This window comes from Citrus sinensis, chromosome 8, assembly GCF_022201045.2.
Source record: "Citrus sinensis cultivar Valencia sweet orange chromosome 8, DVS_A1.0, whole genome shotgun sequence".
Taxonomy (NCBI): Eukaryota; Viridiplantae; Streptophyta; class Magnoliopsida; order Sapindales; family Rutaceae; genus Citrus; species Citrus sinensis.
Genome location: NC_068563.1, coordinates 14,890,384 through 14,962,472, shown reverse-complemented (window position 1 = coordinate 14,962,472; position 72,089 = coordinate 14,890,384). Strand labels below are relative to the sequence as shown.

Below are 72,089 nucleotides of genomic sequence, written 5' to 3'. Positions count from 1 at the left end.
GGGTTACGCTTTTTCACTTCTTTTTCACAATTTATTGGTTCTATGTTTATGTTCTTTTTATTGAATTCCAACATTTGGGTAAATATATCAAGTTCTGTTTTCAAATCCATGTTTTCCATTAAAATTTATCAAATTCTTTGTAAGTTGTTCCAACTTTTGGGTCAACGTTTTCAACTTATTTTCTTACCAAATTTTGGTCCTATATTCCTACTATTTTTATTGAATTCCAATATTTGAGTAAATGTTTCAAGTTTATTTTTTAGTTCTCTACTTTTCATTAGAATTTATTAAATTCTTGTCAAGTTGTTTCAATTTATGTGTTAAGCACTTCCACTCATTTTCCTTAATATATTGGTTTTATATTCCTACTCTTTTAATTGAATTTCAATATTTTATGTGGATGGTTCAAGTTTATTTTTTAGATCCCTATTCACTATTGGAATTTATCAAATTATTGGTAGATACTTACAACTTTTGAGTTAAGTTCTTCAACTATTATTACCACCACGATTTGGTTATATATTCCTACTTTTTTTCATACTAAATTCCAATATTCTGGGTTAATATTTCAAGTTCGTTTTTAAGATCTCTACTTCTCATTGGAATTCATTAAATTCTTTGTAAGTTGTTCCAACTATTGTGTTAACCTCTTCAATTCTTTTTTCCATGATACTATATTTCTACTCTTTTTATTAAATTCCAACATTTAGGTGAATGTTTCAAGTTCATCTTTCGGATCTCTACTTTTCATTGGAATTTATCAAACTCTTATCAAGTTATTCCAACTTTTAAGATCTGCTCTTCCACTCCTTTTTCCACCATTTTTTAGTTCTATATTCCCACTCTTTATATTGAATTCTAATATTTTGATTAGATGTTTCAAGTTTATTTTTTGTATTCCTAGTTTCTTTTAATCAATTTCAACTTTATTTTCAGGATTGTTTGGTTACATATTCTTACTCTTTTAAGTGTATTCTACTATTTTGGCTAATGATCCAAGTTTACTTCATAAATTCATGCTTTCTGTTATAAATTTTCAACTTTTTAGTAAATTATTCTCACTTTTAGGTTAAGTTATTCCTACTCTTTTACACCTTACAATGGTTTTATGTTCCTATTATTTTCATTATATTCCAACACTATAGATACATGTTCCATGTCCTTTTTTCAACTAATAATAATATTACTTTTTTAAAATAACAACAATATCAATAAGGCCAATTATATATAACCCCTTATTATTTTAACAAATATCAATTTACTATACAATACTGAAATTTTTTTTATTGCAACCCTTTATCATTTTCAACGTTTTGGGTCCTTAATTTAAGTCCTTTTTTTTAAATCTTTGTTACTTCATGAGTTCCTCTGAACTTGAATTTATATGTACTTAAGCTTTTAATCTTTATACATATTTATTATCATTTAATCATTTTAATTAATAGTATTTAGTTATATTTAAAAAAATTTATGCATTTATTTCCATCTTTCTCTTTACTTCTCAAACTAAATGCTTTAATTTTTCATAACTTCAACTGTAAATAAATAAATAAAAATTGAGAATGATTGCAATTGTAAATGAAATTATCATGCCCTATTAAGTTATCCAGTGCACTAAAAAATTAATCAAATCAAAATTTTCATCCATTTGTATATAAGAATTTTTTACAAGCTTCTGGGAAAATAATTTTTTTATCAATTCGTTTAAAATTGCTGTCATTCTATTTATTTTCAAATAATTAATTTCTTTGACTTCAACCAAAATTCATTTTAACAGCTTTGCACGCAATTGTTATACTCCTCAAACGTTTTATTTTTCAAATTGTTATGATCAAATAAATTATCTATTTATTATATAATTATTCCATGAAAATTAATATGTTATATCAAAGTTTTAAAGGTTGGCAAAAATGTTTTGTTTGTACTTGAAAGAGAAAAAAAGATTAAAAAAATCTTTATTAATTATTTTGAGATATTATTTTAATCATTAATTTGATTATCCATACTTGACCTTTTGACCTCTACACAAACGTTTGTTCATTTATCATTTCTCATTTTGCTATGAAAAATTTATAATTTGAAAAATAAAATTCTATTTTAAATAAAAAAATGTCTAAATTCAAGTTTTAGATCATGATAATTTTAAATAAAAAATTAGAAAATTCTAATTCTTTTGAATCACTGTTCTCCATTTTAATTAATTTTAATTATTTACGTTTAAAATAACCTTATAAATTTATTTTCATCTTTCTCTTTACTTTTAAAAGAATTTCCTTAATTTGTTATAACTTAAACAATAATACCATATAAGGATGCAACCAATTGCTATGCTTCTCAAAAAATTTTATTTTTTAAAAAGTTAAGGCAAACGTAAGTTATAACTTACAAAATATTTTAAATTAATAAAATTGATGCTAATTTATTTGTATTAAAACATCATTTTTTTTCTATCATTTCAACTTGATTAGATTTCTTTTTCTTGAACTTAATTTTGTTTATACTTACTTTTGATGTTTCGATATGTTACACCAAAGTATACTTTTTTACCTTAAAAATAAATTATATTAAGTCAAGTTTTCAATTACAGAATCAGTTCTTCAATTTTTCTGACTTGACTAAAATCATTTTTAAAAGTTTTTTACAGCTTAATTTGGTACTAAGAAAATATAACACTTTAACAACAACATTTATTGGTATGAATTTGGCATGTCTTGATTGGAATGGCAGGTATTCTTGATTTGTTGCCATTCCTTTACAAATAAAATAATAAATGCCCTATTAATTGTTTGCGATGCACTAAAAATTTAAGTATACTAAAATTTTCATTCATTTAAACAGATGTAATAAGACAATTAGAATTTTTCACAAGCTTGTGACCAAATAACTTCATAAAATTAAATCAATTTACAGCACAGTTTTCACAAACTAGACTCCAGTTGCTGCTCATTTTAGATTTCAAGTGTCTATACATAAAAAAGAAAAAAAAATGACATTAGCAAACACAATGCAACCATAAAATAATAACAATATTTAGAATTTCAAATGCATGATCCAAATTCTTAGCTAGTATTAAATAAATTTGATTTTCAGTAGAAAAATTCAGACTTTTAATCTAAAATAAACACAAAAATATATTTTCACTAACATATATTTTTTAAGGGATTTATTAACAGCAATATTCAAAATATAAAAATTACTCTCTACTTGCATAATTATTCGATGCAACTTTTATGTCTACTTTCATTTAACGACCAAGTGATCTTTGGAATAAAGAGAAAGATAACAATACATCAACAATTAGCAAGATCAAATGGTCTTTTATTCTTAAATTTGTTGGCATTTATTCGCAAATAAAATTATAATGTCCTATTAATTTATCCGATGTACTTAAAAATTAATGAAATAAAAATTCCCAATACACAAATGACAGCATCTATCACTAAAGCAATTTGTGATAATAGTGAACTGACGTGAGGGCCACTAAAAAGTTAGAATTGCAGAAGGAAACGAGCCTAAAACCACTTCTGCTAAGAATTCTTTTTACAAGTTTGCGAGAAAATAGCTCTTTACGAATTTTTAACATCAATAGAACTAATACAAAATCAAATCAATTTATAGCTTCCAAAAGCTAAACTTCAAATGCGACTAATTTGAGATTTAGATTTCATGGATCTCTGCATACAAGGGAAAAAAACAAATGATATTAGAAAAAAAGGCCCCAAAAAAATATATATTCAAATTTCAAATGCATGATCTAAATTCTTAGGCAGGATTAGCTATATATTGTTTTCAACAGAAAATTTGAAACTTAAATATAAAATAAACACAAAACTACATTCTAATTATAACATATTTTTTTAATGAATTTTTTAACAGCAATATTTAGAATATAAAAAATATTCTCAACTGGCGTACTCATTCTTTATAACTTTTATGTCTACTTTCATTTAACTACAAACTGATCTCAGCGATAAAGATAGAAGAGAATACATTGAAATAAATAAGAATAAAATTTCAGTACAAATTCATGATTGCATGAATAATATACATCATGAAATAGCATCCTAATGAAAAGATCAAGAAACGCAAAAGAAACTAAGCACAAAAAAAAACTGACAAAACTTGTAAGCATATAGATTCATTCGTGAGTAAAACTAAGCACCTAAAAATAACTGGCAAAAATTTATCAGCAAATAGATTTATTCTTATAAGTAAAATATAGTCTAAATCTAAACCTTGTTTATTTTGGATGTATTTTACTATTTGTTTACTCGTTTATAATAGTTTCCACAACTTTTATAATTTATTTTGGACATAATTTATTACATCCAAACACATTGTGCAGGTAAACAGAACACTAATAAATCACTAGATTACTAATTACCATTGCATTTGAAAGAGTAGGAATATCTCTATTAATTTTATAGACTAATTTTAAATTTATCAATCAGGTAACAATGTAACTGCAAGTTTCCATGTGCACATGGCCCACTCGCGTCTAACCAAATCTATCTCTCCTTGGGTGTAACTCTTTGTTCCATAAAATTATAAAGTGAGGAATATATTAATTAGGCAGTTTCAAAATATAAAACAACTATTTCATAATAAATGACACTACATTTTCCAAAATAGAGACAACCAAAAAGCATTTAGCTACATCATTCATATGACATCCAATACCTATCCATCATACACTCGAAAATGAAAAAACTGAGGCCTAAAGTTTAGATTACTACCTCTTAATAAAAAAAATAACAGCGTGCTTGGATACTACCTTGCAAAAATTGTACCTGCATATTACCAAAGAAAAAAAAAAGATGAAGTATAGACATAAGAAAAAAGAACTAAAGAAGATTCAAAACAGCATCCGAACAGTACCTGGAACTTTTCAGGTGCACTTTTAGCAGCAAAATTACAGCAAAACAGCATCTAAAATTTTCAAGTGTAGTTTCAATTACAAAAACAGTAGTAGAACAACCCTTGAAAAGTTCAAGGTGTTGTTTTTGCCATATAACAACAGCTAAACAGCACTAGAAAACTTTTAGGTACTGTTTTTCTTTATAAACAATAGTAAAATGTCACCTACAAACTTCCAGGTGCTGTTTTTCTACATAAACAGCAGCTAAACTGCACCTGAAAGTTTCCAGGTGCTGTTTTCTTGCATAAACCACAGTAAAACAGCACCCAAAAACTTCCAGGTCAAGTTTTTACTGCATAACAGTAGTTAAACAGCACTTGGAAGTCAAACAACAATTAAGCAACACTAATACTTTCAGGAGCTTTGTTTCAACATAAACAGCAGCAAAAAAAACACCTGGAAGTTCCAAATGCTATTTTTACTATATAACAGCTGCTAAGCAGCGCTTGAAAACTTTGAGGTGCTGTGTTTCTGCAAAAAAAGCAGTAAAAACAGCACCTGCATAACAAAAATCAACCCATTGATAAAATTTTTTGCTCCACTTAATTCAACATCAAAAACTTATATAATTGAATCAATCTTATGCGAACTTCATCAAACATCATATGTGCATGAACACATTATTCCAATTCCAAACATAATCCAACTCTAAATCCATGAGATCAAATCCAAAACACATAATCTCTAATCAATCACACAATTACAGTCACAAAAACATATTTTTTCTTAAAATTAATCTTATAATAAAAATATTTTATTGATTTAGTGAAAAAAAAACAGAACATGCTTACCGTAGAGAGCTGCAAGCCTACTATGCTGACATAAAGCCAGAAGGAAACAAAGACAGTCATTGTGCTTTTCATTTGTCTGCTCTGCAAACTAGCTCCGTTACAAAAGTGCCAAAAAGAGAAGAAAAGAAAGTTTAATTACAATAGAATTGTAATGAAACGTGTTTATAATAATAGAAGTGTCAAGTTTTACAGCATTTGTAGGCCATAACAGCTTTAATAGTTAAAAATAAAAAGCAAGTAGTTCTTAAAACATAACATGCAGAGATCTTGTCATAACATCAAAATTCCCAAGAAAAAGAAAATGTACCAATCAGACGTCACTAATATTTTTTACTGCTTGTCCATTCTTGTCACTTTTCATGTAATAATCACCATTCTCCTAGTAAATGTCCAAGATAAACTACAATTCTAAATTTGAAAATCGCTGAGAAGTAGGAAAAGGGAATTAATTCGAAAGTGCTACCTCAAGAATATGCACCAACAATCTCTAATAATCAGTTGAGCAAGATCAAGTAGCTTAAAATGATGTGGTGAATCTGGCTATGATAAAGGGGGGAAAAATGCTGAAATTCAAAGATTTCTCGAATTTGGAACTGCATAATACCCAAATTCTTGTTCAAAAAAAAAAGTGCAAGAAATGAAGAGCATCCAAAAGAACCAACCAAACCACTTGCTTCGTCGGCACACCTCCAAAATACGTGGACATTTTGCAATAACCTAAAGGAAAAAGACCCCCAAAAACTTTCAATGCCAGTGAAGATTATAAGTCCTTTATATATTGCAGAATTGGAGACTTCTAAGTAAAAAAAATCACAAAGAATCACATGAAGCTTTTGTCTCAATACAATATGTAAAAGATCAAAGCAAAAAGACATGCAACTCCATTGAAAGGCTTATTTATTTTTTAATAACAAAACTAAAGAATCCATTAAAATTGATCTTAAAAATCAGCAGCTAATTGGTGCCAATAAAAACGAAGCAGCAATAATCTAATATCTTGTCATGACCCAACCCAGACCTGGCAAGATATTGTCCGCTTTGGGCCTTAACAAGGCCCGCACGGATTTGTTCTTGGGGCGCCCATACACCCCAAAACGCGTCTTGCCAATTAAGGTGTGGATCACCCCTTATAAACCCAGCATCTCTCTCGTGCTTTGCCGATGTGGGATTCGCCTAGGGTGTTACATACACCCCCCCTTGGGGACTCAGCGTCCTCGCTGAGGTTTGCCCCACCATCGCTCAAGAGGACACGCGGAGCCGCTCTGATACCACAATGTCATGACCCAACCCAGACCTGGCAAGATATTGTCCGCTTTGGGCCTGTGTAACACCCTAGGCGAATCCCACATCGGCAAAGCACGGGAGAGATGCTGGGTTTATAAGGGGTGATCCACACCTTAATTGGCAAGACGCATTTTGGGGTGTATGGGCGCCCCAAGAACAAATCCGTGCGGGCCTTGTTAAGGCCCAAAGCGGACAATATCTTGCCAGGTCTGGGTTGGGTCATGACATTGTGGTATCAGAGCGGCTTCACGTGTCCTCTTGAGCGATGGTGGGGCAAACCTCAGCGAGGACGCTGAGTCCCCAAGGGGGGGTGTGTGTAACACCCTAGGCGAATCCCACATCAGCAAAGCACGGGAGAGATGCTGGGTTTATAAGGGGTGATCCACACTTTAATTGGCAAGACGTGTTTTGGGGTGTATGGGCGCCCCAAGAACAAATCTGTGCGGGCCTTGTTAAGGCCCAAAGCGGATAATATCTTGCCAGGTCTGGGTTGGGTCATGACATTGTATGGGGAGTTGGTAAAGGATTTTGATTTTTCTATTAATTACCATCCAGGTAAGGCAAAGGTGGTAGCAGATGCCTTGAGTAGGAAATCATCTGGGTCCATGGCTCATCTTATCACCATGCAATCTCATTTGGTAAAAGACTTGAGGAGATGTGGGATTGAGGTAGTTACTCATGGGCAAGCAGACGTGTTAGCACATTTGACAGTCCAACCCACTCTAATTGATAGAGTTAAGGTAGCTCAGAAGAACGACATAGAACTCAATAAAATCCGTGAAGATGTGAGCAAAGGACATAAGCCCGGATTTAGACTTGATAATGGGGATGGATTATGGTTGGGACAAAGGTTATGCGTGCCAGCAGACGAAGAGTTGAAGGCAAAGATCTTAAGAGAAGCTCATGAATCATCTTACAGTATGCATCCTGGTAGTACTAAGATGTATCGTGATCTAAAGCAAAGTTTTTGGTGGAGGAATATGAAGAGAGATATTGCTGCTTTTGTGTCTCGGTGTTTAGTCTGCCAACAAGTAAAGATTGAGCATCAAAGACCAGCAGGAACTTTACAAACGCTTCCTATTCCTCAGTGGAAATGGGAACACATAACAATGGATTTCGTTTCTGGATTACCTCGTTCTAGGAGGGGATGTGATTGCATTTGGGTAATTGTTGATCGATTGACGAAATCAGCTCATTTCTTGGCAAGGAAGAGTACAGACAATGTAGGGCAACTAGCTAAGTTGTTCATTAAGGAGATAGTGAGGCTTCATGGGGTTCCAGTGTCAATAGTGTCTGATAGAGATCCACTGTTCACTTCAAGATTTTGGGCTAGCTTACATAAAGAGTTGGGGACGAAATTGAGATTTAGCACTGCTTTTCATCCACAGACAGATGGACAATCCGAAAGGACTATTCAAACCCTTGAGGATATGCTTTGAGCTTGCGTCCTAGACTTGAGTGGTGGTTGGGAAGAGCACCTAATGTTGATCGAATTTGCTTATAACAATAGCTTCCATTCGAGTATTGGCATGGCACCATTTGAGGCATTATATGGAAGAAAGTGTAGGTCCCCAATCTGCTGGGATGAAGTTGGTGAAAGAAAACTTTTGGGTCCAGAATTAATACAGGTTACTGTTGATAAAATCAAGTTGATTAGAGGACGTCTTCAAACAGCTCAGAGCAGACAGAAGAGTTATGCAGATCGTCGTAGACGTGAGTTGGAATTCGAAAAAGGAGATTTTGTTTTCTTGAAAGTATCGCCATGGAAATGGGTGTTTCGGTTCGGGAAGACAGGAAAGCTTAGCCCTAGATTTATTGGACCATTTGAGATTTTAGAGAGAATTGGTCCGGTGGCCTATCGCATAGCTTTACCACCAAGTCTGTCTAGGCTTCACAATGTATTTCATGTGTCTGTGTTAAGAAAGTACATTGCAGACCCTTTACATGTGCTAGACTATCAACCGATTCAGATAAATGAAGACATGTCGTATGAGGAACAGCCTATTGAGATTGTCGATCGAGACGAACAAGTATTAAGGAATAGAGTTATTCCCCTAGTGAAGGTACGATGGATGAATCATTCTATTAAGGAAGCCACTTGGGAGCGAGAAGCCGAAATGTTGGAGAAGTATCCTCAACTCTTCCATGCATAAGGTAACCTTTTAATTTCGAGGACGAAATTTTTGTTAGGAGGGGAGAAATTGTAACGCCACAAATTCCCATACATATTAAATTATGGAAATTGGGCTTTCATTGAGAATTATGGGTGGCCTATAACCCTTATTTAGAAAGGGGTACTAATTAAATAGAGATTATTTATGAGATCATTTTGGAAAAGGGTTATTTTTCCTTATTGAATAGGGTTTCTTAAGATCCCCTATAAATACATACTTTTCCCCCTTCCATAACCCTAAGTTCACAACGTTTATTCTTCTTCTCTGCTGCTCTTTACGCTCTTACCCAAATCTTAGGATTCAAACCTTTGTTTAGGAGAGAATCAAGCGACGGGTAAGTTATTCTCCATGTTCTCAACAGATTTCTAATCACTCTATCTAATTAGGGTTTATATTGGCACGATTCTAATGGTTGTAGATCATGATGCATGGTTTAGAATATATTTAGACTTTGCTTAGGGTTTTGATTTAGTATGAGTTTAGTTAATCAATCCTTGACGTATTAAGCACATGATAATTCTGGACAGCATGAGGATCTCGAATTTTAAAGCTATATTTTCTGAACGAATTTTCTTATAAAATTTATATTTCTGGAAACTAGACATGTAGGGCTTCTTAAGTAAATTTTATTTCATTAAATTCAACTTCGTTTTCAATTTTATACGTATTTTGGAAATAGAAACCACTGCACTGGAAATCCACGATTCCAGTATTGTGATCAGATTCACAAGACTATTTGTACCTCCAAATGAACTCAAACAATTCTGAAAGTTTATATGTATGTTAATATATGTGTCTAGGATTCCCAGTTTTAATTTCATAATTTTCTGATTAGTATTTTATTTTATAAAAATCATGGAACCCGTTCTGTTTGGTTTAGATTATGTGAAAACAGTTTCGAATTTGCTGAGAAGTAAATAGTTTTTAAAATGTTTTTGATATCGGATTCTCTTGTAAATTTTACATGGGGTACTCATGGATGTCCAGAATAGTTCCATAGGATTTTATATCATTCTGAGACTTGGATTAAGAGTTAAAATTCCGAGAATCAGACCTGTACGGGTATGAATTAGAAAATCAAATTCTTAGAATAAGTTATTGATTGTCATATCTTGTATTTGTTTAAGGTTTTGAAGGTGTTTGAGGCTCTTAGAAGCTTAGAGGTGTGTTAATCCAAGTTCATTTGTCGAGGTAAGTAACTTCATTCCTAATGTACTGGATATGTATAAGTATTTTGATATTATTATTATAAGTATAAATGTTTTGATACTACTTAAAGGATTACTAATTTTGATAACAAAATTAGCTTTATGTAAATGTTTTCAAACTATTCTTTTTAACAAAGTATTTTATAAATGTTTTTTTTAATATGTAAATGATTTTATGACATGACAACCTTTTATGATGTTATCTTTAAAATGTTATGCAAGCCTATATTATTGATATGAATTTTTATGAATCTGATACGAATGTTTTGTACCCATGTTTGATTTCAATTATTGGTGATTGTATGAGATTCCTAATGTTTTGGCTCATTGTCCATAGTTATTCTGATTCTGATTCTGATCGTAATATACGATATATCTGTCTAGACCAGTACTGGGTTTCTGTTCTGAATGTGCACACGATATTCTGATTCTGTTTCTGGCCGGGTCACCTGGACTATAGGTGACACTATGTGACATGAGCTAACCTGTTTGTTTTCTGTATACGTATTACATGATTTGCTTCGTAAGTAAATATGCTTTTGAATATTCTGAATTATTAAGAATTTATCTTATGTTATTGTGATATATCGTTTTATGAAAATTATGGATTATGATATATGCTTTAAACAAAAGAAGGCTTGCAATATTTTTGGTATCGATAGGCCTAGTGTGTTAGGAATGGTTTTACTTACCGAGTTGACCGCTCACCCCTCGTCATTATTTTTTTGCAGATTAAGTTTCTTTTGAGAGGTGCACTTAGCTTTGGAGTTAGTGATTTCCAGTTTCCGTTTGCTATTGAATAAGAGGAGGAATAGACTTGTGTTTCTATTTAGTTACTTTTATTATGAACGTGTAATTTGGAGTTTGAGACTTTTGTTATTATTTTTATATGTCCTCGAGAGAGATTATTTAGTATTTGACGTTTGGATTTATGGATTTATTTCAATAAGAATTGGAGAAATTTCAGTTTAAAACTTATGAGTAAAGATTAATGATTTGTGAGTAACCTCCTTCTTCACGTGCTCCGCACGTGTTAGATTTGGGGTGTTACAATTGTGGTATCAGAGCGGCTCCGCGTGTCCTCTTGAGCGATGGTGGGGCAAACCTCAGCGAGGACGCTGAGTCCCCAAGGGGGGCTGTATGTAACACCCTAGGCGAATCCCACATCGGCAAAGCACGGGAGAGATGCTGGGTTTATAAGGGGTGATCCACACCTTAATTGGCAAGACGCGTTTTGGGGTGTATGGGCGCCCCAAGAACAAATCCGTGCAGGCCTTGTTAAGGCCCAAAGCGGACAATATCTTGACATTATCAATGTCATGACCCAACCCAGACCTAACAAGATATTGTCCGCTTTGGGCCTTAACAAGGCCCGCACGGATTTGTTCTTGGGGCGCCCATATACCCCAAAACGCGTCTTGCCAATTAAGGTGTAGATCACCCCTTATAAACCCAGCATCTCTCCCGTGCTTTGCCGATGTGGGATTCGCCTAGGGTGTTACATACACCCCCCCTTGGAGACTCAGCGTCCTCGCTGAGGTTTGCCCCACCATCGCTCAAGAGGACACGCGGAGCCTCTCTGATACCATAATGTCATGACCCAACCCAGACCTGGCAAGATATTGTCCGCTTTGGGCCTTAACAAGGCCCGCACGGATTTGTTCTTGGGGCGCCCATACACCCCAAAACGCGTTTTGCCAATTAAAGTGTGGATCACCCCTTATAAACCCAGCATCTCTCCCGTGCTTTGCCGATGTGGGATTCGCCTAGGGTGTTACATATCTAGTCACGTAATTATATATATTGACAGTAAGAAGAAAAATATCATCACTCACTACCGAAACAGTACTTCAAAACCTAACTCAAAATCATAAAATTAACCAAAAAAAATTAAATTTCTAAACATGCAAGCAACCTAAAATATCCAACAATAGCTATAAAATATAAAAAATGCCAAAACATAAGGTAATAAATTAAAAATCAAAATTAAAGCGAAACTTTAGCACAATACGGTAGTGTGCATAAATATACAGTGAAATTTGCAAAGTGCTAAAGTTGTTAGCCAACCAGATTAGAACGAAGTGGCAACAACAGCGACAGTAAAGAAAGAAGGAAGCAGCAGCTCACATTTATGCCAAAAGATCCAAGTGCTAAAGTTGTTAGCCAACCAGATCAGAAGGAACTGGCAGCGGCAGTGGCTGCCAAGAAAGAAGGGAGCGGCAGCAGCTAAGGTTTTGTGCAGCTGCAGCGAAAAAATTGATTGTTAGGTAGAAACTAGAAATTTGGGTTCGAAGGTGGGGCTATTTATATTTTTTTATTTTTTAATGAAAAACTGATTTTGTTTTATATTTTTTAATATAAACTTTAACTTATAAATATGATTTACTTAAATTGAAAAATTTAATATGCATAAATAGATTTTGCCAAAAAATTTAATATGCAAAACAAATTTCTTAAAGCATATATATAGACTACAGATTATATATACATTTTAATAATAAATGTCTAATATTGATAACAAGTATCTCAGTTGAGTTCATTTTAATCAATTTAAATATTGGCTAACAAAGTAATAATGGTTACTAACAACATAAAAAAATAAGCTTTATTATAAATCATTAATTTTGATACTACTAAATTCAATCGATAAAAATTAGCATTACATTTATAGTGCGTTTACTTCATGGAATGGAAATTGGGTGGAATGGGAATGAGTTGGGAATGAAAATGGGTCGAGAATGAGAATAGACTGGAATATGAATGAGAAATGAGAATGAGATTCTAATATTTACTTAGCTAAAATAAATGATAATGTAAATGTGTTGGAATGTAACTGATATGTTTATTTGGCAAAATAAATGGGAATAAGAAATGAGAATGAGAATCAATTTACCAAAATACCCATAATATTAAATAATGTAATTTTCATTAACTAAATACATTATAACCTCTATAAATTAATAATGTCGGGACCATAGAAATTTATTAATTTAGAGAGATATTAATTAATCTATAAATTAATAAATTATTAATTTATAGAGTGTGTTCACAATACAAAGAACTAACATTTAATTAATTGAAAATTCATTACATTTTACAAATATAATCAATAGAATTTAAATAAATTCATCAAATAAATAATGTATACTTGATTAAATAAATTCATGAATTTTACTAAATGTATTCAATGAACTAAACTAAATGTTAGTTATTAAATTGTATAAATTGAATTAAAACTAATCTAATGTACCTATCTACTTGATTAACTAAATTCATGTATTTACATAAATTTATCTAAATGTATTCAATGAACTAAACTAAATGTTAGTTATTAAATTGTATTAATTGAATTTGAACTAATTAATCTAATGTACCTATCTACTTGATTAACTAAATTCATGTATTTACATAAATTTATCTAAGTGTATTCAATGAACTAAAATAAATGTAATTTCATTAAATTGTATCAATTGAATTTGACTACTTATCTACGTAATTAAAGAGTATTCATGTATTTACATAATTTAGCTAAGTCATATATCCAATGAACTAAATTAGAAATTAAATGTATTCAATGAATTAAGTTAAAATTATTGTCTATATAAACAAACACAAATTATTCTTTTATTTCATAGTAACTTGTTAAAAATTAAAGGTGAGATTCAACTATATTTAAACTTCAAGAAAAAACAAGTTACAATAGACTCATATTTTAATAAATTGACATAGTCAGTTACATTTGTAATTTCATAGTATTTATAATTTCTACAATTATTAATTTATGATATAAATGTGACCATGGGGTTATATAGGAGTTCTCAGAAAAATTATCTTATTAATTTTTCGAAATTATTAATTTAACTTCAGGGCCTAAGTCGGGACTGCAAAAAATTATTATATTATAGAGATTATTAATTTATCGAGTATTAATTTATAGAGGTTATACTGTATTTGTATAAATATTATTATAAAAATGATATTAATTAAAAAATAAAATTAATAATAATAAATGTTAATAATGATAATATTAATAAAAATAATAATAACAATAATTAATAATAAAGTTAATAAAATTTAATAATAATAATAATGACATTTAAAATAATAAAATTAATTGTGCTTTGAACGAGGATAATTTGGAAAATATGAAAAAATTAGAGGGATACAAAATTGTGTGGGACCCACACATTTTATTTCTATTCTCAAATTACATTTTATTAAGTAAATATGGGTTTCAATTCACATTCCTTCATTCTCATTTCCTAAATACTCAAGTAAACACACCATTAATGTATAGACATGTCTATTATAAGTATTTAAGAAAATATTATCATTTGAAAATAGTGAATCAATATAACCATCAAAATAATGTAGTATAAAAGAATAAATTATTTTCACATAGGTTTGTATGAATTAATTTGCATAAGAGATTGAGATACATTAAATCTGCCTATATATATCATATAATAATATTGGCCACTAGTAATAAATTAATAATAAAAAACAATAATATTTGATTGATAATTATAATGTTTGGTATAATTAACAAGATAATTAATTAAAAAAAACAAGATACTTGTTTGATAATTATCCAAAAGTTAGACAAAAATTATTCTCATATTAGTGGGTAGAGGTTTGAATCACTTTATATGTATTATCGAATTGATTTCTTTCAATTATTTGAAAATAAATTTGATTAATTAGTGATCTAAATATTTAGATTGCATTGACCTATAGAAAATTAATAAAATATTATGATAAATTTTTATGCAAAAAATTACTAAATTTATAAATGTATTAAAATATTTAATAATTTACAATTACATTTATTTATTTATATTTCAATAATATTTGTAGTAGTAATGTCACATATTTTGAGGAAAAAAAATATAAGTTTCATTTTTTAAATATATTTTCGGGAAATTTGTAACCTACCCCCAAATAAATTGACATTTTGCACCGTATCCCCAACAAATTTGACTTGTTGCACTGCGCACCCAAAAAAATTGACATTTTTGCACCACGCCCCCAATTCCGTTATTTTCTCAGTTAAGTTTAACGGCTCCGTTTAACTTTTGATTGAATGACAAAAATGCCCCTCTATGTAAAAAAACAAAATTTTTAGCTCATTTAATTTTTTAAGGTTTTTTTTCAATTGCAATAAAAAAAAAACAATTCTTCTTACATGTTCATTGTCACCACTATTATTTTTTCTTTAATTTTTTAAAGATTTTTTTTTCAATTTTAATAAAAAAAATTATTGTTACATGTACATTTGTCACCACTATTATTTTCCTTTAATTTTTTTAAAGATCTTTATTTCAATTGCAATAAAAAAATTTCTTGTTACACGTACATTGTCACCACTATTATTTTTTCTTTAATTTTTTAAAGATTTTTATTTCAATTTTAATAAAAAAAATTCTTGTTACATGTACATTTATCACCACTATTATTTTCCTTTAATTTTTTAAAGATTTTTATTTTAATTGTAATAAAAAAATTTCTTGTTACATGTACATTGTCACCACTATTACTTTTCCTTTAATTTTTTAAAGATTTTTATTTTAATTACAATAAAGAGAATTCCCATTAAAATTAATTTAAGGAATAAACTTCCAATTTTACCCCTCCACCGTTAAACATAACTGAGAAAATAACGGAATTGGGGGCGTGGTGCAAAAATGTCAATTTTTTTGGGTGCGCAGTGCAACAAGTCAAATTTGTTGGGGAAACGGTGCAAAATGTCAATTTATTTGGGGGTAGGTTACAAATTTCCCTATATTTTCATGTAAAGTTGAGGGAGTATTTGGTAGTTTTATAATTTAAATTGATAACCTTGTTATATACTTAAAATAACAGTAGCTGTATGATATTTACCTTTGATTTTTTCACACTAATCTATTACAATAAGAGATAACCGGTGGCCGGTTATAAAATTAATTAAAAAAATAATAAAAATTGGCTGTACCAGATGCAGCGATGTATTGCAGGCCGACAATCTTTTCAAGAGCTATCCCTGGGGGAACTCGATGTCAGAGAGAACACACATGTCACTTGTGCAAAACATGCAAACATGGACAGCCAAATTAATGATAGATACGGCCATATATCTTTCAATAAACAATGATTCTTGCATCCTAAGAGGGCGCATTTATTTTTTCTACATATTTTTTTTGTTTTTACATTAACTCACAGTTATAGGTTGAAACTAGGACAAACACATAAAAAGCTATATCATATTATGATATTTAAGTACAGTTTCTTACAATCATAGTTATGAATTATTTTTCCATCATGTACAAAATTTAATTGCCTCACTCAATATACAAAATGCACCTCTTATGTTTATAACACATCTATATCTTTCATTGTTGCGCTAATCATATTTATCCTTGGTCCATACTTGTTCATTCTTCAGAGTTTGGATCTATTGAATCGATTTCAAAGGCATGAGAAACTTTGTAAAACATCAATCGAACAAAATATATCCACGCATTTTCTGTTGGCATTCAAGAACACAGCTAACTGATACAACACTGCAATTATACTCCATCTCTTACTTTCGCTGCGCCCAAGTTACATTTACCCTTCAACCTTCACAAACTATCACAAACTATCACAAACTAATAAAGATAAAGACTAATATAAGAGTGTCACAACCTGTTTGGGACCCGTCCAACATATAAAATTTGTGGATGGCTTGAAAATAATGCCAAAAAGAATATGCCAATTGCAAAACAACAATAGACTTCAACCAAACTGTGAATCATTTCCCAACTATATTTATATTTTTTTAACTACATTTTTTTTTGTTTGCCACCAGTATCAATTCATATGAAGTCAACTATACACTTCAAATAGATATGTGGAATGGGTATGTCGCCGCATAAATTAAGTGGGTTTTGTAACCTTCAAAACTTCTAATACTAGTTTAGAGTGCATAATTAATTATGGATTGTTGATTACAGAAACAAGTAACCAGATAGTCTAAATCAAGTCTAGTTTAAAATATAAGGCTTCTAGACTCATAAATATAAAACAAATGTCAATGTGATATGTTTTTTATGTCTGGATTTAAATTCTGTACAATTTTTTTTTTATTTTTTGGGTACTGTGTTGCCTTTTGTTAAGAGCTAAAAGTATTGGATGTGTATTAACATATCTCTGAAATGTCTGTAATCTGTACAAAAATGATAACTTAGTCAATGAAGACATCTTTTGTGCTATGACTGAACCAGACAACACTTTTGGGATAAGGAGAACTAATATAATCCAAAGTTTATTCGATAATGTTATATATCAATTGAGTACTGACATTCTTATTAGACTCCAACATATTAGGACTGACAGTTTTTAGGAGATTGAATGCCATTACAGAATCATTATAGGACAACTGAGGGGTAGTAGCAAAATTATTATAGACCCAGTGGATTTTATTACTAATGACTTTTTTTATAGTCAAGTATGGGTATGGCAATCACAATAATAATAATTTGTCATGACATTTATTTATACCTTGTAAATAAGGTAGAACTAACAATAGGATGTGTTCCTTGTAAGATAGAGATATCAATTAATTGTGTTACCAAGTTAAAGTATACTTGCTTATAAACTAAAAAAAGAATCTTACCATCCTAAGAGTACAAATAATTATCCTTTACAACCTCTCCAGTTATATTGAACTCTATTTTATGATATATTTACACTAATGCCTTGTGTTCTTCTGCCTAAATGCCTTGATCATGCACATCAGCATCTGTTGGTGATAACAATTGAATATCCTCTCATTACTTTTGGATTAGCTATCAATCTATGTATCTTTTTAAACATTTCACAATCTATGAATGAATATCCATATGTACTAAATAACAATCTCCTATTAAGAAATTGAACATGTACATGATGAGAGCAATGAAATGCCACCACTTTTATCATACTTGTACTTTACCATTAAGCGAAATAGAGGCTTAAAAAAGAGATGTAAGAAAAGCCTCAAAACAAAAGAGCATATGAAATTCAAACATCAATCAATGTCAAGTATTAATCAAATTGGACCATATATGGCAATTCGTCCACCCAACTTAGTTAAAATTGAGGATATTAAAGAATTTCATCTACAACAACTTGCTCAGTCTAGGCTCTTGATGGACCTATGATTTGAAGATGTTCAACACTACTAGAAAAATGGGCTTTATTGACACTTCGTTACTGACACTTTGCAAAAAGTGTCAGTACTTATGTACATATGCACCATTTTCCGCTTTTGACAAATAGGAATAAGAGATTAATGATACTAGGGTGTCAATAAACTAAACATAAAAAATCACTAACACTAAAGTATCAATGATAAAAAAATTGATAAAAATTTTGTTTTAGCTCCAACTCGAACCTGAGAACTCTAAGATTTAAAGCTTTAATGTTTGGAGCACAGACCATCAAATCTCGATGAGTCAAAGTCATAATAATATTTAAATTATTAAAAAATGAAAATATAAATAACAACAACATAAAACACACTTGACTTTTCCCCATCTAGACTATATCGACTGTCTCTATCTTGGTTTCATTGTTCACTTTCTCTTTCGTTTTTCTCTTCTCGATCTCTTCTGTTTTGCACTATTCATTTACAAATTAAATTCAATTAATTTAGATAGATAATGAAAAGCTAAAACTCTGTTTCGTTTTTTCATTTTCCCCAAATTGAAACACAAACCAAAACCCTAATCGCTTGTTATCGAAGGGGTTTTTTCCAACTTAACTATCCAGTGCCTATACTAGGCAAACAAGTAAAAGCCATCGACAAGGGGTGAAGTGGCACCATCGGTTGTTTATTCAGGTAATCTCATTCTCCCTGACAAGTTAAGTCCAGAGAAAGAACTGTAGAGGAGGTTATCAGCTGGTAATGGTAGAATATTTTATTTTTTTTGGGCAATTTAATTATTGGGTTTGTTTTAATTTGGCTTATGACTAATATTTTTGAATTTTTATTTTTGGGTTGTTTCAGATATTCAGAAATTAAACAGTAGTGCAACCCTGGTAGGTTTTTTTTTCCAAATCTTTTTTTTCTTTTATTTATTCATAACTTGAAATTTTTGTTCTTATTTTTCTATATCTTCACTCACATGCAGTCCAAAAATACAAGCATTTTAAGTGGTGCATTACTTAAACTCAAAACACTTGCTGCTGCAACTCTGTTTTTTCTGCCACATTTGAGGTCAGTTTCAAACTTTTGTGCATGTGATTTACTGTCATTGTTATTTAAAACTAAGAATGTGCATTTTTTTTTTAATTTCTGAAATAAATTGTTTGCTCCGTTTCTTAACTTTGAGTAATAAGTTAGTTGATTTTGAATGTACTAAAATATGAAATTTCATTTTAGCTTTTGCCTTTGTGATTAGGAGATGATTGTTTGGGTGTTATATTGGCTGAACGACTGTGTATTTAGTGGTTACAAACTATTTACATCTCTGTTTCATATGAAGAGAGGCAAATTTTGTTATATAATCCTACTTGTTTATTTATTCTGTTTTGGTTGGACGATTTGAATAGAGACAATGACTATGATATGAATTAATTAAGTTCGTGGTTGTGAGTATTTTGAGATTGTATAAAGTTGATGATTTGTGTTTGATTCAATAAAGAAATGTTTGTTTTAAAGTAGTTCCACATGTTGTATTTGAAGTTAAAAAATGATTTATAGAATCTTAAAAAATGGCTTGCAAAGTCGTATGAAGACATTATTTATTTGAATTCTTAACTTTTGTTAGTTACTTGACTTATGAATTAGTTCGACTACTTAAAAAGCCATTAGCATCCATCTTACCTATTAATCTCCTATTTAAGTTTCAAAACTTCTTTTGTTTCAATTTCAGGATTTTGTCTATATTATTATTATAATTAATTATTTATAGGGGCTATTAATGATTTTCCAGAATTATAAGTTTATTATTGCAACTATAATCATAATAACATTGAACTTTAAATTAATCATGCAATTTAATTAAACTTAAATTGACATTATATATGTGAACAGGTAAAATATTTGAAATGGACAGAAGTTGGATAACTTGTGATAGATTGTTTGTAGAGTATCGTTCTGGAGTTGCTGATTTCTTAGATTTTGCCATTTTGAATGCTGAAAATCGAATGTCAATTAGATGTCCTTGCACCTTTTGTTGTAATATGAAGTTTCATACTCCTCAACAGGTGAAGGATCATTTATTTGAAAAAAGTTTTCTCCCAAGATATATTGTTTGGACTTGGCATGGTGAGATTGACTCTAAATCTACATTTACAAACTATGAAGACCATTCATATAGTCAAAGATTTAGATGTCATGATTACAGTAATATAATTGACCTGGTCGAAGATGCTTACGAGCATTGTGATAGAGATCATAGTTCTTTTAAGGATATGCTTGAAGATGCTGAAAAGCTTTTGTACCCGGGTGCAAAACATTCAAAGTTATCTAGTTTAATGAGACTTTACAATGTGAAAGGGAACTATGGGTGGTCCGATAAAGGGTTTTCTGCTTTGTTAGAAGTCCTTGCTGATATTTTGCCAAATAATAATACTCTACCTATGTCAATGTACAAGGTTAAGAAAACAATGAAAGTGCTAGGCTTAGAGTATGAAAAAATACATGAATGTCCAAATGACTGCATTATGTATAGGAATGAATTTGCTGATCTTGCTTAATGCCCAAATTGTGGAGCATCTAGGTATCAAATAAAAAAAGATAGCCCAACAAAATTTAGGAAAGGGGTTCCTAAAAAGGTATTATGGTATTTTCCACCTATTCCTAGGTTGAAAAGATTGTTTCAATCACCACAAACATCTCAAAATTTAACATGGCATGCTAATAAAAGAATTAGAGATGGCAAATTTCGCCGCCCAGCAGACTCACCAGCCTAGCAACTAATTGATAATAAGTGGCCAAAATTTGCACAAGAACCTAGAAATCTCCGTTTAGCTCTCTCAACTAATGGGGTTAACCCACATAGTACACTTAGCACTACTTATAGTTGTTGGCCTGTTATATTAATAACATATAATCTTCCTCCATGGTTGTGTATGAAGAGAAAGTTTTTGATGTTGTCACTTTTGATATCTGGCCCTAAACAACTTGGAAATGATCTAGATGTATACCTAGCACCTTTGATTGAGGACTTAAAAACTTTATGGGATGTAGTTATTGATGTTTATGATTCTTATAGAAAAGAAACCTTTAATTTACAGGCTGTCTTGATGTGGACAATCAGTGACTTTCCAGCATACGGAAACCTCTCTGGTTGTACTGTTAAGGGCTATTATGCTTGCCCAATTTGTGGGATAGACACTTGTGCATGTTGGCTGCCACATAGTAGGAAAATGTCATATATGGGTCATCGCCGCTTTCTACCACTCGGTCACCTATTTCGGAAACTGAAAAGGTTTTTAATGGGAAGCAAGAGTGGAATGAGCCTCCTAAAACTTTGTCTGGTGAGGAAATCTTTAATATGGTGGAAGATATTGATATTAAGTTCGGGAAAAAGAACGCCAAAAAGCAGAAACATGATGGCGGCGGTGGCGGTGATGGTGATGAGAACATAACTGAAAAATTGTACAAAAAAAAGTCAATCTTTTTTTAGTTAGATTATTGGAAGCATTTATTAGTTCGCCGTCAATTAGATGTGATGCACATTGAAAAAAATGTATGCGAGAACATATATGGCACATTACTTCATCAACCAGGCAAAACAAAAGATGGGATTAATGCTAGAAAAGATCTTGAGTCTTTGAAGATCAGGGGAAAACTAGTTTCTAATGAAACAAACAAAAAAAACAAAGTCCTACCTCCAACTCCCTATACTTTGAGTAAAAAAGAAAAAAAACAGTTTTGTGAAACCTTGCTGAGTGTGAAAGTCCCTGATGGGTATTCTTCCAATATCCAAAACCTTGTTTCAATAGATGATTGTTGGCTTCAAGGCCTTAAGTCCCATGACTATCATACTTTGATGCAACAATTTCTACCAATAGCCATTCAAAACTGTTTGCCTATAAATGTGAGAAGGGCCATAATTAGGATGTGCTTCTTTTTTAATACATTGTGCTGTAAAGTGGTAGATCCTAATACTCTTGACCAATTGCAAGAGGAACTTGTAATCACTTTATGCTTACTGCAGTAGTACTTCCCACCTAGCTTTTTTAACATAATGATCCATTTAACAGTCCACTTAGTTGAACAAGTTAGGTTATGTGGGCCTGTTTATCTTCGATGGATGTATCCTTTTAAGAGACAAATGAAAACTCTCAAGGATTATATTCGTAATCGCTACCGCCCTGAGGGTTGTATTGTAGAAAGTTATATTGTAGAAGAAGCACTTGCATTTTGTGCTGAGTACCTCTCAAATTGTGATGTTATTGGGCTGCCTACTGGTTGTCCAACTGATTTATCTATCGAAAAGCCTTTGGGAGGTGCAAACATAAATGTGGTTGATGATCCTTTGTTGGCACAAGCACACCGGTGTGTTCTAATGAACACCCCTAAAATCCAAATATATATCGAGTAAGTTGTTAATTTTTCCAAAAAAATATTACTATTGTATTATTAAATTAATATACTAGTTTTTAAATCTTAATATGGTCTCACTGTAGGGAGCATATGCATTATTTGGCATCAAGAAACCCCTATAAGGCAAAAACAAATCTGTGGTTGCAAAATGAACACATACGTACATTTTCTGGTTGGTTACAAGCAAAGGTTAGAATTACTTAACTAAATACAATATAGGATATAAACTTAACAAGATTTTTCTACATGTTACTAATTACTGTACTTGTTAATTTAATTTATAGGTGGCACATGATAAAGCAAATAATGTGCCGATTGACAAAATAGTGTGCTGGTTGGCAAACAAACCATGCTCAAGCGTGGTGATCTTCTCTGGCTACGAGATAAATGGCTTTAATTTTACAACGAGGGACCGAGACTGTAATCGTGTGACCCAAAATAGTGGTGTTAGGGTTGTTGCTAACACTCTACAGATTTCAAGCTCAAAAGATAAAAGTCCTCATTTTGGAGACATGACGTTTTATGGAGTCATTGATGAGATTTGGCAGCTTGATTATCTAATGGTTAAAAAAACACTTTTCAAGTGTGATTGGGTAGATGATAGAGGGGTTTGCACTGACAATTTAGGTTTCACTATAGTTGATTTAAATCGGATTGGCTATAAATCTGATTGCTTTATTCTTGCTTGTCATACAAAGCAAGTATTTTATGTAAAGGACCAGCTAGATAATAATAAATCAATAGTTTGTTCAGTGACCAATAAAGCTTATAAGTTAAATGGGGAAAGATGTAAAGACGTGGATGTATTTTCTCCATTATCTAACAAACTTCCAGTATGTGAGTTGGATGAGAAAGATGATGAAGGAATTTATGACAAAAAAGATTGTGATGCTATTCCAATAGATATTGATTTAGAAAATCAGTGAATGCATTATTGTAGTTAGTTTCCAGCACCAATTTTCACAGTTTTCCAGTAAGTGATTTATTTATTTCATTATATGCTATTGCTCTTGTATTAACTTATTAATCTAAATGATATACTGATAGGACTTAGGGCTAAATTAGGGCTGACTTTTATTGATTAAATCAAAAGAAAACAAACAATCAATCCTGACCTACAATTCGAGAGGTAGGTCAATCTCTCCCAAAACTCCTAATGGTTCCCAATACCAGACAAAACTCAACATAGACCCTAAATGACTCCATAATCTCTTATTTATAGCTAAACCCTAATTAATAACAAAGTTATTAAATTGCCCCTGCCCCTAAAATTACTAAACAACCCCTGCCCCTTTATATTTTGCGCCTAACATAAGTTTTCATGAGTCTAACATTGCTCCCCTCCCAAAAAGACACCTTGTCCTCAAGGTGGAATCCAAGAAACTGCTGCTGTGCTCTTATCCGCAATCCTCTGTGCCAACTCCATTGACTCCCTTAACCCTCTTGGCCTTAGCAAGCGTAGCGCAGCTCGGATTTCTGGCTTTGGTCCCTTCATAAAATTCCCTTCCAACACTGCCTCTGAGATGTCCCCTAGACGTCCTGACAACAGCTCAACCTTTTTTCTATACTCCATGACTATTTTCTCTTGGATCAGGACAAAAAATTGTTCGTGCAAATCTCCCTCTTGAGTGGCCCGAAACCTCTCCAACAGCCGGTCCTTAAATTCACCCCACGGCCTCAATGGTTGTTGTTCCCGCCACTGAAACCACATAAGGGTCTTTCCCTCCAAACATAATGCAGCCGCCATCAGTTTTTCCCCTTCCGAGAGTCCATTGATGGCGAAATAGCGCTCTACCCTATACACCCATCCATAGGCATCCTCGCTTTCGAAAATGAGCATTTTTAGTTTCCTTACCCTAAAATCGGCTCCAAATTGAGTCAGCCCCACCCAATTTCGCGCCATTGAAGATCTCCAACCTCCCGAATCTACTCAATTTTCCGCAAATCCCAAAGACCCAGCCCACAATTCTCCTTGCCCAGCCCCATATTGAGCTGAAATCCCTCGCCCAACTGCATTCTGGTCATAACGGCTCTCTTTCTCACCGGTAACCCATCCTCCTAGCCATCTGCCCCTAAATCCGACCTGTCCAGACCCAAAACTGCCCTGCACAGGCCTAAATCCAGCCTGCCCCGGCCCACAACAGCCCTGCCCGGCCTGCCTTGGCCCAAAACGGCCCTGCCCAGCCCAAAATTTGGCCTGCTTAGGCCGTGAGTCACCCCTAAACGCTGCCGAGTCGCCAAGCCCGGCCACCCCTGAATCCCGCGTGCCCCATTCTGATGCTGAAACACTGATTCCCAACCCTAAACTGCCTCCTTCAACCGCGTAACCCTCAGATCCACAGCCCTCAGTCGCAACCCAGCCTCCTTCGCCACGCCCAACGCCAGGAAAGGCTCCCCTAGGCCGTAAGTCCCCTAGGCTGACCTCCTCGCCACCAAATCCGCCGTGAACTCTTGCCCCTAGCTGAGTAAGACTGGTGGTTTTCAGCCCTCCACCCTTTGTGCCGTCACCGAGCACGGGTTTCGTGTCGCCAGATCCTTCTCCCGCCACACTGCCTTGGCCTGTTGATATTGCCAGTGGTGGGTTGAGGTGAAGTTCTATTAATTTCAGCAACATGACTTCAAGGGATGAAAATTTTTGTTAAACGCTATTAAATCGCTCGTCAATGGTGGCCTTGACCAATCCAATCTCCGCTTCCAATTTTTCTTCAAGCACGTCCACTTTCTTTGCTGCAATTGTCTCAGGATTCTTGCTCTGATACCACTTTGATAGGACTTAGGGCTAAATTAGGGCTGACTTTTATTGATTAAATCAAAAGAAAACAAACAATCAATCCTGACCTACAATTCGAGAGGTAGGTCAATCTCTCCCAAAACTCCTAATGGTTCCCAATACCAGACAAAACTCAACATAGACCCTAAATGACTCCATAATCTCTTATTTATAGCTAAACCCTAATTAATAACAAAGTTATTAAATTGCCTCTGCCCCTAAAATTACTAAATAGCCCCTGCCCCTTTATATTTTGCGCCTAACATAAGTTTTCATGGGTCTAACATATACTTATTTATTTAATCATTTTTAGGATTATAGGAGATGGCTGACGATGTTGAGTTCACTCTTCCGGAGCTCGACGGAAGACGAAGGCGAAGAAAACAAAAAAAAAAGGTTTGCAAAAACAAGAAGTTAGTCATGAAGCTACAATTGAGTACAATTCTTATGGTGTTCCAGTTGGAAAGGGAAGAAATGATCTTATGAGTTACATTGGAGTCATTGTACATGAAACAATTTCAATTTTACTTGATGATTGGAGGCGTGTGCCATTAGAGATGAAGGAAACTTTGTGGGTTCATTTTCAGGTTTTGTTTTCTTATTTCATAGTATGTTTAAAGATTTTATATAACTTCCAGATTTGTTTAAAGTTGTTTCTAATCCATGTTATTGGTTTACAGAAAAAATTCAAATTGAGCTTGAAATGCAAAAGCCAAGTATTAAAGTGGATGGGGGTTGCATCAAGAAACTTTCGATGTGAACTGGCAACTAAATTCGTTCTACCTAACAAGGACGATCGAAAGTCACTAAGGTTTCCTTCTATTGAATATCCAAGCATTAAAAAAGAAGATTGGAAACTTTTTGTTGATAAAGTTTTGTCTGAACAATTTCAGTGTGTTGTTTGTTAATATTACCTGATTTAATTGTTGGTAGTTACTAATAATCAATGGTAACTTTTTGTTCTTCATATAAACTGTTTGTGCAGGAAAAAAGTAAGAAGACAAAAGACAAAAGAGCAAAGAATGTCTACAACCATCGCTTAGGTAACACGGGATATGGTGGCATGTTGCATAGAAAAGTAAGTGTGGTAATATGGAGTAATTACAGTAATATAAGTAATCTAATATGTATAATATAATAGAATCAATTATTTATGTTTTATGTCACCTTGTAACAGAAAAATGAGAGTGGAGTTTCTGAGCAAGAGATTGATCGCAGTGAAGCTTGGTTAATGGCATGAGCAGACCGAGATGGCAAATATGCTTCTGATGTGACGCCAATTGCTGAGAAAATAGTAAGTCACTTGTATACTTAATTCTTATGAATTTTCTTTATAATATGTGTGTGTGGGGGGAGGGGTAGATATTTACGTACATATATACTGCTTTTTGTAATAATTGTATGGCAACATTTACAATTGATAGAAACTCAGTAAGATTTTATCAGAACTTATTTCTTGGCATATAAAAAGGTTAAAACTTGTGTGAGGTGTTGTCTTGTAATGTTTTCTGTAGTTTCAATTTGAACTGTATATGGATTTGCTCTTTGTTAAAGATTCAAGAAGGATATTAGTTTAGTTTAGCTGATGTCTTGTACTCATAATTGCGGATTTACAATATTTTTTTTTTGTAGAATGAACTGAAGAGTCTGGTTGAACAAGGAACATTCCAATCACAAGGGTCACATGACATTCTAGGTGAAGCTCTTCAGAAGCAGCCAAATGGAAGCAGGGTGCAAGGAGTAGGGCAATTCGTCACCCCATCTATGTACTTTCATGTCCCTGATGCCACTGAATTAGCAAGAGAAAGAAAGATATATCAAGAGAGTTTCCAATTCATGTTTGCTCAATTAGAACGCATGAATGCAAGGTTAAATGCGTACAACAATACTGAAGTTAGAAGTTCTAACTTTCCTAAGCCCAAAACTTCCACTGGTGTTCAGATTGACAATGATCAACAATCCCCTGAAACTCTTGGAAAAAGAAAGGTATGTGGTCTGTTACATGTCATTATTTTATTTCCATTTGTATATGCATGTATTACTACTAATGGTATGTATTTTGATTATTGCATAGGCTGATTTCCCATCGGGTAAGTCGACTCCAAAATCTGTGAAGAGTAAAATCAAGGACAGTCCCACCACAATTTCCCAAGCAACTCCTCAACAAACCCCTGAAAAAGTAAAGTGTGAAATTACTTCAAAGCCCACACCGAAAAGATCTCCTAGACTAACTCCTAAAGTACTAGATAGGCAATTCTCTTGTCATAACAAAGTACCCAACAAAGAACCACTAGTCATCAGACCAACAGAAGTACCCAAAAAAGAACCACTGGTCATCAGACCAGCAGAAGTAGCCAAAACAGAACCCAGAGTCATCAGACCAGCAGAAGTAGCAAAAAAAGAACCCCAAGTCATCAGACCAGCAGCAAAAGACCTCAATGTACGTGTGAGAATACACGGGCAGCAGCACGATCAAGAAAGAATGACATGAGTGAATATATGAACATGTTTACCATGTTCATCGAGAATTCTTTACCTCGGTTGATCAGGATTCGGCATGACATAGCAACCTTTGGTGAAATTTGGGAAACACACTTGAACAAAATGATTTGTGCTGAAATCATTAAGTTTAAAGAGGTCTCAAACTGCATCATTAACATATGGATCAAGTATGGTGAATCATAACTTATGTTTTAGTAAACTTGGCCCTATTATTTTGTTTCCTATATTCAAACTTACTTCGTTATATATATTTGTTTCCTCTTAGACACCTGTATGAGGAGATGGAGAGCAGTGGAAGTACTAAACCAGTTCAGTTTGGGCTTTTTGAGAAGCTATATCCAAGGGTCAGCTTCAAGGACAGGACTCAATACATTTCAAAACTGTTAGGCTTGGCAGAATTGGGACAAGTCATCGTATTCCCATATAACCCTGGGTATAACCTTTTTCATTTGCTAGTTATATTCTTTAATTTGTAGATTAATCACGAAGTTAAAAACTTTTACTTGTAATTCATGTGTGAGAACAATTTTTACTTTGTTTACTGCCCACTGGGTGTTATTGGCAATTGATATGGTGAGACGTACAACCTATTATCTTGATCCTTTGGAAGGTAGTCCTGATGAAGAGCTAATGCAGATTGTCAATCAGTTAAGTTTGTTATTTGTATCTTTGATCAGTTAACTAATTATTGTTAACGTACAGTAAAAAATTAATGTAATTTTGATCTTGAAGTGTCCAAGGCAGCCGAGCAGCTTTGAATGTGGTTACTATGTAATGAAATACATGCAAGATATCATCACAAATGTGAACGTTCTGAAAAATAATGTAAGTATTGAAAACGATTTTTACAATACTACATCATATTGTTTTAATTTATCGTGAAATGAATCAGCTCAAACACCTATTATGTGCTTCTTTATAGTTATCTTTTTATTGCGTATTGTATGCATTTTATAAACTGTGAGGGCACTTATAATGGTGACTGTGTTGCATACTGTTGAATAGATTATATGAATATCCATATAGACATGAATTAGGATTTGGGATATACACAATGTACTACATATCCCAACACAAAACAATTGTTTGGGTTGCAAAGTAGTTGTTAGTGGGGATGTGCTATGGTGTCGTTGCTTGTACTTTACTTTGATGAGGATAAGTTGTCAACCTAATTAAGGTTTTGTATCTACATCCATATTTGTATTAAATCGCGTACTGTTGGGGTTCACAAGTTGCTTAGGCTATCAAATATTGTTGTTGTTGGGGTTCACAAGTTGTTTTTTTTTTTTGAATTACCATGATCAGGATGTTCAGTATTTACCTATATAATTTTGGATAAAACAATAACATTGTTGGAGTTTATTTGTTGGCTTTAATTGTTAACACACAAATATATTTAAATGAATGATAATTAAGTAGTTTAGTCAAGGATTTTCGGTGAATAACTTGTTGTTTTAAAATTAAAGTTCAAGGGAGTTGAGGAATACACTGTCAAGGACCTCTCGCGACTTCGTGATCAGTGGGCTACATACGTTGCCAAGTTAATTACAGCCTACAATCGCGAGGTAACATACAAGTAATTTATGATTATTTTTCCTTAAAAATATACAAGACTTATTTTTTGTGGTGTGCTAATTGATTTTATATACTTGTAGGTGGAAAAAAAATGAAGGCATATGCGGACTCCAAAATGAGTGACTCCAAAATCAGTGACATTGTTATCTATTTTTTCTTCTTGGCTAAATTTTCCGAACTTAATTTAGTACTTTATTGTGTATACTACTTGTTCAAAGCTTAATTTAGTACTTGAACTTATTTTTTACCCCCAAACAATGATGTATTTGAACTATTTTAATTTAATTGATGTATTTGAAATGTGTATTATGTGAATTGCATTACAAGATTTGGTATGTTTAATATATTTTGGGTTTATTTTAATTGTAAAATAAACAGGAATATGTGATTAAAAAAATAAAACACAATCGGTATAGCACCGTTAATACTGACACTAATTATTTAAATGACGATAAGAATTTTTGATGTTACTGAGTTAGTGGATTCCTGATACTGTAGTCACATAAATCAGTGACATGTAAATAGTATCATTAAATGCTAACACGTTTGAGTCACTATCCTTGTGACTCTCTAGTGACACAAAATACTGACATAGAAATAGTATCAACTGATACTAACACCATAGTATTACTATTGTGGTGATACTATAGTGACACAAGATGGTGACGCAAAAATCACTGACACCAAAAATTAGTGTCAGTGTGTTCTGTCTTGAGCATTACTGACACAATTAACAAGTGTCAGCAAAAGTAATCACTGACACTAAATTGATGTCAGTAAAGCCTATTTTTCTAGTAGTGCAAGTACTCAGTTTTTAGGAATATCTTATTCCAATTAATTTCAAATGGTTTGTATCAGTGGAGAAAGGTGCTTGGCTGAACAATGATTTAAGTTTCATTTTTTATTTTTATTTTTGCATCTATACATGTGTTACTCAAAATATAGTTAACCTTTACTGTCCACTTAATTTTTCAAAGTACTCGTTGTTCCATTAGTTCATTGTATCTTTTTTTCATATGTTTCAGAACATTAGAATCTACATTAAGCTGATCAATGTAGACTTTACAACTTAGATAATTTGGAGGCAAGAAGATTAGCTTGCATTGATGTAGAATTTTGGGTACATACTTCAATCTTGCATATTCTTGGTTTTAATAGATCTATTATTTTTCTATATATATCGTGCAATGGTCAATATTGGTTTAACTATTTCAATTTAACTACGGCCTCAAAGTAACTATTTACTATTCCTGATCATCTATATTTTAACGTTCCCTTCAATTTCAAGGTAACTGTTTACAACTTGTGGATTGAGATGCAACAAGATCACATGAAACCCCACCAGGTGCAATTTGATGTTGATTCCACTGTTGATCAAGCAAGAAAAACCAATCCCAATATTCAGTGATCTTAAATTATCAGGTTACAACATGCTTATTATTAATTCTTGTGTCTGCTCTTAACAAAAAATATACATAAACTTGTGCTTCAATTATCCATTGTCAGGTTTATTTACCAATCAACTTAGCTGGATCACACTGGCCAGCATGTCAAATCAGTTTTGTCGGCAAAAGAATTACCATATACACTGCCACAAAAATAACTTTTATTGATATTTTAAAAAAAATATCGGTAATTATTTAATTATGTATTATTTTTTACTTTTAATAAATAGATGTCATAAATTATTAATATTAATGTATCAATAAATTAAATATCAGAGATCACTGATACTTCAGTATCAGAAATTTAAAAAAATCATTAAAATTTGATTTGATTTTAACTCGAACAAGGGACTTCTAAAACTCAAAACTTTTACGTTTAGATCGCAAACCGCTGGACGCCATAAAATTGAGTTGGAATTACAATGTTATATAAAACCTTAACATATAAAAAACCAAACCCTAATTCCCCTTCTCCATTGTGCAATAGAGCCCATACCGCAGCCGCTGCGTAATTTCCTTGCCTTTTTTGACTTCTTCTATATCGTGAAAGATGGAGAATGACCATGCCCAAACACCCACATCCACGGCCGCGCCCACCCCCACGCCGTTGCCGCTATCACTTTCGTTCAAGTGGTTCGACACTGCAGGTACTAAATTAAGAATTTAAAACATTTAAAACGAAAATCAAACATATCCCAAACTTAGCAATTGTCCCCATCTCGCTGTCTTTTATACACACAAATCTCTAACCCAAACTCAAACCCAAAATTGTCTCTTGCCTTTCTCTTTCTCTTTCTCTTTCCTTTTTCTCTTCTCGATCTCTTCCTTTTTTCTTTTTTGGTCCATTCACAAACTCGTTCATTTAACTCAAATAGATAATATAAAGCTAAAACCTTAAGTGAGGCTTTTCTTTCCTTTTTCCTTTTTTTCCCAAATTGAAAAATGGATCAAAACAGTAATTGAGGCTTCTTTCATCAAATTTTTTTCTTTTTATGGTCAAATTTCACTTTTTTTTGTTCAATATTTGAAACCCATTTGCTTGAATTTGAATAAAATTATTGAGAAATTAGTTAAATTTCTTGCTATGGAAGGGATACCGCACCTTATACGTAGACCTGTGAAGGAGATTTTCAATGACTTTAAGGGCAAACAGGTTGCCTTGATTAAGGCTTTAACTGTTGGTAATGGCTTAATATTTTATTTTCTTTGTCAAATTAATTAACGGATTTGTTTTATTTTAGCTTATGATTATTAGGGTTTTTTGTTAATTTTAATTTTCTGGGTTGTTGCAGATGTTGAGAAATTCTACCAGTAATGCAGTCTTGGTGGGATTTCTTTTCCATATCTATTTTTTGTTTATTTAATTGTAATTTGAATTTTTTTCTTTTTTTCCTATATTTCTATATTATATAGATTGAATGGCTGTGTATTTAGTAATTATTACATGTTATTTATTGCTCTGTTTCATTTAAAGAGAGGCAAATTATGTTATTGAAACCAACATGTTTATTTATTTATTTTTTTCAATTGGAAGATTTTTAATAGAGACAATGACTATGATATGAATTAACTAAGTTCATGCTTGTCTGAATGTTTTGAGATTGCACAAAGCTCATGATTTGTCTTTAATTCAAGAAGAAAATGCTTGTTTTTAGGTAGTTTTGCTTGTTGTAGCACTTGGAGACTTACATTTTCTTTATTCATTTGCACGGTTAGTTTCACTCTTATTCAAAAATTTCTGTGTTTCCTCACTGGCATGGTCATTAATTCATTCCATGATTTTTCTTCTGTAAACACACTTTTATTTGCCTTTCACTAGTTTGAAGGACTTTATTTTTTTTAAATTAAAAAATTCCAAAGATTGAAATCAATTGAAATTGCTGCTATAATGTACTTTCTTTGCTGCTGAAGGTCAAGGAATGTCTATTTAAATGAACTAGAACTTGAAAAATCTTGAAGTGTTGTTGTACCCATAGACTTCATTTTTTTTCCTACACATTACACTTATTTTGTTCATCTTCTTACCTTCAATTTGTAATAGAGGCTAACAATGCTTGACGGGAAATGGAGGTTTGCATTTACAGCGGCTAAATCTCATGAACAAGAAGTTGGCAAACTGAGGTCTGTATTTTTTCCTCAAATTCATAGTTGAATTCATAGTAAGGTCAAAGCAATTGATTGAGGGAGAAAATAAATTGAGTTTTATTTATTAGTACAATTTTTGTTATTCAGTGCTTTACACTCTTCATGACAACTTCTGCGATCTTGTCCTATTACCTTAAGGTACTACTGGATATTTGAGAAAAAATTAAAAATGATTAACCTTTTGTATCACCTTGGATGACATGTGGAGTGAATCCTGGAACATCATTTGTCAACCTTTTGATTCAGTAATAATTTATTAATTTTGAGAAATTAGTTTCATTTTATCTTGTTTGTACCTATAATGCATTGTGTTCAATGTTCTTGAAATTTTTGGGCATGGCTGCAAACAAATTTAGCAGTTTTTAATAGCCAACTATAGAGACACTTTAAAATTTGTCTTGGTGGTGAGTTTTTATGGTTTTGTAATTGGGGTGAAGGGTAGCAAATATCAATCTTGTCTAAAGAGCATTTGTGTAAGATTACTTTTGAGTATAGTGGGGTAGCCTATATTAGTATTTTTATGAAATAAGCAGAAAAATGAATCCCTTTCTGTTGTTAGCAATAAAAAGAATTTTCAAAAATGTAAATACTAAGCTTTCTAGTTGCACCGTTATTTGCAAAGATCTTTTCAATTTATTTGTAGATCCCAACATATCTTGATGCATGATCAATTAGTATATGATAGTACGGGTGATCTTTCCATTTGCTTCTCTTTTTCTATTTTTTTTGGGCATCATCGTCTAATGTAAGCAGGCCTCCTCCATGTTGATTTTTTTTAAAGAGTTTGGAGCTTATGCATTCGCAATTCTAAAACATGGGCCGATATGCTTTCTACTTGTTAATCTATTTACTTATTGTCAATTTTGCAGGTTAATTTTGAAGATGCGCAGAGAGGTTTTGTAGAGGTTGGGAAGGTATTTCAAACTTAAATCTTTTAATTCTTCTTTTCCCTGCTTGATATATGTTTTCCCTATATAGTGTTTCAACATGACCTGATTTCATGCCTCATTTATTTCAGCATCCATAAACACTGAAATTGACCTGATTAGTTTTTCTCCCAAAAATCCAAGAATTATTTTTTGCGGTATACTAATTGATTTTATGTACTTGTAGGTGGGAAAAGAAAAATGAAGCCGCTTGTGGATGTTCGGTGACATTATGTGCTTCTTTTTGTTGGTTAATATTTGTTGAATCTTAACTTAGTACTTCGTTGTTCAGAGCTTGTCCAAGACTTAATTTAGTACTTATATTTTTCTTTTCCAAACAATGATGTAGTTGAATTATATGAATTTAAGTTATGTATTTGAGATATTTCTTATGCAATTGTGTTGCGAGATTTTGTATATTTAATATATTTTGAGTTTTCCTTTGGTTGTAAAACAAAACAGGAAAATATAATTAAAATAAAAGTATACTATTAACCAAAAGAATCATAACATCATTGAATACTGACACTAAATGTTTAAAATGACATTAATAATTTTTGATGTTATTGAGTCGGTGTGTTCTTGATACTGTAGTCTCATAAATTACTGACATATAAATAGTATAATTAAATACTAATGCTATCGTGTTATTATTTTAGTGATACCATAATGACATGAATTATTGACACAAAAATCACTGACACTAAAAATTAGTGTCAGTGTGTTCTGGTTGGAGCATTATTGACACAATTAACAAGTCTCAGGAAAAGTAATTACTGACACTAAATTAGTGTAAGTAAAACCCATTTTTCTAATAGTGATATGACCGACTCATTGATGCCTTTTCAACTGAACAAGTTGCTTCTTAGATGGCATGCATGCGAGTGCTTATTCTATGCATGCTAACTTAGCAAACTTCCACCATTATCATTCTGAGCTTATTATTTCAACAACGCCCTATGAAGTCGTCAGAGTCATGGGAGGCCTGCCACAATAAGAATCCAATTCAAGAAACTGTAGGGTTCTTGTGCTGAAGTTCATTAAGTACCTCACAACTCGTGCCCCTTTCAATTTCATTGCACAGGATGGGCCCTTGCTGACGAGGAAGATTGCCATATCGATGCTGCTAGATGAAATTGTTTGATCACTATGCTTGTTTCATCTCAGCAATATATATCAACATCTCAACAAGACTATAGCCCCTTTTGCATCTACTTAAATGCTACAACAAACATTTAAACTTCTGCTGTGTTTTCCTTTACCGTGTTCATTGTATTTTGTTATATTATGGTTGAACTTTATATGTTGTTTGCTGGTTATATTTTTTTATATTTTGGTTGAACTCTATATGTGATAGTGTTTACTCTACTACCATCATCCTTTCATTGTCCTTTAGGTATTCTTCACTTTGTTTATGATAACATATTATATAATTGAAGAAAATTTGATGGATCAAATTAATTGACCATTTTGCTTAAAAATAAGACAAAAATAGAGGCAATGAGAAGATTGATTAGGATAAATGTTGCGGCAATAGCAATATCCATGGTCGGCATCTTTAGAATATCCAAGGAATTCATTTTCACAATCTTTTTTTACGTAGTTTAATAGTGTAGCAAGCTTGCATAATTTTCTAGGTAGATTGCCTTTACAATCATATTAGCATGTATAGCTATCACCAGCGTCACAATCCCCTGAGCCATTTTTATGTTTTGATTTGCACTTTGTCTTACAAGCACCTTTTACTAAAATTTGGCCAAAATCTTCAATACATAATTTCTCTTTAATTACTGCCAACAACTGGTGCCTGCTATGAGAACAAGAAAGATTAATGTAGAGAAGTCCTTATTGTACATGTTAAAAAAAATAATAAGTATTCATTTTTTTCTTGTTTTTGGCACAAGTTCAAGGTTGTTTTAGCTCCATTTAACTCTATTATTAAATCTGTTCATTAAAAATATCTTAATTTTATCTATTTATTTATTTATTTTACAAGTTCAATTTTTTTAATTTCATATGCACGAACTCTTTTCAAAAAACTTGACCGTTATAGTTACACTAAAAAAATGTATTTCTATTTAATCAAGCAATTATTATTGCATCAATATTTTCGTATCCTATTCATGCCTAGATACAATTACAAACTCTCAACAGACCATGTCCACTGTTTACTTTCACATATATTGTCTATCAATGTAAATGGCCTCCCAAGGAAAATCATATTATAGCAGACTATGTCCGTGCTTATACATGGCCTACTCAAAGAAATAATAATATTTTTATCTACATCTATACACTTATACATGCTGCCTAAATTTTGGTAAAAAAAATCTTTGCATACCACATCAAACACTTATAACCGTTGACAAGAAAATTATTACAAAACTTTAGTATACCTCATTTAGGAGGAGCAACAAACTATAGAGCGGGACGCAAGAGACTTAGGGTTCATTTATGATTGAGGTGCTGTAACTTTTAAGCTACAGCTGCTGTGGAAAAAAAAACTGTAATTATGAAATAAAAATAAGTAATATATAGTAAATGTAAATTTTAAATAATAATTTTGATAAAATTATTAAACATATAATAGATTTTCCATTATACAAATGAAAAATAATCAACATATCTTTCAAACTATAGCAATTAATATTTACCAAACACTTTAGTGCTGTACTTTTTAATTTACAGCTGCCCAACTTCAATTTCAAACGCACCCTTAGAGGTTGGTAATGGTTGGCTCGAAGAAATTCAAAGTTTAGTTGATGAAGACAACCAAGAGGAGCCGTAGAAACTTTATTCTCTAAGTTGTTTAATTATTACTTTTTTATTGTAAAGACTTAGATTACCTTAGTTTTCTTAAATTTTGTTTTATTTTATTTTGTTAGATGGTTTAGAACTACAAACGTTTTGCGAAATTGACTTATATTATGAGAATCATAGTAATAAGCATAATATAGAATCACATACATGGTATGCATACATACAATTATCACAACTCATAACAATTTCACTTTCTTCTTAGCATGAATAATATATCATTTAATTTACAATCAGAGTTGTACTGAAAAAAACGTCACTAAGATATAAGGATGATACATTTCTCTCACATGAATAGTGTGTGGATCCCACACATGTACTATTCATGTGAGAGGGATGTATCTTACATGTATGTAAGATAGAGATTGCCAAGATATAAATGTTATGCAATATACAAGTGTTTTCTATTTATTGGGTGCAATTATTGAATGTAACCAAATGTGTTCATTAATGTATATTCAATACAAAAATTGTGCTAAAATAAAGGGGATCCAGTCCATTGCTAGGAAAAGGAAATGGGTTCCAGCTGCTTGTAAACAGTTGGGGTACCATTAAAGAATGGGAGAGAGGTAAATAACTCTGTTTGCCATAATTTTTCAATATTTCGGCCTTCCATCACATCCATCTTCTCAATTGGACACTCTAAAATGGCCATGTTTCAAATTTAATTACTTCGTAATAACTTTCTTTCGTACCGGATGCAAACCGATTATTACAGTTTTCTCATAATTTTTTATGCTACACGTGGCGAGCTCAGCAACCTTCCATTATCGTATCAAAATCTGTTTTATACAATTTTCTGTAACATAGCAACACCCTTTAAACAAGAACTGACATTTTCACCTAGTAAAAATGAAGAAAGAATTAAATGACATAATCTGAGATGTCGTGAAGTCAGCAAGATAAAAGCACTAGTAAAATTATTCAGCTGTACCAACTACTTATTGACTTCTCACTTTCATTGTCGACATCAACATCGTTATATTAGCACTAATAATCAGAATACAATAATGATAGCAAGACTTGAGAACTTCTGCATAATAAGCTCTAAAGATCCCACAAATACCATTTAAAAAAAAAAAAAAAAAACTGATCATCAAGAATTCAAGGAAAGGAACTCAGAAACAAAGAAACTAACTTTTTTGTGAACCTAACTTTTTAGTCCTGACTAATAAAAAAAGTAGTTCGTGATTTTCTATTATTAACAGAAATTAAGATACCAAGAATTATATTTTTTTATAGGACTTCTGACTTTTCTAAGCCAATATTTTTGAAAGGACCCTAACACTAATTCATATAAAATGTCCTGTTAAATTTTCATCCATTCTTCTAATACAAAACAATCTATTCCTTTTATATGAAGTACATTATGTTGTGCCAAATACCCCCTAACCAGGGCAAGTACAAATTGTCACAGTTAGACAAGCTCGAAGCTATTTGTAATAAATTGCTACAAATTGAAGAGATAAGATAATGTTAAAAAGTAATCACTTTGTTGAACATGTACTTATAATTGACTAAAGGAATCTTATAATAATCTGCAACAAGTTCGAAAAAAAAAATTAGTAAACAACTAAGATATTACAAGAAACAAAAGAGAATCCAACTTCCAGAGAGTCAAACTTACATGCATCACAATAATATTAAATTTTCTATCACCAGATACATAAATAATATCAACTAGTACCCCAACATAAGATGGAAAGTAATATATCCAGGTCATTCCATAAAATTCACACAACAGTTTGCAATAGAAAATGCCAAATGAAAGAACAAAAGGTTCGTGGAAAAATATGACATCCGCAGAAAGGGATCCCTCCTGTTCATGTCACAAACAGAGATCTTGAGTATAGGATCCCATGTATACATGGCCGTATAATTGGGCATACATTGGGCATACACAATGTCCTGTGCCAAGATGGACTCAGTTTTGCATCTGGGATTTATAGATGCCATAGCCAGAGGTGGCTGCAGTTAGTGGTGACAATCTGATAGAGAAGGAATACGCTACAGCAGGAACGAGATACTTATCATGGACACAAGGTGTCCAGCTATCATCGCCACCCAGACCCATATGTTTGTGGTCAAGATGCACCTGTAATAACACCAGCACCAGCTGACACACAGTTATAGTACGCGTGAAATCTGTTATACATTCACATGCATATTTGACGGTAGAGCACATACTGACAATGATGAATGAAGTATTGGATCACTAGGCCTAATAATCATCTTAGCACTATAAAACCTTTTACTGGCAAGTGGCAATGATATTTTTAACAGGAAAAGGTTACCTCAATCTTGTCTTCTTTTACAAGTTGCTCATTGTGCGTTGCCCTGTCAAGTTCTGTGGTGGTGTAGTAACTTGCATTCAACTGCATGGGTGGAGAGCTGCTGTACATTGAAGCATAAATTCCAATTCCCTCCTTGTTTTGGAATGTCACCCATCTAACATCTGCCCTAGCTGCACATTCTCCAGGAACAATGTAAGGCACATGCATGTCCCCAACTATCTGCTCATAGACATCAACATGGGCTGCCGCTTTTCTATCTGGATAACATTCAAATGGTCCTCTTCCGTAAAACTTAATCTTGTCCATTGATTGTTCCAAATGGAACTCAACTCCAACGCGTGGTAAAGGTGGAAGATCAGAAGTATTTGGTTTGAAGTTGCATTCCACAATGACATTTCCAGAACCATAGATTGTGTAATCTATAACAATTTCAAATAAAGCTTTTGCCTTTTCCAATTTGGTTAAGGAACTCATGTCAACCCTTGGCGTCCCATCATAAACCACTCGTATTTTCACAAAATAGTCTGTAACATTCTGAATAGAACAACTCTTTGTAAGAAAAACAAGGCTATCAATACCTGCAGCTCTCCACCTGGAGTAATAACTACTTTCCCCTCCCCCTTTGTCATTATCAGTAGGTGCTCTCCAGAAGCATGGGAATATGCCTCTTTTCATCACAGAAACTCCCTCAACCTGCCATATTGCACACATCTTTAAAAAAGGGAAAACACTAGTGCTTAGCAAAGAAAATGCAAGAATAAGTTTCTAGGTAATTATTGTACAAGTCATTGCAATCAGGTTTGATTTGGCTTTCAGTATTATTTTCAAGATTGACATTACCATCAACAAACCATTGACACTACAAATTTTCTATCTGCACCCAAAGTTGTTAGTGCTATCTCATTTTACATGTTATGCTCACCCACACAAGATTGCAATTTAATAAAATTGAAAACACGTGGCATCTAATCATTGTGACTGATGTTTACATCCTACTCTTAGTCTTACCCACACACGATTGAAACATTGAATATTTTAAAAATAAAAGAAATTTCAACTTCTCTCGTCTCACTCAGCCACCCCCTCTGAATATTTTAAAAATAAAAGAAATTTCAACTTCTCGTCTCACTCAGCCACCCCCTCCTCTCATCGTTAGCTCCTCCCATTGCTCGCAGCCATGCCTCACACTGTCAATGTCACTAGCCACCATGGATCATGTCACCTTTCTCATTCACACTCCCATCATCAGTTTTCAGTTAATTTTTTTAAAAAATGAAAAAGGAAAAAAGGGTCTTCATTTATATTTCAGGCTTTCCCTGGCCATCACTTACCAACTCACCTCTAGTTGCTGACTTGCTAGCTACTATTTTTCTTTTTCACTGGGCATTGCATCCAACCTCAACACAATCCTTTTTATTATTTTTATTATTGTACCTTAATTTTAAATTTTTAGTTCGACAAGATTGTAGTTCGATATAAATTGTTCGTAATGACATTAAATCCCAAATCGAGGATAAATTGGTGTAACTAATAGCATAAATGGATGTAATAGTAATAGTTGTTTCCACCTTTCTATTTCCTACTATGAATCGGGTCTGGTTTATCTTCTAAAATATTGATATGTGCTGAAAGAAACCCAATGGCTGGTCTGAACAGGTTTTGAAACAAGAAAACCAAATATATTTCAGTTCATTATAGTTTTGGCCAAAAACGATCTAAAACGACGTAAGCCCATACGTAATTTCACATTAATTTGTGATTCAGTATAGAAAAATTGAAAGCAGTAGATAAAAGAATTTATAAAGTTCCCGGACTATGGTATTCCTCAAAAACAGTTAATAATCACCATAAATAAACAAATATCCATACAAGTTTTAAGCTATTTCTAAAAATACCTGACACTTTTTTCTTCTACATCAGAAAATTCAACACCTAGTATCCATCATAGAGAATTTCATCTACAATGAAAATCTAGGGACCCACCAATGGTTTAATACACATATTTTCCGCAATTATTTAAAAGAAATTGGTCGCCCAAAGGCTAAACTAAAAGGCCTGTCATGCATGATACTTGTGTAAATGAACATTGTGATGTACCACAAATTCTTCAACACCTAAAGCCTTTGATTCAGAAAGGAGAAATATTTGTCAGATTTTGTATTTTAGATGTCAAAGAATTATGTCTAATTATCTCTAAAATGCTGAAATGCATGTTTTCTTCATTACAGACGGAATCAAGTTAAACATAATTCCTAGAAACTTGATCTTTAAGAGAACTGTAATAAGCTTGTTACATGGAACATACACAAACACAAAGCAAATAAAAAACTCAAGCACTAGTCACCACACTTTTAACTAATGTAGTAGATAGTTTCGACCATGCGGAAAACAGGCTTGAAATGATGTTAAGAACCCATTAACCCTATGAATTTAAGTTAATAGGAGCAAGTCTGGGAGTAATATTGAACCTCTACAAAGTCCAATAAATGGTTGGCTAATTTTATAATAGTCTAAGACCTAGTATAGAGTACCTTCCAGCTCTCAACAGCTCCAGTCTGAATGTCAAATTTAATCTCCCAACTATTCTGGTGACTCAGTTGAATCGTATTACCAAGATTTTCCTGGAGAATAATAGCATCTCCAGTTCTAATGACCTGGAAGCCCACAAATTAGTAAAGCGGAGATTAATATCATTTTTATAATTAATGCATCTTAATTTCTGAGTAAAATATGAAGAATAATTACATGAGGAAGTCTCTCTCTTTTAGAAGGTAACTGGACTTGAGCAGTTGAAATAACATGACCAGCTTCAGCCCAACGTGTAGAATTCATAAGTTTAGCAGTTACCGTCAAAAATATTTCTTCAGCAGAACATGAATTCCATTGAGAATACCAGGGACTTGATTTCAATTCTATTTCATAATTGCTATGGGGTTTTATCAGTGGAAGAGATATAATTCCAAATCCAAGCTTGTAACCATCCCCGTGAGCAACCCAGCTAAACTCTAGCCCTTGTGTTGTTTCAAAAAAATTAGTGTTGGATATCTGTAAAGTGAAATTTCAGCTATAAGTAACCTGCAATTAGGTCAAGAGTAAGTCAAAGCCAATTGAATTAAGCATGTACCTTAAGAGTGCCTTTCTTTAAGGAAACATTGATTGCTTGATAAACATATTTAACTTCTGAAAATGACAATGAAGGCAATAGTTGTGATGGAAGCTGATAATTAAGGTAATCATCTCAAAAATCACTATAAGTACCTTAAATTCTACATTTGACATGTAAATAGTTACCATGTAATGCAGGATGCGGAGTTCGATCTGGCCAAAGAAGGCCGTTCAAACAAAAGTTCAAGTCATTGGGGGTATCTCCGAAGTCACCTCCATAAGCCCAGTGTTTAGTACCATCAGCAAGCTCTCTCAATAGCCCCTATTTGCAAGAATACAAATATTTAAGTCTCCCAACACATAAGTATACACTAAAAAGCCCAAATAAAAGTGAAAGAAATAAAAGGTATAGAGAAAGAGACAGAGGAACATAGATGAGATAAGAAGACATTATGGGAAATAATTTCAATTATACAAAGCTTCAATAAAAACTTCTAAGAGAAGAGGCCGGATACAGCAGGTATAGCAGGGAAACTGGCTTTCAGTTTCATAATCAGAAACAGGGGCTCTTGTGCAGAGAACAAACTGGCATCCAGTTTTCATCTCGCACTTAAACAAAGCTGTAGGTTCTTAGAAGTTAAATTTTATTCACACTGTATGTGCATTCATGCATAGGTCAAAAGGTATGACAGAGAGGCTTCAATGTTTAAAAGAAAATTAGAATTTAGAAAATGAATAACACATTAAGGTGTGTTGAAAATATGTTGATCATCCACTTCATTTCTCAAGGATTCAGAAAGATTCTAAACCTGGTCAACCCAATCCCAGATAAAGCCTCCTTGGAGACCAAATGTGCTATCAATGGCTTCCCAATATTCATGGATATTCCCATTACTGTTGCCCATTGCATGCGAATACCTGTCATCTGACAATCATTAGGACCCCTAAGTAAACAATGTGCAAGAAAGAAAAAAAAAAAAAAAGGAAGAAAAGGCTATTTATCTTGTCATTCACCATCTAAAGTTAGAAATAAAATTGAAAAGGAGTAGCATACTCGCACAATATCAAAGGACGAGTTTCAGTTGGATCTTTTGCAATCATCACTATGTCCCAAACACGCATATACATCGGGCACACAATATCAGTAGACGGAGTTCTAGATCCACCTCCTTCATAGTGCAGTAGCCGCGAGGGATCCTTTCCTCGTATCCAACCTAAATGAAAGCCAAGACATCATTGACATCCAGTTTGACTTAATATGTACGAGGAACGAAAAGGTAATGTAATGAGGGAAAGAACTGATGGAAGGGCAGGTATGATTTCGGTACTTTTTATTTGCTTTTATAGGAAATCATTCATAGATTAATTCAGAATTTGTACTTTCTACTAACCTGTGTTTACTGTAAAAGATAGCCTTCATAATCTCTACTATCCAAAGACAAAACTTTGCGGCAAGAAGAAATTTTATATCTTTTCCCTCCTATTTCTACTGTATTTTTCTCTCCTTTCTCAATTTCCAAACAGGAAAAGAAGGAAAAATTATAAAAGAAAGAGGAGAGAAAAGTTATCATTCAATTTAAGACCTGAGAAAAACAATGGTCTCATTGTCTAGGACTTTTAATCATAAGTTTCTGGAGCGTCATTGGGGAGCGAATTCTTAAAAACTCCCATTTGCTCGTTGGGATTCTTACGGAGCTTTCTGTTCATCCACCCCGCAAAACAATGGTCTAAATGTCTAGGAATTTTAGTCATAGGTATGTAATTGAGAAAGGCAGAACAACCGTCTATCAAAGCTTACTCAAATTATAATTCTAGGATATAAACTCATACACCACCAAGTGTCGTGTACTATTTATTCTCTGTTATTCCTTACAAAATGAGGGACATGTGACAATCATATAACAATGGCACATCAGTTAAGCTGTAGTTTTATCAATATGCCATGAAACTAGACAGAGGAGGTGCACTAAGTCTTGTCCACGAAAAAAGAAGATTGTTATCCTTCTATTCTCAATGTAATAGACATACTCAAAACATTCTAATGCTCATCAATCAATTGTTGATTTTACTACAATACTTAAATCCTCAACTTGTCACCTTTTAATTCCAGGAAAATTTCAACTGCCACTGGTATTTGATAGCATTTTCAGGATCGTGTTTTGATATGAAAATATGTTAAAGGTAAAATTGCAGTAATTAAACCTTTGACTGAAGAAGTTCTCTGAAAATGCCGAACAAAGCTCTTTCAAGAGATCTTTTACAGGTCAAAATTCCATGCACGCCCAGCTCAAAATAAATTAAAGTAATAAAAAATTAAAATTATAAAAAAACGAGTTGAAAAGTAGAATCAAGTACCAGCAGCAGCGGAATGATTAGGGCCGTGTCCAGCCTCATTTCCTAAGGACCAACAAATAATGCTTGCATGATTTTTGTCCCTCTCCACCATGCCTATTACACGATCCATCATTGCAGCAGCCCAACTTGGTTCCATAGTAGGATGCTTGAAATGTTCCGAAAAATTGAAACCATGTGTCTCAATATTGGCTTCATCTATCATGTACAATCCAAACAAATCGCACAACTCGTACCAACGGGGATGCTGGGGATAATGACTGTTTCTCACAGCATTGATGTTGTTTTGCTTCATAAGAACCAAATCCTACAAGCAGAAGAATACAAAATCTCAAATGCCATTGACAGAAACCATCAAATTAAGCAAAGACATTGGCCAAGGGAAAAGGACCAAACAGTACCTTAACCATGCAGGATTCAATGTTTGTCTTTCCAACACGAGGATGATGCTCATGCCTATTCACACCTCTTATGACCACTGGATTGCCATTAACAAGTAGTTGTTTTGGGGCTTTTGATACTTGTCGTATGCCAACAAGACATGATTCACAGTCAACGACAGGGCCAGATGCATGTTTTAGGATGACAACTAGCGTGTACAAATTTGGCTGTTGAGGAATGCCAATAGACAGCAAATGGATTAATATGCAAATATAGGTAGGTTTAATTGCAAGTTCAGACATACTCCTTTACCTTACGTGAAAGAGTATAATTCATTTACTAAAATGAAACAAAGAAGTGCCAAGATAATTCTTTTCAACATTGAAGTACAATCTTGAAGTTTCCTAACTGAGAATAAAAAGCATCCATCTCATGCCAACTTTTCAATTTGCACTTTCTCATGGATGGTAAAAAGCACTAAAATATTCTACATCAAAGAGAAAAAAGAACTTAAGTAACTCTAGAAAGGAAATGAAGGCACTGGAATAAGGAATGAACTGAACTTTTTAGTAATAGCACTGATCACAATAGGTTCCTATAGTCCTTGACATGTCTGGTATATACATTAAAGACATACTGCATAAATCCATGCATCAAAGAGAAAAAGAATTGCCATAACTGTAGAAAGTCAATGAGCATGCCAAACTCAACCCTTTTTTAAAAAAATAAAGGATTAGCACCAGCATCTATTGAATTGAATGATATTCTTCATTCTAAATTTTCATATTTGATACCAACCAAAGAAAAGAAAAGGAAAGGAAAAATCCACTTGATTAATATATTTATTAAAATATAAATTTGATAGCTGAATGTGCATAGATTCCTCACTTGCTCCGCAGACCATAGCCTGGGCATTTCCAGTTTTCCCACAAGCGTGTAACCAGGAAATTCGACACTTGCAGTAGAGGGGTTGAGCTGTATGTTAGCCACCTTAGATGAAAGTAGATCAATGCATCCATCACAGTTATACCAGTTTCCAGTATCATATAATCCAGCTTCAATGACAAAGTTGGCAAGGATACTGTCTTTAGAGATTTCTGGGGAGCAATCTATTTCCACTCCAACCTGAATAATGATGACAACATCTCAATAAGTCTTGACAAGAAATACAACAGAGAACATGATAACTTGAAGATGTATCAGTCACTGACCATACAACAATTCAAACACACATGAATAATGATGACAACATCTCAATAAGTCTTGACAAGAAATACAACAGAGAACATGATAACTTGAAGATGTATCAGTCACTGACCATACAACAATTCAAACACACATGAATAATGATGACAACATCTCAATAAGTCTTGACAAGAAATACAACAGAGAACATGATAACTTGAAGATGTATCAGTCACTGACCATACAACAATTCAAACACACATGGCATGAATAAGCCAAATAGAGGAAGCAAGCATGATGCTTACACAATTTATCAATTATGCATAATGATAATGATGAGAAATCACAATGGAAAACATAAATATGGAACAAAACTGTGATCAAACCATATCCTCTCCGCGGTCTCTTATCAATACTTGTTGGTTATTCCTCGAAAAAGATCATTTGTGACTAAAATAAAATGCAGTGCCTTGTTGCATGTGCTCATCTGTCATCCCACCTTCAATGTTTCCTTTGATGTCTTTTTGATTAGGAACAAGACAAATTTATTTCTATGACAAGAGAGATACAAAAGGTCTACCAGCAGACATTTTGGCTTATTACAACAACAGGTGCTAATATAGCCCTTTTAACATTTTGAGGTGCAACCTGCAAAATTTTTACCGGCAAGATTGAAACAAATGAACCAGAATCCTTAGAAGTGAGTCACTTCGTAGCAGAGAAAGCTAAAATTTATTTTGTTGCTTTGTAAGGTTTGAACTCCGTTCTTCCCTTAAACCAATCTCCTCCCAGCCATCAGAAAAATGAATCTGTCCGGTCTGCAACACTATGTTTCCTTTGATGTCTTTTTGATTAGGAACAAGACAAATTTATTTCTATGACAAGAGAGATACAAAAGGTCTACCAGCAAACATTTTGGCTTATTACAACAACAGGTGCTAATATAGCCCTTTTTAACATTTTGAGGTGCAACCTGCAAAATTTTTACCGGCAAGATTGAAACAAATGAACCAGAATCCTTAGAAGTGAGTCACTTCGTAGCAGAGAAAGCTAAAATTTATTTTGCTGCTTTGTAAGGTTTGAACTCCGTTCTTCCCTTAAACCAATCTCCTCCCAGCCATCAGAAAAATGAATCTGTCCGGTCTGCAACACTATGGATAAGCTCTGCAATTTGATCAGGTAAAATCAGCTCCATGTAGGCTATTAATCAAATAGTTCTATCTAGAACTGCTTCTGATCGTTGCCCCATTGTTTTAGAATCTAATGCTATAAAATGGGGACCTGTTCCTTTTAAATTTGAAAATATGTGGCTGCAGCATCATCAATTTAATCAATGCATTGGAGATTGGTGGAGTGGGATGCAGTTTACCGGTCATGAAGGATATAATTTCATGATCAGAATAGGGAAGGTTAAGGAGAAGCTGAAGAACTAGAATAAGGTTGTTTTTGGTAATAAGGAAAAATAGAAGAAGTTGATTGAAGATTTGAAGGTCAAATCATCGAAATTGACAAAAGCAGGCAGGGCTGATGGACGAGACTTTATTCAATGAAAGAAAGCAGATTAAGTCTAGGCTGCAGAAACTAATCTTTCAAGGAGGAGACAAGGTGGAGGCAAAAGGCTAAGTTAGTGTGGGCAAAAAATGCAGATGGCAATACCAAAATGTTTCATAAAATAGTAAATGGGCAGAGAAACAGGAATATGATCAACAAGCTAGAAACATCAGTGGGAGAGCAGATTAAGGACAGTAGAAAAATTGAAGAGGAAATTTTATATTATTTTTCCAATTTGTACTCAAGTGAAGAAGATTTGAGACCAACAGTGATGGGACTTAATTGGGCCCTTCTTAAAGAACAGCTTGCAGTCTGGTTAGAAACAAAGTTTGAGAAAGAGGAGGTTAAAAAGCCATTGATCAATGCTGCCTAGACAAAGCCCCAGGTCCAGGTGGTTTTTCTTTGGCATTTTTTCAACTTACTGGGAGATTATTAAAGATGATATGAAAGTGATGGAAGAGTTTTTTGAAAAAGGGGTTGTCAACAAAATCACGAACGCCACTTTCATTTGCCTTATTCCTAAGAAGAAAGAAACTATCAAGATTGGAGAGTTTAGGCCTACATGCCTTGTCACAAGCCTATACAAGATTATGAAAAAAGTCTTATCTCTTTAGTTGAAGAGAGTTTTTGCGAAACACCATCTCTACAGCCTAGTCAACTTTTATTCTAGGCAGACAAAATTTTTATGTTGGCAGCTAATGCAGTTGTGGAAGAGTGTAAAAAGAAGAAAGAAGGAATGATGATTAAGATTGATTTTGAGACAATCACAAAGATTGGAACTTCTTGAATATTTCAGTTTTCATCAATGGTCGCCCTAGGGGTCTTCTTGAAGCTACAAGGAGGCTTAGACAAGGCAATCCTTAATCTCCTTTTCTATTTATTTTAGTAGTGGATGGTTTGACCAAGTTGATGGAAAAGGCTCCTGAAGCAAATATAGTGATCAGCATCAAAGTTGGTAAGGGGAAGATGATGGTCTCTCACCTCCAATTTGCCGATGATACTCTCTTTTCTTCATCAGAAAAGGTTTAGATGATAGATAATCTTCTCAAAGTAGTTGAAGTTTTTAGTCTTATTTCTGCTCCTAAACTGAATAAAGCTAAAAGCTTTGTTGTAGGAATTAATTCTGCTGAAGAAAAAGTGAATGCCTTAGCTAATCAATTTGGCAAGTCAATAGGAAGTTGAGCTATTAAGTATTTAGGTCTTCCTTCAGGAAGCAATCCCAGATCTTCAAGTTTTTGGGATCTGGATGTGGAGAACAAAAGAAGACTTGGAGGATGGAAAAAAGCCTTTCTTTCCAAAGGTGTCAGGATTACTTTTACTCATTCCGTATTGTCAGCTCTTCCTACCTACTTCCTTGCCTTGCTCAAAACATCAAGGTAGCCAACAGAAAAGAAAGGTTGATAAGGGATCCCTTTTAGGAAGGTTTTGATGAATCAAATGACTCTCACCGTATTATATGGGATGTAGTTTCAAGATCTAAGTTTAAAAAAAGGTTAGGAATTGGAAATGTGGTGAAGAAAAATACAGCTGTTTTAGCTAAGTGGCTATGGAGATTACCTCTTGAAAAAAGATTCTCTTTGGCATTCGGTGATTAGAAGTAAGTATAGCCTACACTCAAATGGTTGCGACTAATGTGGTTAACAACGCAAGTCTTAGAAGCCCTTGGAAAGCAATCGCAAAGAAATTCCCTCTTCTCTTTCTCACATTAAACTAAAGGTGGGGAATGGTAAGGTTATTTGGTTTTGAAAGTGTGGAGAAAAGGAGGATAAAAAAAGAGACGGAGCTAAAAATATTTCTCATTAATTCAAAGACAATAATCGGTACAAAACAAACAGGAAAACTAGAGAGTAATTCTAAAGCTAATTTGACGACTGTAAAATTAAAATTTCTCTACTTTCTTGGTTTATAGTAGTTTCTTAATTTATTCAAATGATAAGAAGACAACTAAAAATCCCTCAAATATCAACACTCCCCCTCAAGTTGGCACAAAGATATCAATCATGCCCAACTTGCTAACTTGAAGTTCAAATGGCTGTCTCATCAAGCTCTTGGCGAAGATATTTGAACATGCTTCATAGTGGGAACAAAAGGAGTACAAATTATCCCTTCTTTGAGCTTCTCTTTCATAAAAAGTCTATCAATCTCAACATGTTTCGTTCTGTAATGTAACATCAGATTATGAGCTATACTGATAGCCGATTTATTATCTCAGTACAACCTCATAGGGAGACTAAATGGCTGTTTAAGTTTTCCAAGAACCCGTTTTAGCCAAAGTACTTCATGCACTTCTTCAACCATCTAAACGAAATTCAGCTTCTGCACTACTTCTGACGACAACACTTTGCTTTTTGCTCCTCCAAGTAACCAAACTACCCTATACAAAAGTGCAATATCCAGATGTTGATCTTCTATCAATGGTCGAACTTGCCCACTTTGCATTAGTATAAACTTCAATTCCTCTCTTCTCATTTTTACCAATAAAACAAACCTTTCTTGGAGTTGCTTTCAAATAATGAAGAATTCAAAAAGCTTCAAGGTGTTCCTGACAAGGAGAATGCATAAACTGACTTACCATACTTACAGCAAAAGCTATATCAAGTCGAGTATGAGATAAATAAATCAACTTCCCAGCTAATTTGAGACATCTGCCAATATCCACATGAACTCCTCCTTTCGCTTCTCCAAGCTTCACATTTGCTTCTATCAAAGTATCAGCCGGCTTCCACTAACTCACACCAATTTCTTTCAAAAGATCCAAGGTATACTCTCTTTGTGAAACCATTATACCTCTCTTTGATCTCACATTTCCATTCTCAAAAAACATCTCAATTGCCCTAAATCCTTGATCTCAAACTCCTTCACTAAACACTGCTTCAATTGACTCATTTCTTCTATATCATCCCCTGTCAAAATTATATCTTCTACAAACGATCAAGACAGAGAATTGTCTTTGGTAGAGATTTTTGTAAAGAGAGTGTGATCCGCCTGTCCTTGACTATAGCCCTGACTCTTCACAAACTATGTAAACCTATCAAACAGGCTCTAGGTGATTGTTTCAGACCATATAGTAATATTTTAAGTCATACATACCTTGGATCCAAACTTCTCAGTAAAACCGGGTGAAGGCTCCATGTAAACTTCCTCTTCAAGATCACCATTGAGAAAAGCATTCTTTACATCTGACTAATATAAAGACTAGTAAAGATTTGCAACAACTAACAAAAGAACATGAATGGTGTTTCGTTTCAACACCTGGGAGAAAGTCTCCAAACAATCTACTCCATGAGTCTGTGTATAACCTTTAGCTGCCAGTCAAGCTTTGTATAGTTCCGAGGGCCATCAAAAGTTATATTTTAAAATGAATATCCACTTACAACCAACAACAGCTTTCCTTGTGGCAGATCAACCTTTTCCCAAGCAGCATTCTTCTCCAGAGCTCTCACATCCTCAAAAATAACTTCCATCCATTTAGGAACATTTAGAGCTTTGTTTACATTATCTAGAATAACCACACTAAACACTTGTGAAATGAAAGCATGAAAAGGAGGGAGACACATTATTCTAAGAAATAAAGTTGGACAGAGAATGATTAGTACAGGACCTAACAACTTTCCTAAAAGCAATAGGAAGATCATCTTGATTCGAGGAATTTGACTCAGAATTACCTAAAGGATTATTGTCAAGATTTTCTTATGGAATATCATGATCCAACCTCTAATCAGATTCTTGGTGATGCTGTAGGATAGTGTTCCTTTTTGTTTTTTCATACTCTTTTGAATATACAAGACCTTTATACCATTTTGCACACATCTTAAACTTTTCAGCATTTTATTTTATGTGATGACATTAACGAAGGTTGTCCAAAATTTCCAACATTTAATTCATTTGTATTTCCTTTCTCATTTACTTCAAGCAAAACATCATTATTAATACGATCAAACTCAATGGTTAAGTCAGAACCATTTAAAAACACATCATTTTCACTATTGTTCTTCCCCCCTTGAAGATGAGAACTGTGATAGTATGATTATCCTTCAAAGAAAGTGACATCCATAAAAGCAAACATTTTGGTCAAAACTGGATCAAAACATTTATAACCTTTTTGATTTGCAGGATAGCCTACAAAAATGTATTTATGTGCTTTTGGATCAAGTTTTCTTCTCCTAGGGTCATGGTTATAAACAAAAGCAATACTACCAAAAATTTTTAAAAGAATACTTGTTACTAACCTTGAAGTTGGAAAATATCCATTGAAAAACATTCATTGGTGTCTCAAACCCCAAAGTTCTTTTAGGCATTCTATTTAACAAAAAATGTGGCTGTTATAACAGCTTCTTCCTAAAGATACTTTGGAATTTTAGTTGTAGAGCTCAAGGCCCTAGCAACTTCAAGAAGATGCTTATTCTTCCTTTCAACCACCCCATTTTGTTAAGGAATATTGCTATAAGAACTTTGATATATAATCCCTTTCTCATCAAAAAAATTCCCTGATACATGATTAAAAACCTCTTTGCCATTATCACTCCGAAAAATTTTGATCTGAGTTTGAAACTGTGTTTGCACCAGAGTATAAAAATTATTCAACACACTTTCAGCATTAGATTTATTTTTTAGTAAAAATACCTAAGCAACCCCAGTATGATCATCAATAAACGTAATAAACTAGCGTTTTCCAAAAAAGGTTGCCATCTTAGAAGAACCCCATACACCATTGTGAATCATAGTACGATGATGTTTAGCTAATTCACAAACTTCACATCGAAAAATAAAAGCATTTTTGTTCATGAATAATTTGGGTAACAATTGCTTTAAATATTGAAAATGTAGATGTCCTAACCGAAAATGCCATAACATAATCTGTCATTGGAAATAGAAATAGAATTAGAACAAATCCATTGGTCTTGCCTTCCAAAGTTTGAAACATTGTTAAAGAGGTAAAGGGCACAGTCTTGCCTAGCATCCCCAATCACCTTCCACGAGGTTAAATCTTGAAATTTACATTGAGACGACCAAAAATTGATTTGACTTTATTGACTGATTATAGGATATATAAGGAACGTGAAAGACATCTTTCAGAGCAAGAATAGGAGAAATAGTAATTTTTCCTTCTGTGCAATAGTTGTAAAGGAATCATCTGCTATTTTGACCTTTCGATTTCCTGCACAAGGTGAAAAGAAGAAAACAACTGTGTGGACCCCGTCACGTGATAAGTGGCTCCTGAATCTAATATCAAGAGGTGTTTGGATTGACACAGGTAAAGCCTATATTGGGCTAAAGAACAAGATGAACTAGAATTTCCTACGAATTGGGATTGAAACATTTTGTATAGGTGCTCCATTTGTTCCTTAGTGACTGCTCTTTTGAATTAGTGGTGCTAACCTGAAAAGCACGAGTATCTTTCTTCTTCCAATTTACAAGTTTTCCATGGCGTTTCCAACAGTTTTCTTGTTTACGCCATGGTTTCCGCCAATGATCACCCCGTGGCCTTTTGTTTGCCTCCTTATCTATCTCCTTGCTGCTCATTATCACAAGCTACAAGAGCAGAACCATCAGGATCAATCTTTAGTTCCTCTACTCCTTTTAACATTAACTGTCTCTGAGCCTCCTCTCTGTGAACCTCATAAAATACTTCTCCAATAGAGGGAAAATACTTCTCCAATAGAGGGAAAAGGTGTCCGCCTAAAAATTCGACCTCAAATCTCATTGACGACTTTTTTTAGACCTGCCACAAACATGAACACTCGACCTCACTCGACCTTTTTCTAGTATCGAGCGCTATCATTCAGACTCTCCCATACTTCACTTCAAACATATCCAACTCCTACCACAAAATCATCATGTCATTACAATAGGTGGTTACATATTTATCAACTTGTTGCAACAGCCACATCCAAGTGTTAATCTCGAACAATTGAGAATGATTCTCTAGGTCAGAGGATGTCCCTCCAACAGCCTCCCAGACATCATAAACATGTGGCATAAACATGAATAGCTTTCCCAAAGTTGGTTCCATGGAATTAATAAGCCAAGCGGTAACCATCGAATTTTCCAATCACCATTGTAGGTATTTCGGATCATCAGCGGCTGAAGGTTTGATTTTTCCATTCAAATACCCGAGTTTTCCCTTGCCATCATCAAACGCATAGATTAAGGCCATTTTAAATAGTTTTTACTATTTAACTTGTGAATGGTTGTTTGCAAAGTGCTTTCGGTGGCAGGCGCAATTGGGGATGGCTAGGAAATCCCTTCAAACGATGTAGTAGTGCTGTTAGCGTCGGAGAAAGTCAAGTTAGAGCCAACCATGGCTGCTTTGTAATTCATGGGCGAACCTTAAGGCTCTAATACCATATAAAGAAAGAGGAGAAAAAACAGAAAGACATAGTTAAAATATTTCTCGTTAATTCAAAGAAAATAATTGGTACAAAGCAAATAGGAAAACTGGAGAATAGTTCTATGGCTAATTTAAAGACCGTAAAATTAGAATTTCTCGACTTTCCTGATTTATGGCAGTTTCCTATTTTATTCAAATGACAAGAAAACAACTAAGAATCCCTAAATAGAGGTGGGAAACATTTCAGTTCGGTTCGATTTGAGAAATTTTAGTTTAATAAGATTCGGTTTGAGAATTTTAAAGAACCAGTTTTGGTATTTTTATTCGGTTCGGATTCAGTATTAAACAATTTGGTTATTTAACTTAAAAAATAGCGAATCGAAACCGAAAATACCAAACGAAACCAAATTTTCTTAGTGTCCGATCCGGCTCAACCAATCCCTAAACGCCATGTGGCATTTCCTTAATTTAAAAATTATTTTTTTGATTTTTCGGCTCGGTTTTCAGATTTAGAATTTTAAATCGAAAACCAAACTGAAGTATTTGATTTTATACAAAACCGAAATACTCGATTTTTTCTGAGAAAAAATAGCAAACCAAACCGCCAAAAAACCGAACCGGACTGGTAATTTTACGGGCCCGATTTGATTCTACCCACCCCTATCCTTAAATTCACGATAGGGAGGATTAATGCTTAGAAGATTTTTTCTTTGTGTTAGCACTTCCCTCACCTCTATAGGCTCTATCCTAAAAGGAATGTTTCTATAAATTTATGTACATCATCTTCCTCTACGTGGAATTGCCATTAGAATTTCAACTTCAAAAAAAACTTGAGTGATAAGAGAGATTTAGGATTATGCATCTCTTGGAGTCGTTAGACAATGTCAGTATCGAAGAACTGAAGAAAGACAAAAGATTGAGGAGTTCAGAGATCAAGACATTATTCTTGCAAATCTTAATTGACTGATTAATGATGTCTCCTTGGCTGATTTTTTATCCTCCAAAACGATTTGCAAGGCTAGTATTCCCCCTAAAATTCAAAGTTGTGGAATAGATTGTGCAAAAAGACTAAATTGTCTGATCACACTGGGCTCTTTTTATGGAGAATTCCATCGCTTTTAGTAAAGGAAAAAAGGCCAAAACTCTATGGAACTATGCTATGGTAGCTCTATTTTGGGTAATAAGACAGGAAAGAAATCATGTACTTTTGAAGGGAAAAATGCAGATGAAATTGAAGAATTGTGAGATAGAGTCTGACTTCTAGCTTTGCTTTGGGCTTCAGTTTCCAAGGAGTTCCAAGATTCATCTTTGTTCTTAAGTCATCTAAGCCTGAAGAGTGTTTTGAGATAGGTGTCTAGGCTGCTCTGATATTGTAGAGGGGTGATTGGTATATCTTTGTATAGTGTAGGAAACTTTTTCATTATTTTGCTTTCTTAGTGGACAGTTGGTCCACTCTTTGCAACGATTCTTCATCTTTAATAAAATTTTCAGTTTCTTATCAGAAAAATTTGCAGACATTCAATAATGCCAGTCAAACAACCTATAACGAACAAACCTTCCTAACATCGTAGATTAACAAACAGACTCTGCCTGTTAAATGACTAGTACCAGCCAAGTTTATCCAAACTCTTCAATTAAAAGAGGTAATGAAACAATAACAATAGAAGAAACATAATGAAGCCATAGAACCACTTGGAAGCAAAAGTAAACAAAATTCAGTAGTACCAAACATTAAAAAGAATTTCATAAGGTACTTCATGAAGGTAACACATATTAGAGGCAGAACAGGACTATGTCTTTCAACATTAACTGTGCCAGAAAAGTTTGCACCAAAAATGCAAAGGTTCTTTTTACAGATACCACCAAGAAACCTTGAAAATGAAGAGTAACCAACATAATAAAACTTTCAACTCAGCAACTCCATTATGAATACAAAGACAGATACCTCAGGTGCAATGGGGGGTTCATGTAAAACAACAAAATGCTTCAACGGACAACCTTACATAATACTTGGAATTCATAAGAAACATATGAGAATAGTTGAGTATAACTAGGTATTATACAATTATTCTCCATATATTGGAGAATGAAAACTTTTCAAATTCAAGCAAAATTCATTATTTTCAGATTTTCATTACTCCAAAAATTTGAAAGTTAAGTCTTAAAGTTGACAAGTGTTTACCTGTATATCCGCAAGAGAAAAATCCTCTGCCAGATTTGATTTAAAGAAGTAGTCTGCAATAAATACCTGCATTACAATTGGTTTATTTATTTAGCCGAAAATATCCTTTGGCCAGATTTGATATAAAGAAATAGTCTGAATTGAATAGCTTCATTACAATTGGTTTCTTTATTTAGTCTGTATTCCAATAGTAAAAAGTTGCCATCAAACCCACAGAGAGAGGACATCACAAAAATGAAAAATATCAACATGAATTTAGGACAATTTATTAGATCAAACAAAAGAAATCGGCAAAAATAGAAAATACCATCTCCAATAAGGTACGGCAAAACATTCAATACATTACTATATTTACTTATTGGCAAGATGTGTTAAATTAGACTTAAAGACTTTTCCAACTACACTGGTCATTTTCACTTGATAGATGGACCACTAATCAATGATAGATCTCATCGAGTGACTTCCATTGTGGTTCTTTGGTCAATCCAAATGGAAGGTATTTATTTGATAAAATTTATAAGATTAAAACATCATCAAAAAATACTTGTAGTTATATAGGATCCATGCACTACATAGATCAATAATTTACTAATATGCAAATAAATCCATATGATACATCTAGATGGCCTTCATAGAACATAGCCAGTATTGATTCCCTTCTAATAATTGATGAGAATTTGATTCTTCGCCGCCGTAGTAAAAACAAAGAAAAAAAATAGGAGTAGGAGTTAATTAACTGTGACACGTTCCCTTATCTCATTAGCGAAGCTAGAGTACATGACTAGACTGCTTTATTCCCGATATATTTTGAATAGATAAAACGACTTTCTCTCCCCTACTACGTTCAGTCTTCATTTCAGCTTTTCAATTGAAAGGACTGAGACCATCCAGTGACCCGCTTTTAAGGGTTTTGAACGACCCATTACTAATGAGGTAAGTCACTACCAACTTGGATCTTCCCTATTTTTCTTTTCTCATCTTCCCCTCATTTCTCTTCAGTTTTACCTTTTTTTCTGTTGTTTTATTTTTTCATTTTTTTTTAAGAGACGAAACTACATAGATTTTTAGAATTTCTTATCACACACCACATCCTGTCCCTCCCCATGCACAGATAGGATTGAAATGTAAACCCCCTCTGAAGTATGTGAGAGGGAGATTGGATCCCTAGACCTCTCATTTCATTGCAAGAGTTCTAACCACTAGGCTATCCCCCATGGGACTCCTTTGTCTTTCTTCTCAAGCTCTCTTATCTTTCTTTTTATTCATTCTCCCTATTTAAGTTTTTTCTTTGGATTGCTACTATCTATTCTATCCTCTATGTAAGTTCCTTTCCATTTCTCTCTCTATTTCATTCTCTGTTCTTTCCTCCTCTTTTCTTCTCCCTTTCCTACATTACTTCAAACTAATATATAATTATAATGTGTTTAATTGTACCACTCAAGAACCAATCTTATTACAATTATTTCATTTAGAGATACATTCTCATTGTTACCAAGTAAAAGTAACAACTCACAGGATAAGCCTGTTAACTATTCATCCTTGCACACTGTTAAAATTTAGATACTGCTGTTATTCCATTACCATGACCTGGAAAGCCTAGGCTTTAGTCAAATCATTACTTAACATAGGAACAAAGCCAAGTGGTCAAGTAGTCTAATGATAGTTCCCATTATTATTAATTAAATTGTAATGAGATGTTATTGGAGAGTCATCAGTAGCATTAGATACAACAACATGTACCAAAAAGCATAACTTTTTCTCCAAAGGAAAAAAGTAGTATTAGATACAAATTTTAGCAAAACAAGTAGCAGTTATTCTTAAGCTTCAACATTTAAGTACAACAACATGAACCAAACCTTGACCCATTATCCAAACTGAACAAACTGTGTGAGTTAAACGATAAGATAAACCTACAGACGTATAACAAGGTTTGAATTACTGCCTAAAGTTCACTTCAATTTAAGAAAAAATAATAAATAACAATATTGCCTACAAACCTGTGGTTTAGCTAGAAGAAGCACGTCACGGTGAATACCAGATAGCCACCAATGATCTTGATCTTCAAGGTAAGAACCATCACTCCATCTAAAAACTTGAACTGCTAGAACATTCTTCTTGTCTGAACCATGAGGATAACAGTAATCTGAAATTTCAAACTCCGCTGGTAGCCTACTATCCTGACTGACCTAGCACATTTTAAACAAGTTTGTTAACTCCTCAAGTCATCAAGAACTCCAAGACATGCATATTCATTGTTCTATGACACACCACACAACAGTTAACAATCATGACATCAACATGCAAAATGCAAAACTAAGCACTGCCTACGTGTGAACCAAATCAAAGCTTCACCAGTAAATTAATGATAAAAGACCTTCAGATCAAAACTTACTAGCATACAATACTTTTTACATATTTTCATTTTCATGGATTTTGAAGTGTTGTCATTTCTTTCTCAAACAAAGACAACTGTTTTACAAGAGATTGAAATTCATACTGCTACTTCCACAATGTAAATTCCTGGATTTCAGTTTAAGGATCAAATTTCACTCAACTACCCACCAGTCTTCAGCATATGCTCTCTACCTCAAACATGATATTTGGAAATCATTGATCATCCATCAAAATACGTCAAAGCTCTAGCTTAAAGTTGGCGAAAGAATTTATATTATAGAAATGAGTGATGATATAGCTACAAACTTATTTTGTGCCGACTGATGTGGCCTAAATTCATTAGTTGGATGAAAATACAAAATAATAAATAATACGGTCCAACAGCTATTTAATCCAACCAATTGAATTATGCCACATCAATTTGTACAGAACAAGTTTGTACAAAAGTTTGTAACTCTATCTTTACTCTAAATATATTGGATAAATTGAAGAAAACACGGTTTCTCTAAAGACTGAATTTGACATTGCTGCTTCCAGAAAACAAACTTTTCCATTTCTTTTTCACATTAAAGACAATTGAAACATCAAATTCTTAAGTCAACTTAATAATATTGCTTTAGTGTATGCTCTTTACTTTTGATATGATATTGTATGTAATATTTTTCATCCATCAAATTATAAGCTCTAACTCAAGGAATATTAGCCTCTTTTATGGTTTATGATCTCAAACATGATTATTGCTGTTGTAAAATAGAGGTTGTTCATCCACCTCCTTTTATCCATTAATTATAGGATTCTAGAATAAATTTAAGATCCCATTTCTCTTTAAACTGGGTCTCAAATTCACTTGCATAAGTTCTCCCATAGAGCTCACAATGCTTTACATGAATGAGTTTAACATCCACAAATACATTACAACCTAATGATTCAGCTAATGCTCACTAAGAAGGCTCTGTAACTGTTAATACAACTACAAAGCATCACAAAGAAAATAATTATATCCTGTGTATACAACAACTACTATGAAAATATCTCTTGGAAGCATGCAATAATTGTACCTATATCCCACAGGAACCCCATTAATCCAAGCACAGAAAGCAGAGTCAACAGCTTCAAAGTGCAGGAAAATTCTGCGACCTGTCATTCAACAATTTATAAGTTGAACGATTTAAGTGTTAGCTATTATAATGAGCAGATAACTGAAACTGTAAAAAGAGAAAAACAAACATAGTGAGATGAAATAAGAATAAGAACAGGAAGCATGACCTGAAACGAATAGCATAACGAATTCATACTTTGTAAATTGATTTATACCAAGATTTCATGGCTCTATGAATTTGAACAACAGCCATGACTATGTGTATTAGATGATCAAAAGATAGAGAGAATGAGGACAACCTAGCTAGCTTACTAAATAAATGGTGATTTGAGATATATAGGCTATTGTTGTTTGAATTTTTGACATAACAAGGAATGTCAAATTTGAAACCAACCATTTGTGTTAATCAAACAGTCTAGAGTGTAAAGTCAAACATAAAGAAGGGTAACAATCATTCTCGTTAATCCATAAAACATTATAAACCATTGGTTTATAAAAAAAAATGGCTTAGAGTTTGTATCTCATTTTAAGAAAAGCACAATGCTTACATTGCTCCGAAGGTGGGAGAAAAGTTCATAATTTTTATAACTCTTAACAATTTATATAAAATAAGAATCTCCAAGATAAACTCCAGTATTCATGTGAAGGACAACAAACCATATATCAGCTTATTTTATCATTACAATTTGACTTGCATATTTTAAAATACTCATACGTGTAGAAAGTGCTTCCAGATTTCTGAAAATATTCATCAACATAAATGTACCTTTAATATTTTAAACATTCTTCGCCAACCAGTTTCTTCATTTAAAATTCCAAATAACCAGTCCATAAACGACGAAGGAAAATTTGGGCATTTTGCTTAACACCGTGGACTATTATGGCACATGGCCCTTCCATAAGCAAAGACTTAAAAGGATATGAGATGTGAGAATATAGAAAGAATATATGGATGATAGAAAATTAGGAATAATCCTGGAATTTGAGGAAGAGATTGAGATAGACCAATTGTAGATAATCTAAATTGAAAATAAAGATAGTTTAGTACACTGCTAGCAACAGATAGACACCTACAAATGCATATAATTCAATAGTAACTGCTCAACTAAGAATTAGTCAGCAAAAAAGTCATTTCCTTCTCTCCAAACCATCACAAAGCTAACTTGAGCATTGAACTTCTTGAACCTACACAGTAATGGCACCTTTCTGACACATTTTCTGTGCCGTCTTATAGGCTATAACTTTTGTTCCACCACCCAAAACTCAATGAAATTCAATCCTACATTCAATCAGTTTACATCTGAGGTAAAAACACCTAACACTTCGATTGAAAAAGAAATATAAATCTATTTCATATATGTCAACCACTAAGAAAGAGGAAGGATTCCCGTCTACTGCTTGAAGAAGTGGAATCGATACTGAACAGTGCAGTTCAACATGAATATATGCGTCCATGCTTCAAAATGTTAACTAAACATTAGCATCAGAACACCAGATACTGACCCCTAGTACCAACTATATCTCAGCTTGATAAATTTAATTATTTCTTGCATAGACATTGCTTTCTATGAAATTTTGTTAACTACATAATCGCTTATGTCGAAGGGAAAAGAAATGAAGAAAGAGAAAAACAAGGGCACTGGGAGAGGAAACAATTGGTAAGGTGGTAAGGTCTTCTAGTTAGGCAGAGAAGTTAATATTTGACAATATATGCCAGAGCAAAAGTCACGTTCATTATCAATACAAGGAAAAGATCTGACAATACATGCACAAGTAAATATAAAATTTACTTAGCAACAACAACGTTGCCTATAATAACAAGGCCAAATGTTTAGCAAAGATATGATGAAGGACATAACAGGCAAGCACAACATGTTAGCAAGAAGTCAACAGTCCATATGAGTGTAAAGTTTACTACCGGAAAGCATAAGAACTACCGAACTTTTACTCAGATACTACTTAAACAGGAAGCATAACTTGAATAGCTACGGCCAAAGTAAACCAGGTTTAAGAAGCATTGGCATTCATAACTAATTACCAACACAAACAAAGAGATCATACCTTGCCACTCTTTAGGAATGTGAAAGTATGTCCTGTAACAGCCTGTAGGATTTTCTGCAGGGACATTAGGGGGATCAAGTGGAAATGGATATACAACATTTGTATAAATTGGGCGATCGAAGCCATGCATCTGCCAATTTGAAGGAACTGTTCCAAAAAATAAGACGACTAAACTTATGGGAGAAGAATGTGGAGAACACTTGGAAAATTAAACATGAAAAGAAACAACCAAAAGACTCGTCTGTCTATAAATCATGATTATGATTAGTTATGAAAAGAAACTATTAATAAATAAACAATGATAAAAATACCTGGAAATGTATAGTAGAAAACACATGCTTACCGGGTATAGCTTCCCACTTGGAATCCTGAAATGAACTTTTATGAAAATTCAGAGGAACATCGGGAGGACTTGAAGCCAAGAAAAATTTCCAGTGACCAGATAAAGACTTGACAAAAGGCAAGCCATTTGTCCAAAAGGCAGCACTAGTGAGAGCTTCATGAACAGCATCATCATCCCAAACAGCAGAATTGGACACTGAAATATCCACTTTATTGCGTTCATACCAATATTTAAGAGAACCTATCAGATACAACTCAAAGTCAAATTCATATATATTTAAAAGAGAGAGAGAGAGAGAAAGACAAGCACCATAATATCCAACTAGTTAAGTTGAAACTAAACATTTCCAATTCAAAACTTTTCACTGTATTTATTTTAGTTTTTATCTTAGATAAATCTAGAGAAAAGAAAGTCAGAAATGGATGTCAACAAGAGAAAACGGGATAAAGAAAAAAGAAACTTGAGTTTTAGTTCAACCTGCAGGCTGACAATAACAACCAAATTTGCTTTTATCCCTTTTTTAGATATGTAGTTCACATAAACTCAAGCAAGACAACACAAAAGAGCAAAATTAGCTAATTGACAGACGACTATTTTATTGCAAGCACCAAAACTTAATGAACAAGATCACAATCTTGGAAACTCAAAGAAAAGAACATGAGAGGAAACAAGTTCTGCAAAGGAACAAAATCAAGATATGATGATTGAACAGACTAAATTGAAATAGACACAGAACCCGTTTGCTAAACCTTAAAATTCTGTTTGAATGAAAACGGAAAAACTGAAATTTAGGTTACCTTCGACAGAGTCATGGCAACGCAAAGTAACATGAGGGTCCCTTTTTCTCCACTTGATGAAGGACGGATCTTCCCAAACTTTATACCCATTTGCATTTTCTAAAGCAAACGGAAGTTGTCCGACTAGAGAAGCCATTTCCTCAGTTAATGATGTCAAAGTATGCACATGCCATGCTATGGATTGAGAGAAAAAATGTGAGGATAGGCCTGTTGAGTCGCCGCTGATTTCTTTTTGGGTCAGTTAAATTACTTGGGCGCAGACGGCTTTCGAAGCAGCGGTTTCATTAGTTGAGATTTTGGAAGAATTGCGTAGGATATACCCATTTCCCTTAAAATTACCGAAAAGATATGTTGCGCTCGCTAATATACTTAAAAAGAATAAGGGAAAATACAATAATATCCTTAATTAGATCATTACAAAACTAAACTAATATCTTGAAGTCAAGCTGTTGGGAAAATATGCTCTTTAAAAGTATATGTGTTTATTTAATTATAATAAATAATTTTTTTGATTAATAAAATAAATGAGGTATTTTATTCAAATATCTTAATTGCATTAATATTTTTATTAAAGTCTATTTAATCATTTATATGTATTTATGTGATCACCATGTAGATTCACAAAAGACATAAATACAAGTTATCTTATGATTAAATAAATTTAGTTCGTAATTAATAAATAAAGTTGGGCACTTTATTTAGGTATAGACTGTAATGAATTCATTGAATGATTTGTCTTAATCATGTATGAATTTATTGATGTAGTACGACTACATTGAACATGATCACATATGAGATTTAATTAACTTTGTAATAACTGTCAGACTTATTAAATCTCATAAGCATTGATTTTACTGTAATCTTAATCTTGAGTTAATTATGATTTCATGATTGTAATTGTTATTCCATTTGAGTTACCAATGGGCACGGCACATACTTGTGGTCAAAATTACCCGGTATCTCGGTGGGAGCAATTATGAGTATTGGAGTTATAGATTAACAATATAGAATTTGTACAACACATCTCTTGATGGGTTTTCGGCACTTGATCATAGAATTCTCTGGCCAGAGTATGTCAATATATTTAGTATGTTGAAAATGATCATTAGAGAAAACTAGTAAGTGTTAACATATATGTTTTCATAATGTTGATTTTGATGATAACAAACAAGATTAAGAATGATAAATTTTTTAAGCTCAAATTATTTTTGTGGAATCATTCTTTAAATACATGAAATGTTTGTCATCATAAAAAAGGGGGAGATTGTTAACATATATGTTTCCATAGTATTGATTTTGATGATAACAAACAAGATTAAGAATGATTAATCTTTTAAGCTCAAATTATTTTTATACATTTTAAATAAATCATTATTTTTACATTATAAAGGTTTTATATTTAATGGAAAAATGATTTTATGAAATTAATTGTTTTTATTCTTTTTAAATAAATCATTATTTTCACATTATAAATGTTTCATATTTAATGGAAAAATGATTTTATGAAATTGGTTGTTTTTCAAAGTTTATGGTTTAATTGAAAGAATTTTGAAAACTTTGAAATAAATAAGTATTGCTTGAAATTTTGGTGAAGGACTTATTTGAAAAGTATCATAGCATTTTGGGCTATATCATAATTTCAAAAAGTTTTGGGATTAACAAAGTATTATTTATAAATTCTGAAATTGGACCTATTTGTAAAGTTTCATAACGTTTGGGCCATAATATAGTTTTATAAAGTTTTGAGGTCAAACTGTAATTTTAAAAAATAGTTCACTGTAGCAGTCACTGTAGCAGGCGGCTATCCGGATTCTGACAAACGGAAGTCCGGATTTTAGGCAGAATCTATTCGAATTGAAAGCGGAAATCCAGATCCTGACAAACGGAAATTCAGTTGTTGGGCAGTAAGCTACTGAGCATAAGCGGAAATCCGGATGTGACAAAGCGGCAATCCGGATGTTCAGAAATTCAAAATTGTGGCTGTAACTGTAACATTAAGCGGAAGTCCGGATGTCTATAACCAGTAATCCGGTTACGACCAAAATGTGCATAACGGCTAGTTTTTGAGCTCAAACTATATAAACTCAAAACCAATTCATTTTTAGTAATCCAAGCAAGCAAGAACAAGTGCACACAACATATATTGAGCTTCAACTTCGTGAATCATCATTCATTAAATCATCTTTGTTCTTCAATTTGTATATTTACTCTTAAAGAGAGATTGATTGTTGTATTTTTCATTTCTCATCAAATTGTGAGAGTACAAGTGTGAGAAACACTTGGAGTGAAGAGATTGGAGAGACAATCTCTTGTTGTAAAGGTTCATTGACACCTTGAAGTCAATTGTAAACGTTTGAAGCCTTGGAAAGGCATGGATAGTGAAATCCTCAAGCCCGGTGTGCTTGGAGGCGTGGACGTAGGTGGGGATTGCCGAACCACGTAAAAATCCTTGAGTTTGCTTTCTCTTCCCTTACTCATTTATTATTGTGCTTTTATTGAATTTATTGTTTTCGAATTTATTAAGGCATTAGATTGGATTTGTGTGTGGTTTGCTTAGCTTAATTTTTAAAATCTCAATTCACCCCCCCTTCTTGGATTGCCTAGTTAATATTTTAGTAAGTATCAAGGAACAAGATGTAATTAAATTGATTGGACAGTTGAGATATCGATTTAATTAATGATGTGGTACAAATGATTATGCAGTAAAGAAATCAATGTGGCTTGGGACGAATTATTATTCAGGCATACAATTATGGAGGTCAATTCCAATCTTTTAGTGGAGTAGATTTAGAATTAAATAATTAGGCTATTTTAATTACAGACCTAATTGTTATAGCCACTATTGTATATTCCCAAATGATCTCCGGGTTATCTCATTTAATTGACTGCACCACTACTGGATTAATAAGCAAGATAACTAGTTATTTGGGTCAAAAGCCTAAATATATCATTTAGTGGGAGGCTCCATTTAGTTAGCTTGTGTGTAAGGGGCCTTATGTTATTTTACAAGGTGGGTCCCCTATAGAAAAAGCAAGTAACGTGAGTTTTGATTTATTATTTGGAGCTTAGGGTTTTCACAAAAGGGAGATATAAAAAGGCTTATTTTCTCTAAAGAAAAAAAGAGCAGCCACTTTATACAGATCAGAGAAAAAGATTTTTCTCTCTATTGTTGAGAGAAAAATTTTCTCGTGCTAGTTGCTTTAGTGGTGATAAAGGCGTCCACACGTCAAGTGCAGATCAAACTTGAGTCATAACCTAGAAGATCATTGGTGACGGTTCGTGATCTAACAAGCGTGGTGGTGACGGATCGTGATCTAACATGAGTGGTGGTGATGGATCGTGATTTGGGAGCCTAAATCACTTCAGCGGAAAAAGCCAAATCGGATTTTCAAGATACGATTTCTAGATTACAAATTCTTATATATTGTCTGAGAGCAATCTTAAAAGGTTTTATAAAAAAATTAAAAAACTGATTTTTCTCCAATACAAGCAAAGTCAAGTAATTAGATAAGGATACTCAACTTCAAATGAACCACAATGATTAAGTCCCTTGAAAAATTTTTCGACTTCTTTAATCAAGTAGGGTAAGGAGTTAAGTATACTCAACTTCAATTGAACTACAACTAGTTAAGTTTCCTGAAAAATTCTCGACTTCTTTAACGAAGTCAAGTAACGAGTTGAGTTTACTCGATTTTGGTTGAACCACAACCAATTAACTCCCCTGAAAATTTCTTGACTTCTTTCATAGAAGTCGGACAACGAGTTAAGTATATTCAACTTTAATTGAACCACGACCAATTAAGTCTCCTGAAAAAATTTGATACTTTTTCATGAAAGTCAAGTAAAGCATCAAGTATACTCAACTTCAGCTATATTAGTAAGTAATTATCTTCAAAGATAATGCAATAACCATTAAAAAATAATAGTATCTGAAGCAACCACAAATTGTTGAACAAACATTAAATACAATGTTCTCTCATAACAACTAGTAAATTCATTATTATACAATTTCAATACGAAAATCCTTATACAATGACTAAGGATGGTCTTTTACTTGCTCCAAGCACTCAAGCCATGACCCAAAACTCCAAAACACCACTAATTAAAGACATCTTACCATCTACGATCCTCCATCAAACCCTGTATAGACAAATAATTTTGAATTTAGTACATGTTTAAACAACATTAAGGAAATAAGTGATGCATAGTTTGTCAATTATTCCATCCGTTAATTCATCAACAGCAAACAATCGATCAGATTTTAGAATTACACTTGATGTATTCAAAAGGCTTACATCACTTATTCAAGGACTTAAAATAGTTAGTAATTGACTTGTTCAAAGGTTTGATCTGTTTTTACTCAACTTATTCAAAAGACTTACTTGACTTGATACTCGACGTATTCAAAAGAATTATTGACCCCTATTTGACGTGATCAAAACTCTTATTTGACTGCATCAAACAACTTAAAATAATTAATATTTGACTTGTTCGAAAAATTACTTGGCTCTTAGTCAACGTTTTCAATGGAATGAAAATAATACTCGACTTATTCAATAAACTTACTCAACTAATTCTCGACTTATTCATAAACTTACTTGCCTTCTACTTGACTTGTTCAAAGACTTGTTCCACTAACTACCTGAATTATTGTACATTACTCGAGTAATTACCTAACTTATACTTTACCATTAAACTTACTATTACTCAACATATTTCTCGACTACCTACCCGATTACATTATAACTTACTCGACTCACTTCATTTTTTGTTACACTAGATACTTGACTTACTTGACTTACTATTCGACTAGGTACTCAACTTAATCAACTCTCTTGCATCACTTCTTGCCCAACTAAATACTCGACTTACTCAATTTCGTACTCGACTTTTTCGTGGAATCATTTTTCAATCACCCAAAACCTAAATTGAATATTTTGATCTTACATCCCTATATATTTATGTTACAATGTTTGTGTTAATATACTATTATAAACTCGTAAATCATTAGAAATATACTTCTAATGAAATCAAGTCAAACCTAAGCATACAATCACACAAAAATGTTTATATTTCAACCATACCATATCCACGTTGTTTTTGAAGAGTTTATGTTTATCAAAAACCTTTACATTGAAAGTAGGAGATAAAATGGCAAGAGATGAGAAAACCGTGAGAGAGGATGAAAGAGATGCGAGAAAATGTGAAATGGTGAAGATAATGGTTTATTGAAGGGAATTTTTGACTTTTTCCTTCTCCTTGGAGTATATGTATGCAACGGGGTATAAGTTTGCTATTTAGGGGCAGATGGGGTATATTTAAATAAAAACCCTGAGATTTTATCATTTTATCGATGAATTATTTTAGGTATTTGGTTTTTAGTGAGAACTTCTTCTAAAAATTATAAAAATATCATAATAGATAAGACCTTAAATATGATAATAGAAAAAAAAAATAAATAAACAAACATATAAAATAAATAATATGCATTTTAAATAGTTTTATTTTTAAAATGGTGATGATATTTCTACCCACAGTTTTTGTAAAGCCACCCTACTTTTTAATAAATAATTATAATAAATACACATTATTTTTTAAAATATAAATAATAAGAAGTTTAAGATTTAATCAAATAAAATTAAATATCTAAATCATTAGATACAAAAGCACATGTTTCTTGGGCAATTTATGTTAATATATGTGTGATCAAATGGTAACATGCAAAAATCATGACTTATATAATATATAACCAAGTTGAAATGCTAGGCAAGCTGCATAATATGGTAAAAAGATTTGTCTCTTGTCCTTACATGTTTGAATTCGAATACATAACTTCCAAATAGTTAGTAGAAGTTATTTGTTCTAATTCAAACATGTAACTAGGTTTTTGATTACTTATATAAATGCATGGCTATATCATAAATAAGGTATCTCCAAGACTCTCTTAAAAATTAAAGTTTTTAACTTATAATGTGTACTTGGAGTTCTTTAGGTAACCACCAGTCTAATAGTAGTGTATATTGATTAATAAATTCCAACAGTGGTATCAAAGTATAGGTTTCAATGTAGCATAAGGATTCAAGTATGAGAAAGTTTTATCAAGGAAGTTGATCTCAAATAATTTCTAATCAATTGTATTTTCCATTTAAGAAGAATTCTAGATGTCCTAACGAGTTCATAGAGTCCAAAAACACTAAGTTTCAACATGTGGAAGGGTAGAAATCATCAAAATTAGTGACTAGTTCGTGGAGGACTGCAACCACATGTATCACATGCACTCTAGAGGTTGAAGACGCATGTCGCAGCAATTTGCAGGGAAATCACAATCCTTATTTGTGGCCGTTTCAACAAATCTGACTCGAAGTGTGCCCAACCCAACCTTTACTTGACCCCCATCCAAATCCGCATGTTGATTTGCTCAGATTCGATTTCGACCCGCATTTTGACCAATTTGACCTGTTGTTGACCCAAAGTTTGACTGCATGCACAAATTGTTTGTAGACCATGACTTGACCCATTTCCAGTTCGTTCAAACCAGCCATTCTTATCAAATCTAGTTTAGACATCAAATCAGCTCAAGCTACACCAAATTTTGCATTTCAAGGTTTTCCACCAATTTGGATCATTTGTGGCCTTAAAATTCACTTTCGAGGACTTAGGATTTAGAAATTTAGGGAAATGCAACCAATTTTGCAATTATACCCAAGCACCAAAAGGGTTTTCGTACGTTAACTCTTATGCCTGAATACTTCTAAAAGCCGCCAAATCTCAAAGAAATTAGTTTCTCCATTTAGGATTTGAGTGTGATAGAAATCAATTCTAGTTGGCAAGATTAAGGTTCGTGACCAATGAGTTTAGTCCACCCTACTATTATTACATAAGTTATTAAATAAATAAATTTAGACATAGTTAAAGTATAGAGATTAAATAATGTTAATTTTAACATTTGAAAAAGAAGAATTTCTTATTTGTTGACACATGAAAGAACTTTGTACATGATTATTAAAGATAAGCTCACAGATGTCACAGAAGTGACAAAATGGGAGGAAGATATTGCCTTGGCAAAGGCTAAAATCCTCAATAATATGCAAGATGATTTGATCCCATTATATGAAGGGCATGATACTGCAAAAGAAATCATGGATTTGTTGGAAAATAAATATGGGCCAAATTTGAAACTCTTATACAACTTTATTACTTGATCTAAAAGTAGTGAAGAAATAGACACAAGGATTCACATAATAGGACAATTGGGACCTAAAATGCATAATGCTATATATAATTTTAGCATAACAATTAGTCACTGTTAGGTTTGTATTTAAATATAAGATATCCAACAGGCAACAACTAAGGATGCTAAGGAATTCTTCCCAGTGCTGTAATAGATGTTGTAGCAATAAGGTGTTAATCAGAGAAAAAATTAACACCATTAAGTAAGTTTAATCACTCAACTACTCTATTCGCATTGGTTACATCCTTATGTTTGACATCAAAATTTTCTTTATTTCATTTAGTTATTGTAATTTTAGTTTAATTAGTTCATTAGTTTTACAATTTATCTTATTTTAATTAGAACAAAACTACACTGTTAAGATTGTTGTAGCAAGTCTGATAACATCAATCCATGTGGAGATGATTTGAACATTCATCAGTATATTACTTGTTGTATACACTTGCACATTGACATCCATAACAGTAAAAAAAACCCGATGGTATTCAACATTAAAATAATGGTTATTAGCTTAAATCATGGTTATTAGCATACAATTCCTTAATATGTTCAAAACTAATCAATTTAGCATTAAGTCTCATATTAAGATATACTTGCGGGAAAGCACATCCGCAACAACGTTTTCCTTACCTTACTTATAACGAATGACATATGGAAATGTCTCTAGGAATTCTACCCATCGAGCATGTCTCTTGTTTAGCTTGTGTTGACCTTTAAGGTGTTTCAAGAACTCATGATCGGTGTGAATCACGAACTCCTTAGGCCATAGGTAGTGTTGCCACGTTTTTAATTCTCGAATCAACGCATACAACTCCTTATCGTAAGTAGGGTAGTTTAAGGATGCCCCACTTAGTTTCTCATTAAAGTAAGCAATTGGTCGTCTCTCCTACATTAGGACTACACCAATACTGATACTTGAGGCATCACATTTAATTTCAAACGTTTTATTAAAGTTAGGCAAGGACAATAAATGAGCATTAGTTAACGTTTACTTGATTATTTGAAACATCTTCTCTTGCTTTTCTCTCCACTTGAATCCAACATCATTTTTTCTTACTTCAGTAAGTGGTGCGGCTAATGTGCTAAAGTCTTTCACAAATCGTCGGTAGAAACTAGTGAGCCCATGAAAGCTTTTCACATTACTTACACTTGTGGGACTCGGTCACTCTTGGATTTGCACGTACCTTCCCCTCATCAACCTGTATTCCCTATGCACTCACAGTAACTCTTAAAAATATAAGTTTATTGGTGCAAAAGGTACACTTCTTAAGATTTGCAAATAATTTTTCTTTTCTAAGCACATATAAAACAGATTTCAAATGTTCTACATGATCGTTTATGTTTTTATTGTAAATGAGGATATCATCAAAATAAACAACAACAAACTTGCCAATAAAAGCTCACAAAACATTATTTATAAGTCTCATAAAGGTGCTTAGAGCATCAGTTAAACTACAAGGCATGACTAGTCATTCATACAAACCATATTTTGTTTTAAAGACAGTTTTCTATTCATCTTCTTCTTTCATTCTACTTTGATGATATCCACTTTTTATATCAATTTTAGAAAATACACAAGATCAATGCAATTCATAAGCATATCATCTAGCCTAGGAATGAGATGTCGATACTTTACCGTTATATTGTTGATGGCTTGACAGTCAACACACAT

The 72,089-nt window shown here is 33.1% G+C and overlaps 3 protein-coding genes across 3 annotated transcripts; 1 reads left to right on the top strand and 2 right to left on the bottom strand.

The window, feature by feature from the left end:
- Positions 1-8,522: 8,522 nt before the first annotated feature.
- LOC127899339 (uncharacterized) lies at positions 8,523-9,146 on the top strand. Its single transcript, XM_052432696.1, has one exon. The coding sequence runs from the start codon at positions 8,523-8,525 to the stop codon at positions 9,144-9,146; it is 624 nt and encodes a 207-aa protein (XP_052288656.1).
- A 15,715-nt stretch (positions 9,147-24,861) lies between these two features.
- Positions 24,862-25,545, bottom strand: LOC127899338 (uncharacterized). The gene has a single exon (XM_052432695.1). It carries the CDS (start codon positions 25,543-25,545, stop codon positions 24,862-24,864), a length of 684 nt encoding a protein of 227 aa, XP_052288655.1.
- Positions 25,546-38,718: 13,173 nt separating this feature from the next.
- LOC102620592 (uncharacterized) lies at positions 38,719-63,512 on the bottom strand. Its single transcript, XM_006487606.4, has 17 exons — positions 63,187-63,512; positions 62,390-62,629; positions 62,047-62,193; positions 59,945-60,023; positions 58,490-58,673; positions 56,493-56,558; positions 46,132-46,368; positions 45,264-45,470; positions 44,866-45,169; positions 43,565-43,724; positions 43,320-43,428; positions 42,697-42,832; positions 42,530-42,585; positions 42,151-42,450; positions 41,937-42,059; positions 39,406-40,098; positions 38,719-39,206 (listed from the first exon to the last, which is right to left on the bottom strand). The coding sequence occupies exons 1-17, from the start codon at positions 63,320-63,322 to the stop codon at positions 39,036-39,038; spliced, it is 3,348 nt and encodes a 1,115-aa protein (XP_006487669.2). The 5' UTR covers positions 63,323-63,512; the 3' UTR covers positions 38,719-39,035.
- Between the last annotated feature and the right edge of the window lie 8,577 nt (positions 63,513-72,089).

What these genes read in the sequence shown, in the direction of transcription:
- LOC127899339 (XM_052432696.1), top strand. Translation starts at nt 8,523, where the DNA reads ATGGCACCATTTGAGGCATTATATGGAAGAAAGTGTAGGTCCCCAATC.
- LOC102620592 (XM_006487606.4), bottom strand. Translation starts at nt 63,322, where the DNA reads ATGGCTTCTCTAGTCGGACAACTTCCGTTTGCTTTAGAAAATGCAAAT. An exon ending in AAAGAGAGAGACTTCCTCAT is followed by an intron (nt 42,060 to 42,150) that starts GTAATTATTCTT and finishes GTGGGCTTCCAG; the next exon opens with GTCATTAGAACTGGAGATGC. An exon ending in TAAAAGAAGACAAGATTGAG is followed by an intron (nt 39,207 to 39,405) that starts GTAACCTTTTCC and finishes GTGTTATTACAG; the next exon opens with GTGCATCTTGACCACAAACA.
- LOC127899338 (XM_052432695.1), bottom strand. Translation starts at nt 25,545, where the DNA reads ATGTTGCTGAAATTAATAGAACTTCACCTCAACCCACCACTGGCAATA.